General features: G+C 43.4%; 2 protein-coding genes across 2 annotated transcripts; both read right to left on the bottom strand.

The window, feature by feature from the left end:
* Positions 1-15223: 15223 nt before the first annotated feature.
* LOC108963086 (toll-like receptor 5) lies at positions 15224-15929 on the bottom strand. The gene is given in 2 exon segments (XM_050972283.1): positions 15224-15827; positions 15829-15929. Coding segments are annotated over 2 exon segments (705 nt in total).
* Positions 15930-16411: 482 nt separating this feature from the next.
* On the bottom strand, positions 16412-26813 carry LOC103822195 (toll-like receptor 5). The gene is given in 7 exon segments (XM_050973023.1): positions 16412-16606; positions 16608-17160; positions 17162-17232; positions 17234-17406; positions 17409-17928; positions 22250-22302; positions 26633-26813. Coding segments are annotated over 7 exon segments (1746 nt in total).
* Between the last annotated feature and the right edge of the window lie 34135 nt (positions 26814-60948).

Genomic DNA, 60948 nt, shown 5'->3' with positions numbered 1-60948 from the left:
AAGGATTTGGGAGGTTCTTTGTGCCAGCCCATGGCTGTACACCGCTTCTGCTGCCGTCCAGCCTGTCAGGCTGGGAAGACACTGGAATTGACCTTCTCCCAGCAGCAGTGCCAAAGGCCTTCCTGTTCTGCTTGCTGGGAGCCAATTAAAGAGAAAACAAAGACCTTTCAGCCTAAGATTTGCCCCTGTGACTTATGATCAGTGCTGTCTTTACTCAAAGGCTGTCTTAAGCCTCCTCCTTCTATCCCATGGACAGAAAAGAGTGCCTCACGTGTTCCCAGTAACTACAGCAGGCCTTCCACACTGGATGTACCTTCATGTTCCAGATACTTTCATTTCTTTCAGAAGGAAAACATCCCTTGAGGTTCATGGTGTGAACATGTTTTTAGATAAAGAACATGTATCCAACCACTATAATTAACCATCCATTTTAAAACTACCTGTTCCAAATCAGTTCCCTACAGGCTAATTTCTCTGTTTGCAGGAATGCATGAGTGATGCACAGATGCTCTGACAGGACACTTTACCTATTAATTAAGTTTGATTAGATAGCATTTGCACTCTGCCATCTAAAAGTGTGCCACTTCCTAATATAATTAGTGTTCCTCCAATTTGGATAAAGGGCTGTTTCATTACTTTAAAGTGGATCATTAAAGTGTTATTCCTGTCTCCTACCTCTGAAGCTGACATGCACACTTGCATACTCCTTTTTGCAAAGTCAAACCTAATTTCAGGAGGCTAATGGGGAAGGTAATGTACCAGGGCAGATGTTGCTCAGGGCTCCTGCTGAGAGCAGTTCCTTGGTAGTTGATTTTCCTGTGTGCTTGAGACTCTGATTTGAAAAACAGAAGTGCCTGATTGCCAAGACAACTTCGGAAGAAGTTCCTGGAAGCATCAAAACCTGGAAATTATTTAAAATACATATTGATAAGCTTCTGTTGCCAAATGAATTCCTGTTATGACTGTGGAACTGTATTATTTTCATGGGGAAAACAATGACATCATGCCTCATCAAGACCAGTCTTTGTATCATTGTATTCCCATCCCTCATTCTTCCACAAGGATGTCTTCTTTCCATGGTCAAGCAATTTGCTTGGAATATGGGTATAGCAGCCCTTTTTGTTTCTCCAAGAGGCCTTGCAATTCCTTTATCATTAGATACTACTGTGTTAAAAACATAATTTTCTGAGAACTAGAGTGCAGATTTCTGACCCATAGCAGAGAACTGTGGCTCACATTTTGGGAAGGAATAGACCTATCTTTCGTAAGGGAGATTTGAGTCACCATGCTGGTCCCTTTCTGTAATTTTTTTCCTTTGTAGATGTGGAATTCATAGACAGCAGTATATTTTAAAAATGCTTGGGGTCACATCTTCAGAAGAATAATCCTGGCAATTTTGGAGGCTATAATTCAGAACCTGTCCAGCTCTGAGATCCTCTGATTTGCCCCATTAAGATCTAACACTGTTTTAAAAAATTTTTCAAGAAGGGCTAAGATTTTGGAAAACAAAGATTATACTTTTTACTGTAGGATTAATCTACTCAAGATGTAGTAAAAATGCATTTAAAGAAAACCCAAAATATCTGTGGAAGTCCCTGTATCTTTCTATTGATGAAGCCGGGTCAGACCTTAGATTGCTTTAAATGTAAAAGGCCTATTTGCCTATTTGTTTTTCTCTGCACTTTTTGTTTTCCTCTAGTTTTCTCTGATTTTCAAGCCCTTTTGTTATCTTCTGACTCATGGTCACTGGTCCACTTTTTACCACACCATAATTGTGTATGACTTATCCTCCCCAGTTCATCCAGTTTACAACCATCCACATATTTCTTAGGTTCACATCTCAGATGAATCATGAAAGCCAGAACATCCATTAACCAGTTACCACCTTATTGATTGCATTTATTTCTTGTAAGTCTGGAAGAAAAAAACAGTCAAAGATGTTTTTCCCATCTTCCTTGAAGTCAGTGGGTATCAGGCAGGTGGGCTACAACCTTTATCCCCTTGAATGACTTCTCAGTGGGTAGACTGAAACATGCAGAGCAGTCACAAAAAGCCAAGTGGGAGCTGGGCAGGAAGGATTAGATCTTGAGGAACTTTATTTAATTAATCTTTCTTCTAAAGTAATCACATCTCACTTTTCAGACTCTTACCCTTCTAGGTCATGTTTTCTCTATCAAACTGTGAAGTAACACAAAGAATTATATAGCCTTCTTGGTATCTTTGATTTAAAATAAAACATAAATAATTCTAAAGTGACACAAAAGTATAAATAGATGGGGTAAGAAAATATTTACTGCTGTGTAAACAGCTATCAGTCTGTCAGAGACATATGCAGCTCCTGGATCTCGGTGGGAGGCAGCCTGAACCTTGCACCTTGAGCCCCTTGTGACAAAGGTTTGCATTGATCCTACGTGGAAAACTGAGGCTGCGTGGAAAACTGAGGCTCAATACATCTCTAGTCTTTGCAGGAAGTCAGAATGAACCCAGCAGCTCCTGTCTCCAGTCTGTGCTGGTTTTGCTGTGGAGGGTGTAGCAGCTCCAAGTGAAGATTCTGGCTCCAGTCGCACATTCCAGAGCAGAGCTGTATTTTGCAATACCCCATTTGGTGACTGAGGCACCAAACACATCGGGGTAGATCATCAGGCATTATCAATGCATTTATCCTGAAGCTCTTGAGATGAGGTCTGGCCTTAGGTTCATAGGTTCAGGCAGGATGTGCTGCTTTGTCAAGCCAATGAAACACAGTCAACAGGATATAGGGAGATCTCCAACCTCAGTAAGGGCTACCGAAGGGTCACTGGAAGAAAAGCTGCTTCTTCTGTATGTGAAGTACAAGTGTATCCCTTCAGAGTCTCCTGATAAGCTTTTCCTTCAAACGGGTAAAACCAAGGTCAGGGAGCAGTAAGTTATTGAGCTAAAAACTCTGGGTTCTGAGGCCATCTGGGAAGTCTACAGCATGGCAGTAGGAGAGATGAGGATTTGCTGAAGAGACCAGCTGTTTTGCTGCTGTTGATGCAGGTCTGTTCAGTGAATTGCATCACCCATTGCTGTGTCTCATGAATGTGAAGCATAAGCCAGCTTCTGGATAAATGTCCTGCTCCCATGGGAGAACAGACATCTGAGAAATACATTTCTCTGAAAATTAGGAAGGCAGAATAGCCCAGCCATAATGATTACTTGCAGCAACCTGCTTTGTAAAATATTTTTTCTCCATAAATCCCAGATGGTCCCTAATTTATAGTGTTAAGCCTCTTTCCTAAGGGCTTGCAAATACCGAGTACATGCAAACCTGAGGTGAGTCATGGATCTTTCCTAAATTTTTGATCCTGCAAGGAATCCATGGAGAGTAACGTGAGTGGCAGAAATTATTGTTTACTGATAAGAGTGTCCCTGGTGCAGCTCTCTGAGGTCAGTCAGTGGTGTCTGTGCAGGTGTCCCAGGCTGCCTGTTGGATGAGAAGGATAAAGCTTGTAGAGTGCCAGTGCCACCTCCTCTCCACAGTATCAGCAGGATGGACTAAAAAGGTGCATCTCTGGTGCCTCTGGCAGCTCCCAAGTATGTTGGAGCTCTGTAGAAAACTGTAGTTAATGTTTTTATTCCTCAGGCTTATACAACTGGGCAGCTCTTTTATCTCCCAGTGATTTTAGGACTAGTGATTTTAGTAATACATATGTTGGCCAGCAGAACTGTGCAGAGGAGGTGCCAGGCCTTGCAGTTGTGTGCACTACAGTGCTGTAACATGAACAAGATAGTTTAGTTCTGTCCCTTCAGCTAATCCCAAACTATATTATAGCTGATCCTTGGGCAGGACAAACTTCCCTGTGTGCCCTTCCTCCTTGCAGAGCAGGGATGCGTCCCCTGCGTGTGCACCGTGGTTGGCCACCTGCAGCCTGGCCTGCCTCTCTCTTTGGAGTCAGGCTCTTGGCTGACTGGGTCAATCTTCCCTAAATCATTTACTACAGCCACTCAAGCATTTTATGGGCCTTTCTCTTTACTGCTCACCTTGCAGGTAGCTTATTCCTCCCCCATGAGGCGTACACTCTGTATTCTGACAGAACCCATGGCTTGGTGTGGAAACAGTCATGGTACCAAATCCTCTAAATATTGTAAAATTCCAAGACCCAGTCCAGGTCTACTAAAATAGAATGTCTGTGCAAACTTCCTGGGGCTTTTTAAACAGCCTTCTGATGTGTGTGCTGGTTATGAATGGACCTGTGGATTTCTGAAGTGTTAAGGGGGCGAATGTGTGTGCACCCAAATGAGAATATTATGAATGAGTCTCTTCAGAGAAGAACACTGATGAAAAGGACACTGTTAGCAAAAAACAACCACAGAAGTATGAGCAAATACTTGAAAGGAAGAACACCCAGGGGGAGTGGGTTCCCAATTTTCTAGTGAACTACATTATTTTCTTTTCAGAAGACATGCTAAATAGGAAAGATTTTCCAGTTTTAGCAAAAAACCTGAAATAATGTCTGTCCTTAGTGTAAGTTCTTCTGGGTGTGAAGAGAAGCCCCAGTGTACTTCCATGGCCATGGTATAAGCCTATGGATTCATCTCTTAAGAGTTAAGTTTAAAAAGGCTAAGCTCTTATCTGTTTTCTGTGTTTACTTTGCTTCATCAGCATGTTGTTTAATTGTCTCTCAGTTTTAATATCTTTACAATTATAGCACCCTCACAATATAGAGCTTGTGCTGTCTTTTCACAAAAAAGATGAAAAAGTGAGGCATGAAGAGGGTAATTTGCACAAGTTTCTTTAAAAGTTGAATTTGTTTCCATTTTTTCACATTATTGGCCTCTCACACCATTCTTTGTCTTCCATTTGGTCATCTACAATATGAATAGACAGTGAGCTGACAGGGACAGTGCCCTCTGTAGTAGTTGTTATGGGTAAAAAAGAGTTACCCTTTTTTTTTTAAAAGGGTTGCAGAGTTTAATGTTAAGCTGGGAACTGATCGCTGGCCAAGAGAGTTCTTTTGTTGGCTAAATGTTGTAATCACCTGTTGAGTATCGAGTCATTAACCCTCAATTGTGGAGAATCTGTCTTTCAGTACTACCCTTCCCAAGAGGATGACAACCCTTCCCCCGGATGGTGGGAAGGGAGGATATCTCAGGAGGCATGCAAATATGGTCTCAACCCAAACTGCAACGGGACGGAATCCCCACCAAATCCTGGGAAAAAAACCCCAAAAGAAACGAGCCAAAACAGAATAAGGAGATCAAAGTAGTGTTTGGACAGCAGGGGCGAGGTCCGAAGCAGGCAGAGACGCTAAAAACCTCGGTTGCCCCTCGCCCCAGTTGTCACTCAGACGTCAGTCAGACCTAGGACCCCTGGACCTGCAAACCAAAATGAACCCAGGGTATATCCCCATTGTCCTTGTGAGGACAGGACTCCCGGCTCTGCCCCCTAGGGGACAGAGCTGCACTTCACTCCTCCTCCGAGTCACTGCTGGGAGTGGTGGCAGGGAACTGCAGACCTGTCAACCCCCCCATCCTGAGATGATCACTTTTAATAAAGGCATTAAAAAGGAGAAAGATCTCCTGCCCTGTTTATTTCAGTAGTGCAGCTTCTCTCCCTTCACACTGAAAACTTCAACTGGCTTCAAATAGAATTTTCCTGCAGCTGTTGTTGGTAGTTCTGTTTCTCTGGATTCTTCAGCTCTTTCAAATCAGACTAAAGATCTTTCCTCACCTGTGTCTTGAGTGATTTGTTTCCATCTTCTGCAAGGAGATTGCACAAAAATGGGAAACAGGGCAGAAAACTGCATGGGCTTTTCTAAAGCATGTCTCAAGTTTAGGAACAAAAAAGAAGAAATTCCCCCTTTATTCAAACTAACCAAACTGTCATTCCAAGCTTGGGTCTGCTCTCCATCAGGTCTCATTCCAAAATTGCTCCTGATAAAGAATTGTAAAGACAGAACTGAGCGAAATACCTCTGGCTTTGTACTAACCAACAGCCTACATTTTTCCTCTTGCTGGATGTGGCCCTGAAGGGTATGAAGGGATCTGGCAAAGGTGAAGTGTGTTCTGGATTTCTCTTTGTTCCACACCAGCCTGTATTTTCCCTCATGCCATGAGGTTTGTCAAGGGCACCACTGACTGCTCCAGCTGAAGACTGAGCTGGCATTTCATAGAAGGTCCAGCCTCTGGCAGGGAAAGTGCAGCTCAGACTTCAGAGACATGAGGAAGGGCTGTGATTAATCCATGGCTTTTCTCTGAAGCCTGGTAGAGTATGGTGGACATAAGTGGGTAAATGTTTTGCAGGTCTTTCCTAACTTTTATTTAATCACACAGACATTCATGGTACTTGTCAGCTGCTCTCAATCCTCCCTTGCAGCACAGGATGGGCTTTTCTTGGGTGGCTGGAAATCTATTTATAACAAAAGATGGTGCAGGGATGTTTGATGGTGCAGAAAAGGAAGGTTACAAAAAGGAGTTGCAAAGCAGTTAAAGCCTGAAATTAAGGAAGCTGACACTGAAAACCGAAAGATTGCTTCCAACAGGCAGTTGGAATGCAGCTTGAGGGCTGTTCTTCCTAGGAAAAGAGAAATTCAAGGCCTGATTTTTGGGAGCTGAATGTTTGTCACGTGGGCTGCAGATGCTAGAGCTCTTATACAAACTCAATGATTTACCCTGGCATTTCTCACCATCCCAAAGGGAAACCTGGTGTATGGGCCTGGGGTTTTCCTTTCTGATGAGTTAAAGTGGACAAATTCCAAAACACCAGATCTTTGGATAAAAAAGAGGTTATAGTTAGGATAGTTTTGTTCATTTCCAATGCTCTGTGTTATAAATAATTAATTACAAAGCTCAAATAATAATAATAGCGAAAGATTTTATTTTTGTGACCAAAAATATGGTCCTCAATAACCACAGTCAAAGAGACAGTGTTGAGCCCAGGATCGGTGCTGGGTAAACACTGATTCGACCTCTGTTGCATGGAATCCCCTCTGTTCACAAATGCTGTGTTCTTTGGGGCTGGTTTTATACAGTTTTTTCTGCCTGAGGCAGAGGTGCCCCTATTCTTTTGTTACTCCGCATATGCATGAAGTATTTTTTTCTGTGCCGGGCTGGACCCTGCTGTTTCTGGGAGGTGGTGTGTTGTGGTGCGTGTTCGGTTCCCAATTGAGTTATCTCCCCTGTTTTGTATTGTTCTCCCCTTTTGTAATGTTTCCCCCAGTTACAACCCCATACTTATGTTGATGGTTCAGTCCTGGTTCCCCCTTTCCCTCAAATGGTGTCCTCCCTGTCTGGGTACGCTGCCAAGCCCTTGTCTCCACCCCCGTTCCCCTAGCAACTGCCCCTTTCGTTACATTTTCCCCTCCTCTCAAGCCCTGTCCATCTCCCGGGGCCCCCCCCATCCTTCCAGAAACTTCCCCCCTTCCCTAGGGAGTGATTGAGCAGGTGCCCCAAGCCCCTCCCTGGTTCGTGTATCACTTGTTGCCACCCGTGTCAGTTATGTTCAATCCCCCTCCTCAGTTTCCCCCATTGGTTCTTGTACACCCCTTTATATACTGCCTTTGCCCTTTGTCCTGGCCTTTTCCCGCCTGGATTTCCTGGAGACAATGACAGATTAAAACTCTGGACTGCACCAGGCGAGTTAAGACCCTCTTTTCTCTTTGGCTTCTCCGCTTTTGCCGCTCCTCTCGATACTGTTGCCTCTGTCGAAGGCGCTGCCCAGACGTCCCTGACGGATCCGGGTAGTGCCCCTAGCTGCTAGGTGCTGCTGTGCTCCGAGCTAGCCGCGGCCGCCTCCCCACCCCGGCTCTCGGGGGAGTGAAGTGCACTCGACGCAGCAGCGCGGCAGTGGTGAGTGTTGATGTTGAGCAAGGGGAATCTGGTATTCAGATGTATGTTCCTGAGGACTCTGGTTATCTTGATTGAAGATACTTATCAAGTGTTCATTGCTCTTGGGTCTTCCCCTGCATAGTCTTGGGAAAGGCCCATCTCTGCACTCTGCACTGGCCACATCCTTTTGCTTGCTAATTAGGCTTTCTTTTTTTGCTGCTATCTGTAGTTTCACAATTTCATTGTGGCAATCTGTCTCCTGAGCGTCAGTGGTCTTAGGCTTTTGGATTTTTGTTACATACACAATTTTATTTATAACTTTATTTCATATATATTTCATATAAGCACAAATTATCTCACACCACATATTACACTCTGCGCAATTTATTGTTTCACCTTATTTTTTTCTTATTGACATTTAATTCTTAGGTGTCATTGTTTTGAAGCAACATATCCAAATGGTCCATTCCAAAGATTTTTCATGATTACTCATGAATTTTGGTATCTGACAGTTCTCAAAATAGACTTCATGCATTTCAAAATATCTTGCCTTCTCTCTATTCTCCCTACTCCATTGCTCACTTTCCCATAGGTCCATCTTCATGAGGACAATGTCCTTATTGGGGTCATATGTTTTTTGGTTTTTTTCCTATCATTCTTAATTTGCAAGCCCTTATCAGAAATACCAGACCATGTGGGTACCTGAAAATTGTCAGAACCTCCCAGTGAAATGCCCAGTAGTTTCTGGCTCCCATCCTGAACTGGCTTAAATCAAGTTAGTGATACCCTTCAGCTGCCTTCTCCTCCCTGTAAAACCAGTTCTGACCCACATGGGCAGACTGGTAGCCATTAAGCAGAGGCCTTACACTGTTAATTAGTTCTGCTGATAAACAGAAGACTTTAGTTTGAAGGTTATAAAAATGCCCACTGTTAAACTCCTACTAAACCAAGCAAACAGACCTAAGAGCTTTGACAAAGCTGAGCTCTCCTCCCAGTGCTGCCCGTGCGCAAAGGTACATAACTTGATCCTCTCTGCCTCAATTCCTCCGTCTTTACAGAGGTTATAATAACATGCACTCATCTTTATAAAACACTTCTAGTTTACTGCTACAAAGTCCCACATTTGCCAAATATGTTTTGGTACTGCACCTGATCTCAATGCTGAAATTATATTGCCAATCCAATTTTTAGGAACAGTGTCAACAGAACTCATGACTTGAAGTACTTAGCTTTAGGTAGCAGCATGAACAGCCTGATAGGTATAATCCTGATTCAACAATCTCCCCCAAATCTGCAATTCTGATATCTTAAACTGTTGTTTTGCATGAGGATTCTCCATTTGCTCCACTCCTGTCTATCACTGCCCTCCAGGAAGGCTTGAGGCAGCCTGATTTCTCACACTGTGGAATCTTGTATATAGTGATCAACCCAATGACTGCTCATAAATCCAGTTTTGCAAGAGACTGGCAAACTGGTAAAAATACTCTAAACAGCATTTGGGACACACTAAATAAAGAGTGAAGCCTTCTTTGATACTTACTGATGTTTACATACCATATAATTATTATTATCATTGAAAATCCCAACTTCCTCTCTTTGAACATAATGTCTAAACAGGAAAAAGCTAACCTTCCTGTTTGGAGAATTGTTAGTTTCAGAAGAAATATTTTTTTTCTCTCTTGCTTGCAGCTCTCAAAGATCTTATTTTTAATACAAATGAAAAAGACAAACAATAGACTATCTAAAAGGAAGGAAAATCACATGTCTGAAACAAACAGTCTGCTATGAATAGATAATCTCTGCACTATGAAATAACTCATGTTATACCTACATTTTGACTTTTGCATATTGGGAAAGGAAATGCAGACTTATTTTTGGCACTCACTGCACTGTATATACACAATACAGAAAGCAAAGTTAAGGTTAGAGAGGGAAGAGAAGCCTCCTGTCAATCTGTACAGAGAAGAGGAATCATGTAGGCAGTTGGCCTGGCCCAATAGTAATTTCTAGATGTGATGCAAGGCGGAATTTAAAACTTGAGGAATGTGCTTGGCATACAGTGTTCTCTGGTTCAAGTCAGTGCTGACATGGCCTTTTGGGTAAATCTCACCTCCTTAACTCTGCTTCTGCAGCTTTTGTTTATTTAAAGGAAATACTGGTGGAGCAGCACCTGCAGCTCTGTTCCAGGTGTGTGTGGAATTTCTGATGGCTGCCAGGAGCAGCAGAGTGAGACTGAAGACTGAAATGCTCTGCTCATCTTTGGGAGGCAGAAATCAGAAAACAGCTGACTATGAAAAAGTGCTCCTACCAAAGGCCGAACAAACTGTTTGGCATTCCAAAAGTGCTTCATACTTTCCCAGAGCCTGACAGGCAGTCTAACGGAATAACCACCAGGAGAGGCCTTGTGAGGACTGCTGATGTCAATCTGTCAGCATGGGAAGTGTTCATATTGTCACTTCTCCTTCACATTATTTCATCACATGCAAGGCTGTAGTCTTGCTGATCCTATTTAACAGCAACTGCTGAAATATTCTGCAGGAATGGAAGACGATTTATATAAGATTGCTGCCCACAGAGGGCTGGGAAGCTGGAAAGACCTGTCTTTTCTCCATCATCTTCCTAAAGTTCTGTATTCCAGGCCTGACTAATTTAGATGTTCTTAACCACTAAGCAGAAGGCCTGAAATGCTTGGGCAATTTCTTGGCTCCTGTATTTATAAACTGTATGAATATCTACCTACTTTTGATCATGTAGAAAGTGTGAAAATGTGGTCCTACAGGGTCAAATACCAGACATTTATAATTGTTTTCTATTCCTTGGAGTGTTTTTACACCAGTCTCTGATTTTGGAAGCCTTATTGTACAGAACTACCAGTTTACTGTTGGCAGTGCTGTGTAAGTGTAAAGAAACCCTGCCAATATTTTCATGGGCTATTTCCAGGTGGATCTTCTTACTCCATTAGGGCATTGTGCTTGCTTATGTTTGTAGAGTCAGACCCTAAAGACATATCTTGTTTCTTGTCTGTCTTTGCTTGCTTCATGTTTGCACTTCTTATGGAATCCCAGTGCACACCCTTCCCAACTTTGTGCTTTTCCAGAGATTCACAGGTGAAGCTTCAGCTCCATTTGCAATCTCTCACTCCTGCCACTCAGTTGTGTCCTGCTCTTCATCTGTATTTTCCCAGGTATGGGCCTTGCTTTGTGATTTAACTGGACTGCAGCTGCAGCAAGAAGAGAACATGTTAAAGTCATTGTAAAATAATGGGCACCACATGAAATCGAGAAGGTGGGGCCCAATGATCTGAACTGCAGGTGGTCACTGGCAGGGAGAAGGAGAGCTGTCATGCTGAAAAAAAGACCCAGAAGTCAGCAAATGAGCTGAGTTAATGATGTGACACAAGAAAATTAAAGGCAGTGTTTCTGGGCAATGAATGGAGGAGTGTCCCTCTTGAGACTGAGCTCTCTGTAGTGTTGTCCATGCTCATGCAGGTATTGGGGTTGGAGCAGATCTGGATACTAACTGTAGTAGTTAGATCTATCACCTCATTAATTAACAACATGATACTCTACCAGCATGTGGAACAGTTTCTCTGATTGGGATTAAAAAGTATAATTGGACTTCATTGAGAATACTATGCATGTCAGATGGGAGGGGATGTCTGATTTCACAGTGTGGGGAATAGTAATAATAATGTCAAACGTGAAACAATATGTGGCCATACAATTGTTTCCTTCTTTTAGTCTCCATAGGGATGTTTGTAGAATCTAGATTCTGATTCTGACTACCTGGATTTCAAGGAGGAGCCCATGCAATCATTGGACTCTGAGAGGCTGGCTAGATGTCACTGTTGAACAACACTGCCCATTTGACCAGTAAGTGTTTATAACATCTATTGCAATGGTAGGACTGGACTTTGCTATTGAATATCTGAGCTGATACCATGGGGCACTGAGTCACTGTCCTCCCTTGTGCTGCTACTGCAAATAAATTCACCAGCTTCCACCTTAATAGCTTGCTTCAGAGCCAGTGCCATACTTCACATCCTATTCTGGACCCTCTCCAACAAGTTAATGTCTTTTACTGAGAAAGGTGAGTAAAAATTATGAGAGTATCCTTAACTAAGGAGCCATAAAATTCTGATAGAGCAGTAATGCTCCCAGTGAGCCTGATGGAAATCTGATCAATAGTCATGAGGTTGAGGCTCAATTTATGGTCTGAATTCATCAAGCATAGTAATTCTCCATTTTTGTACAGGATGCTTTTGTGGTTCCTGCTGAGCAGAGGAGTATAAAGTCAGCACAAGCTCTTTCTCAACAATTCCCCAAGCTTTGTAGTTTAAGATAGCTGACTCTACAGAGGCGGTGATCAGGGTCCTATGACCGATTCAAAGGCAATTTTTCATCATATAGGATAGGCTGTACCAACTGTATGTGTTCTGAGACTCTCAGGTTTGGAATTGTTTCACAAAGAGTAAAAAAATAAGGTTATTTTTGATCTCTTTAAAATTTGATCCTGCAGTTATTCGTTTGCCTGCAAACCACTTCAGAGTCAGGAATGGTTCAGTAGCATATTTTCCAAAAATTCTGTTTACTGCTTTTTGTAGACCCCTTGCAACAGAATTTTCTAGATGGAGGCTGGACTAATTCTGCATTTCTAAGCTGCCTCTGTGGAAGAAGTTCTCCCCTCTATTTCCAGCACAGGTGTGATCTCTTTAAGTTTTGAAATTGGTTCTTAAGGACAAAGGCAGAAAATGAAATTTCATCCAAGGGTTTTACTAAAACCTCCATGTAAAAAGTCAGGCCTTTCAAAACCCTGAAGTAAATGCAAACCTTATGTAGCCATCTCCCACCAGTGCCATAAGCATTGTGAGAAACAACTGTGCACTTTGAAAATTTAAAGAGGTTTATTAAACCTTGACAAAAATACAACAAAAGGACTATATGAGGAAAAATTCACAGCACTGAGAACTGCACTAGTGGAAACCACATAGCCACTTCATCTTCAAGTGGGATGCTCAGTCTTTTATACCCCATATAGGGGGTTGCATCAGCCAACCTTGGCTCCTCCCAAAGTCAGTCAGTCAGCTCTTCTTTGCCATTTATGGGTGAAGACTGCTTTCTTGTAACTTGATTGGAGGTCAGGTGTTGCCATGCCGTACCCCCCCAACAAGCTTTTCCATTCCCAACTGCCCCATGCAAGGGACACATGTGCATGCCTTCTTTTTCACCTGTCCTAGACCACGCTGGCTGTCTGATGATAAATGAATATGGGGGGGGGGGAAGGGAATTATGGGGAGAACAGAGGACATCTAAACTACAATAACATAACTATACATCAATAAAGCTTGTCTTAATATTCAATAGTTATCCCTTAATTGCAAGAGCCAGTCATCTCATTATTCATCTATAACAGCGTGAAATAGAAGCTTTTCAGATTAAATGGAAAAGCCTTGGTTTAAGCCATCTCCTGTATTTACTTGTCATTCTGCATACACAGGTTAGCAGAAGAAAGTTTTAAATCTTTGAAGTGACAGGAGTGTTTTGTAAATATACAGTAAGGTACTAAGCTGTCCTATACAGATGGCTCTAAATTAACACTTGACCAAAAATATTTTGTGATACTCATTCAAATGTAATTTCTTAAGGGCGCTTTTAAATCCCCAGCTCTTACACCATGCACATAGACTAAGCATCTGGACCTGCAGATGATCTTCACTGTAAAGATTCATTCCTGCTTTGGCTATCTGCCATTGGGTTTTATGTGAAACACTCCCTGGTATAGCCTCTGCATTAAAAGGATGCCTATCAGTATCTGCACTGGCTGATGGGACAAAAGGAGAAAGAATTAGACATTCTTTGAGAAACGTAAGATGTACAGAGAGCTGAAATGCGCATGGTGGCTTTTCTGACGGCTCAGGGGGGCCCTGGGAAGCCAGGGCTGCTGGTGCTTTCCCAGCCCCCTCCTTGCAGCAAGATTTTCCCCACCTGCCAGCAGCTGGAGGGGCAGAAGACAGAAGGGGCTCAGAAGAACTGGGCTGTTACCTGAGCCAACAGCGACACCCAGAGCTCCAGTAGCACGCTCAATCCCTTCTTACATCTGCAGCCCCGTGTCCGTGCCGCCTGGAAAATATCCCAAGGATTAGCCCTTTCTGCCTTCCTTAATGACTACACTTATTGAAAAGGAAGGCATATTTTGCTGTAGTAATTTCATCAATAGCAATCGTATATACTGTGCTGAGAGTAAATAAGATCAGCCACAGGCACATCTATATTCCAACGCCTGCCTTCACACAAAGTGGATTACGCTCTTATATCTCTATCAAAACAGTTAAGATTATGTTATTTTTTGCAGCTAAGGTCGAGGCAGACAACTTATAAAACCTCCTATTATGTCAATATCAAAATAATAGTTGCAAGTTTTGTAACAGTGAACACTAAGTCATACTTTTATTAAAATGACTCTAAACAACCCCTTGAAGACACATATCTGAGCAGACAGTGGTAAAATAATGAGCCAGGCATTAATGCCTCTAGAAAAACATTTCAATAGAAGCAAGAAAACATCTTAGAATTGATCAGCACACAGGGTGTGCTGAGGACAACCCAAATTGCACAGGACAATTACAAAGTACAGGTGTATTTCCCACTCCCAGAATGCAAAAGCCCTGTCACCCGGGTACAGCCTGCACAGCTGCTGAGGTAGTTTCTTGTTTCCTTTCCAAGCTCAGGCTTGCCTCAGATCCAAAGGGAATACCAGTTCCTCTCTGCAGGGCAGGAGGCAGGTCAAGTGAAAAAGCACCAAAGGTGAGCAAGTAGCAAATGTTGTAGGCCAATGACTGTAGTTTGACCACCAAGCAGAGAAGTTGGTGGAGGGGAAGGGCATACATGGAGTCCAAAGTTTTTATGTTCCAGCTGAGCTGAGGCTAATTGGGAAGAAAATAAACAAATTAAATCTGTGTTACACCAATATAAAGCATGAAGGTGCAAAACAATGTGAAACAGAGCAAGAAAAGTTACCAGTGCAGCAAGCACAGAATTAAGTGGTCCAGGAACCACAATTATCTGGCTTGGCAGTGCCTGAGAACACTTTTAGTCACTCCTGGACAATATAATGGATTTTCTTTGAGAAAACAACCATGAGCATCCTTCTCTAGCTGAAACAGACCTTTAAGCAATACTCCAAAAATCAGGGCTAAAGTGCCTGAGGATGCATCCAAAATGTGAAGCATCTGTGATTCATTCAGTTCTTCTGAAAATGCATGATGTAGTCCATTTGCACTTTCATAAATCTGCCAGTTGCTTTGTCTCTGTTCTGAAAGATTTATATTGAAACAGTTACCATTCTGCATGTCTTTTCAAGGAAAGATGAAGCCAACTTCTGTTTATTCCTTCCATGGCACAGTTAGAAATGTGATATTTGCCAGGAACTCACACAGTCAATGTGAGACAGTTGCTACAGGCTGCAGCTCTATACCACCAGTTTTCCTTTGAACTTTTTTTTCTTTCAGAATTTGGCAAGAAAGGTTATCTAAAAACCACTCTACATCTTGATAATCTTCAGGCCACTGCAAATACTGATTCCTTTGTAGGAAGTTTCAAATTGCTTTGTGTTTCTTCAGTTACTGACAGAGTGACTCAATCACTACCAAAGTGAGGACATCCTTCAGATCACAGAAGTACCTGCTCTGGGTGAAATTAGAGGCTTGCACACACCACACATCTTTGGAGAACTGCCTGGTCACAATGCAAATTGTTTTCCTGCTGTTCCAAATGGCATCACAAATATTTTTCATATGTTCTTCACCAGGCATGAAATCTCTTTCCTCAAAACACAAGGTAAATCTGTTGTTATCAAAATACTGTGAGTCCAGGTGCTTTAGCAAAGAATTCTGGACCCATTCAAAATAATTTTTGCTGTAGCACAGATATACATCATATTTGTATTCATTTTTATCTACTGATTGTGGTTGGTTGTCTATCCGTCTTTCTGTGGTGGTTTTATACCAGATGAAACAAATCCCCCGGCAGTGAGTAAAAATTGACTGCCACCAGAAACACGAGAAGAATGACCAAGAAGAAGATGAAGAGTGAGAATCTGAGTGTCTGCTGGAGTTCATCTTCATCACAGCCATCATATGTCATATTTGACCCCTGTGGCAGTGTTCGCAGGGGTCCCAGGATGAGGGAAGAGATGAGAATTGTGAGTGAAACTCCATGTTTCAGAAGGCTTGATTTATTATTTTATGATATATATCATGTTAAAGCTATACTAAAATAATAGAAGAAAGGATTTCATCAGAAGGGTAGCTAAAATAGAACAGGAGTGGGTAACAAAGGCATGTCGCTGACCGAGATGGTCTGGACAGCTGGACTGTGATTGATTTGCCATTAATTAGAAACAACCACATGAGACTAATCACAGATCCACCTGTTGCATTCCACAGCAGCAGATAATCATAGTTTACATTTTGTGCCTGAGGCCTCTCAGCTTCTCAGGAGGGAAAAATCCTAAGGAAAGGATTTTTCATAAAACATGTCAGTGACAGTACCCCTTCAAAGGCAGGGGGCTACACACCATTCCTGTCAGGCTGGGAGCCAGCCAGGGTTACATTTATTTCATTCAGCTACACTAGCAGGCTCTTTAAAGCACAATCATAGACATAATTATTATGTGTTATATCCAAAATACTCAAAGTCATAAAGACTTCAGGCTCAGGGGAAAACAGCTGGTTTCCAGATAAGTTTAGGTTTGTTAGGCTTTGTGGGAAAAGCCTAGGAGAAAGATGAGACAACAGGTTGGAAGCCAGGTAAAGTCTTTTAAAGAGATGGTAGACCTCTAAAAATCTCCTGTGGAGGACCACTGAGTTAGATGCTATTCAGATGTAGAACTTGAAGTTTGGGCAATGCCCCAAACACATCCAAACAGAAATCTCTCTCCCACACCAGCTGTAACATATTTTGACCAAGATCCAGATATACTAACTGATTGTTTTCTATAACATTAGCACTCTTCACACAGTAAGAGAACTGGTTATGTTTTAAGAAGATATACTGCAGATCTAGAATTTGGAAAAGAACATACAGGTCACCTAGTTTTGCCAACCAATTTCTTTTTAATTTGAGATGTGTTGCAGTTATTGCTCTGTTACCTACAGACATTAGCTTACTGTCACCTAAAAAGGAAAAGGTCAGATGTGGAAAGGAAGGGAGTCTTTTAATGGCATTGTCTCGGAGATCGGTTATTTTCAGATTTACTAAATACCTGAATGATTTGTTACCAATCATCCCAATGTGATTTTGCTGTAAATCAATATACATTACACTACATAGACTCGCAAAAGTATAATCGTACAACTCACCCAGAAGGTTACTTGAGATTGAGAATTTTTAGGTTGCTGAAGCCAAAAAATGCTTACCTTTGAATTTGATTTATCTTGTTTTTTGAAAAGGTTCAGTGATTCCAGGTTGCTAAGACTTTGAAAGACTAAAGAATTGAGAGAGAAAATGCAACCCTGTGAAATATCAAAGAACCTTAGATTACTTCTTCCTAGTCCTGCAAAAGTAGAACCATCTGGATTTTTTAAATTATCAAAGGCAAATCCTGAACCCATTATAGGACTGCTAATTTTAAAGAAGTTATTTGAGTCCCTTCAATGGTTGTACAGAGATACTGGACTCTCTCTGTGCTCAAGCCATTGTCCCTAAGGTCTAGTGAGCCAAATGTAATATTTTTGAAAGGACTGGGGCACTTGGCCCAGGCCACATCTTCTGTCTTGTACAAATGATTAGAACTGAGGTTAAAAAATAAAGAGTGTTTTCCTTGGAAGCTGGTAAGATTGGTTTGACAAAAGTTGGATAACTTGTTGAATTTCAGGTTCACACTTTTCAAGGCCGTTAGATTATAAAATGAGGGGTGGGGATGAAGTTTTGTGATTTCATTCATTGAAAGATCCAATTCTTGCAAGGATCTCAAATCTTGAAAGTAACATTCTTCCAGGATGGAATCTCCGAGGGAATTGTGAAACAGATGGAGAACAGTCAGGCTTGTCAAGTCTATAAAAGCATCAAGATGCAATTGAAGAATCTTATTGTCTCCCAAGTCTAAGATATGAAGGTTTGGCAGGTTCCTGAATGCTTTTTCCTATGGTAACAGGATGGACTAACTGGGTTCCGATTTCCAACAGCCACAAGTGCTCCAGCAGTGGGAATGAAATCACTTTTCTGATATAGTTTTAAGTCAGGAAAAGCGTCACTATATCCTTTGGCACAGGTGGAACATCTGTGAGGCCGCAGAAAAAATATATGGAGACTTGAGCTTCTGAGTAGCCCCTTCTAGATGCACACACGCCACTAGCTGGTGACAGCCCCAAGAAAAGAAGGAGCTGATGGCACAACATCATGAACCTATGTGAAAAGAAGTGACAACAGTGAGAATTAGTTCAGGAGTTGGCTGGTTTTGCAGTGAGTTTCAGAGCACATTTTTAACAGCTGTAGAATAGAGGACTAATGTCACCCTAAAAATGACTTGTAATTTGGGATTTATCCTTTCTCTGAAATCTAACAAGCATCACCTGATAGTCTGTTTGGTCAGAACATGCATCCCCAAAAAAATGTGAGGACCTCCTAAAATCTAAAAAGTAACTCTCCTTTATGTTCCTGTCCTAGGCTGACATTATGATACCTGTATGTCAAATCAGGTTTTCTGTTTATGCTGGATATTACATTCTGTGCCTTCAAGACTGGCTCTGACAGTGCAGGGAGGGAGGAGAAAAAGAAGCATGGAGTTTCATTATCAGCTGCACTCTCCCCCACAGTCTGCTTGAACACAGAACTCCACTGTTGTTGTCTGGGCAAGGACAGGGCAGAACACAGTGCTCCTTTTGCTTTTTAGTTAGTTCAGCTAGCTGAGGCAGTCTGAGTTTTCCCTGGACTGTTTTTCTTTTCGTTTTTCTTGGAACCATTGAAATCTGCCCCAGACTAGGACCTGGGGAGCACTGGGAGCTTGCACTTTGTGGCCTATGGGGGCCTACTCTGGGCAGCAGCCTTCCCCAGTGCCGGAGAGATTGATAACAGAGCGAGCACCCACAGGAGAGACTTTCTGATTTGTCGTCTCTTCAGAGCGGTGAATGAGTTTTGTCATCTGGTATTGTTCATTTTTTGTGCTGGGGAGCGCTTGGCCTGTTAAATAAACAGGTTCTTTCCACTTCTCTCCAAGGAAATTCTTCCCTAACTGGTTGGGGGGAGGGGCTATGTGGGTTTGCTTTTTTGGGGGGGGGGCCCTTTTGGAGGATTTCTCCCAAATTTGCCCTAAACCAGGACAGTTCCTTAAAACCCCACCAGATGAGAGTAAAAATCTTGGCCTTGCTATTTAATCTGCACCATGGAACAAGTAATGATGGGGTATTAGCTTAACTCCTTAATTAGTTTTTCCAAAAAGGCTAAAACAGTTTGGATTGGCCAAGTAAAAGTGCAGCCACCTCAACAGAGTGCAGGAAAATGCTGCTCTTTTCCTTGTCACCTGTTTGGAATTCAGACTGTTAACACAGAGAGGTGCCTAAAAGCCATGAGTTCTTAAAGAGAGGAACCTCTTTTGAGGCTCCTTGAGCCTCAGATTAACCTGACAATGTGAAAAAATGTTCTGGAAATGGCTGTAAAATAGTTTAAAAAGTATAACCAGGAACACAACTAACAGTGACGGAACAAAACTAAACAAAAGCAGTAACCAGAAACTGCAAGATTTCATGTTTTATGAAAAACTACATTTCCCAAACTGTAAATTCCTAAATTATACAAAAAGGTGCATAGCACAATTTATGCAGCTTACTGATGAATCTATTTATTCCCACTCTCTATTTTTCTTGCATTACGCCCTCTGTCTGCCTGTCGCCCTTTTAATCTGAGACAAGAACCTCTTCAGAGCAAGGAAGGTCTTTTTTACTGATCATGGTAAAGAACAGAGCAAATTATTAGCCCTAAAGTGGTTGTTTGTGTAGTGTAGTTTTAAAAAAACTCTTAACCTTCTAACTAAGATCGCAACCATCTGCTTCTGCTTTTAGCCAAGCATTTACTGAAATGAAATGATAAGTTAATGATGATTTTTTGTGTCCTCCAGCACAATTTGCTTAAAGATTGGTAAGTGTGAATTCTTGTAGAATAAAACCCCCATCTAATGTCTGCAAAGTAGATCTACTGCAGAGAGGAAAATAGTGGGGCTTTGAGCAATTACTGTTCTGATTTGTGCATGCCTCCCTCTTTAAAGAGCAAGAACAAAACTCCATCTAGAACACTGCACTATTAAATTAAATTTAAAATATGCTTATTGCTGCCATACAACAGAATTCCTGGGAAATCAGAAAGTATGTCAGTAGAAGGCACTACGACATTCCCACTGCAAAAACCAAAGGAAGGATCCAGCCAATTTTTAGAGACTATCTGCTCCATAGAAAGTACAAGGATACTACAACACAATCCAGTCCTATAACTGACATGATGCCACTGTATCAAACATTTTTGGTGATGTTCTCCAAGTCATCTGATTATATTAAAACCTTCCCTTGCAGCAGCTTTGACTACTGGAATGAGGCTGTGAATTTTCACCCTAGAGGTTTAAACACTAAGTGGGAAACCCACATAGCTCACAATTTAAAATAGTGATCTTGTAATTTTTAAGACAATCTCATGTGCTTGAGACAAGCTCTGATCCTTGAAAGTAAAAGAGATTAGGGATGTACGATAGGAGTTGATGTCTGAAGTCCTGAGATTCAAACTTCATTCATGTTTTGTCTCACTAAGGAATTTAGGATGTGCTGCAAAGGAAATCAAATTACAGGCAGTGAGCATCAAAATTCTCTTTTATTGAGCACAATAAAGAACAGAGCAATTTATTAGCCCTAAAGGGGTTGTCTGTGTACTGCACTTAAAAATAATCATGAAGAAATCTTAACTTCTATGGGGAATAATTCCAAGTACTAAAAAATAATTGTACCTACTAACCTCTTTTTTGACCTAGCATGCACTTTTAAAGGGGACTTCATAAGCAGTAAACTATATAATGTTTGTTGTGACTACAAAATATTGTAGGTTATTAAAAAAAGACACAGCTAAACATACAGCAGGTCATTCAAGATCTTGTTTACTTTTTTCCTTTTCTCTTTGCTTGAACTTTGAAAACAAAACACCAAGTTACCTTTTTAATATTTGATAACTATTATATTGCTCCTTCTTGACACCTTGATATCAGGTGTTTAGCACAAATAGTTTTAAATTACATTTATCTTCGGACATTTACATTGCATCCCAAATTAAATGGATGTTTTTAAAGTTTGGGCAAAATCACAGCATCATCAAAAGGAGTGACAAAGAGAAAATACTTTAAAAGTCAATATTTAACAGATATGTGTACAATAGGAAGTTAGAAAAAGCTCAGAATGTTTAGAGTGCAAGAATTAGAAAATCTTGGTTTTAAATTTTAAAATGTAGTTTTATTTTTATTATGAGAATACAAGAAAACGAGGAAATATTTTTAGAGATCTTTTCTTTTATGTTGACCTGCTTTTCCACATTTTTGTGAGCTAAAAAACCATCTAACAATCTTTCAACAGTTGTTACACTCCAACTCTGCTCTGGTTTAGTGTCAAGCAAGATTTTACTAGTAAACTCTTTGCTCCCTTTCTGCCTAAGTTATTACCTTTTTCCCTGAACCCATGAGCAGCAGTGGGACGCTGGTACTAAGAACTGCCTCTTACTGCTGGTCCCAAAGACAGCAAAGGTTTGTAATTATCAGAATCCCATCATGTAGCAGTTTATGCAACCCTTCACCACTGTACATTAGCATGTAAAACCTTTTGGGAAGAATATTCCTCCCACAAAATGAGGATCATCCCATTCAATTACCTGTCTGTGCAGGGACATGGAGATGAAGGGATGTGTTAATGCTCAATTCACAGAATCATATAGTCACAGAATCTTTACGGTTGGAAAAGACCACCAAGATCACTGAGTCCAACCTTTGGCCAAACACCACCATGTCAGCTAAATGATAGCAATAATTGCCAGGTCCAGTTGTTTCTTGAACACTTCCACGGATGGTGACTCCGCCACCTCTCTGGGCTGCCACTTCCAATGTTTAAACACCCTTTCAGTGAAAAAATTCCTCCTGAATGTCCAACCTGAACCCTCCTGGTGGAGCTTGAGTCTATATCCTCTTGCCCTGACAATTATTGAAAATTTTCATTATTGAAAACTGGAGCACTGAAGTTCCGAGAACCAGAACCCAGCATGCGAGATTTTGTTTCCTTCTACTGCACTGATGTTGGAAAGGGTAAGTAGTAAAGGGAAGGGGAAAAGTGGGAAGGCTTTGAGTCATCTGGAGTTGATCTTCCGTATTGTACTCACTGTTTTAAAACCTGATTTTGCTCACCTGGTTTCAAACCACAGCAAGGGAGGATGGGAATTGGCAGTACCTGGGAGTCGATGCTGTAGGAAAGCCTTTCTATCTCAGCATCACTGTGTTGTCCTGAGGACACCCAGAGGGACTGTCAGTAAGCAGGGCCTGGAGTAAATCTGAAAAGGAGGGCTCAGACTGTATCTTTTTGTTATTCATGACAGAGCAGCAACTCTCTTACGGAAATTTAGAAAGCACTTGTTGCTCCTCTTTCCACACCCTCAACAAAAATGTGCTGGAGAAGCTGCTGTGCAATTGCTGTCTAAACCCAAGAAAATTCACCTTAATAGACAACGATGTCTCAATCTCCTTCTTCAGATCTTGGGCACCTTCCAGCCATCCAAAGGAGTGTCTCCCTTGTGGAGCCTTCTCTTTATCTTCCCAGGTCACAATTCTGTAGAGAAATGAGAATCATTTCTACTTCTTGGAGAAAGTACAGAACAAAACATCATTGTCTGATGCCCTAGTATCATTCATATTTTCCTCACTTGTGGCAAAAATTATGATTATCTTTCCCAGAGGCTGGTGATATTCACTGACTGTGAAGGACTGTTTGTATTTGGTGCTTGGTAAAATTTCTCAGGGAAAAAACCCACAAAGACCTTCAAAGAGCATCCTTTTTCTTTTAATCTAACAGAAAGCCTACTGACAAGGAGTTTGTAATATTTATTTTGGTCATAGAAAAGATCTTGAAAGAAATATTGCAAAACAGGAAGCCTTTGTTCTTAGGCTGGTCAGATAAAGTCCAACTACTATTGTGAAAATTTGTATTGCTGATGTTATCTGATTAGATAAAATCTACTAAATGAAACAAAAACAAAGCTCCAAGCTTTTGACTGGGCTTTAGGCCATGACAATATATGCATTTGTGCTCATAAAAAGTTGTGCAGTATAAACACACTTTTTGTCATGGGGCCCCTCTAGCCAATTAAGATCTAAAACAGAAACTATTTCAACTATTTCATTCATCAGATGATTGATGAATGTGCCCCATCTCACCCCCTCAGTTTCTCCCTTAAGTTGCCACGATGCTTAAATCAAATATAGCAAATTTTCTTTTAAAATCAGGAAGCATCTTACAAGGTAATTGTGCACTGTGACAGCTCCTATCATTGATGGAGAAAAGCATAAGGCAGTTAAGGCATTTAATGACCTGACAGAGCAGAAAGACTATAAAAGCCAGTACTGGTTTGGGTGTAATGATCTACTTTCTGTTTGTATTTATTTGTTTGTTTTGATATCCCATCAGATTATATGATGAGATGCAAACACACCAAGACAGATGTGATTCCACTAATTATAGTGTAACAGCTCTTTACAAGAGAGCAGTCCCAAAAAGGACAGAAAAATAAACTTGAAAACAGACTTGGGCTACTCTGTGGAGGACAAGAGTAAGCTGAATAAGCTGAGAGAGAGTCCTAGCCCCAGACCTCAGCTTTTGGCCATAGCTCAGCTGTTTTCAGCCTCTAGCACAGTTTTGAGTGTGTCCCTCATGAGCTGGGCCAGCCTGTTCATGTCCCTCCCCAGCAGCCAGCTGGGTTGTTTGTCCCAGTATGGCCCAAGCACTGGGCACTGGTCCATGAGCCAGCCCTGGGCAGCCCAGCTCTGCCCTGTGTGTCACAGGACAGCACAAAGGCAGAAAGGGCCTCAGCTGGGCCTCAAAGAGGACCCACAACCAGTCTTCCAGCTCCTAGAGAAATACAGCTTTAGTGAGGACAATGAGGATTCATTTGAAGGTTTGGAGGCTTTTCATTTGGTGGGGGTTTGTTTTTCCAAAGTTTCTGCTACTGTTGTTTACCAGCAGTGACACTCATTCTAGGTTGCACAAACCACCTGTGGGCAGTCACACTTACCACTCAGGGATCCTTACCTCACATCTTGAGCCCATGTTTTCCTTATTCTTTGAAACCTGTCATGTAAGAACTGCCTGGTCTACACCAGAAGCCACCCTGGGGGAAAAAAATTCTCCTTCCTTCCTGTTAGTTTCCCCTCCCTCTTTGCTATAACTTTGGACTGTGTTTTTCAGAAACTGGATTTAGCCCAGGGACACAATGTTCTTTTTTTGTGCTTCCAGGATAATTAGAAGCAGCCAGGATTTAAGCTCTCACCTGGAAAAGATCAAAGTGATAATAGGAAAGGAGTCTTAGGAATGACAGTCAAGTTTTTAAGTTACAGGAAGCTAGTTTTCACAGATGAGACAGAAATCCTTCAGGAAGCAGTCAATTCTTGGCAAGCTGGAGAAGCAGCAGTTACAGTCTGATTGTAACTCCTGGGGTCACAAGCAGAGCTCTGTACAGTCTTTTTTAAAGGTCTCACCTTTTTATAAAGCTCATCGGTGCTGTCATGCCTGTGAAACAGTTGTCAGGCATAAAATAGTGGTACTGGTTTGGTAGCCTCAAGTCAGCAAAGATGAGTAATGGTGATCAGCCAGAGGGGGAATGGCATGGTTACCACTCCTGCACTTCTGGGACCAAATCCGGGCACATTAATTATTAGAGAACTACTTTAAAAGTATGGAAACAGATTCCTGAACATGTGGAGCCAAATGGAACAAATTATAAAAGAGATGTTTGCTTTTTCAAGTATTTTTTCTGCACATGCAGTTTAAAAAAGCAATCAAAAGATTGCTGCAAATGTCCAGTGATAACAGGACCATAAATATAATACAAAGAGAGATAAAATCTGCCCAGCTTTTAGGTGAAATTCCTGGAATCAAGATGTTTAAATTTATTTGAAATAGGATTTAGATCTGAAAGAATTTGAGTTTGTTCTTGGTGGCAGGGGAGAAAAATGTGAAAATTTCACTCACTAGTATGGCTGACAAAACTCTGGACTGTCAAAACTGTGATGCAATGAAGACCTACCAAGTAAAGAAAGTAGAAAAGGAGCTGGCCTTCCTGAAACCATTCCTGTGGGAGGCTATTGGTGAGGGAGCTGTTCCATCAATTCCCAGCATGGCAGGAGCATCCTAGGGCTCACCTGCATATACATCCCAGATCAATTGCTTATCCACTGATTGCCCTTACACAAGATAATCCCAACCCAACCAGGAAGAACAGCTGTCACACAGGCTGAGCTGATGAAAGGTGTATACAGTGGAAGGAGGCGACTGAGTGACACACTCCATGCAGTGCATCTAGAAGAACATGCACCTGATTTCTGAATCCATAAAGATCTGCAGTCAGACACCAAGGGACTGCCAAAACAGAAATCCCTATGCAGGTTATAGTTTAAATTATCTCCCTACCCAGCTCTTTCCATAGAGAAAGCCAGCTATGCCTTTATTTAGCACTTTATTCTGTCAAGCAAAACAGCTAGAGTCAGCTCTGTTTTCTTTGCAATTGCAACACCAAACCTTTTTCTCACACTCATACCCACTAACTGTGGAAGCACTGGATATTTTGGACAGGAGGCACTCTCCTCTTCCGTTATAGCTCTTCCAACTGAGTGAATAATGTTCAAGATTCTCTAAATCATGTTTCAGCCTAATGAGGGGTTGGGGGATGCTTTGTATGGGGCTTAGGGAAGATCTGCTCTGGGCTGCTTCCATGTTCTCATTATGCATGTGTTGAACCCAGAAACCATCCTTAGAGAACACTGTGGAGGTCCTTCTAGCCCTGTCCTCTAGTTCCTGTCTTTCAGCACCTTACACAGCTTCCGAAAGTTCTTGCATAATGACACAGCTTCACAAGGAAGCTGGAGATGGCCAAAATTAGCCTGTTGCCAATTAAGAGGAGGACACGTCTCATTCACCCTTGGGCAGAGATTTGATGGACTGAACTCTCCCGTGACCCGTGTGAATGCTCCCTGTCATGGAATTAAAGATATACAGCAACAGCTCACTTCTCCATTTTACAATGCTGCTGTGCTTTATGCTAGGTCAGAGCTAGAAACCTGCCAGACAACACCTATGCCATGTGTTAGCCAGGTTAGATGCTGGCCAGTCAGCCCTGCCAGACTGGGGCGCTGTTGGATGTCTGCAAAAGCAAAACACTTTATGCCCAAGTTCTCAAGTACTGAAGTCCAGGGTGGAACTAGCTGAAATCCCACAAACTGGACTCTTCAAAGGCCAGGTGCAGGTGTAGTCTTGTCTTATCAAGTCCCACCTCCAACACTTTTGTGCCTCTTAGGGACTTCGTACCCCGCAGATCTATTTTTTTCCCCCAAAAAAAAAAAAAAAAAAAAAAAAAAAAAAAAAAAAAAAAAAAGTGTGTAGTAATCCCTGACCGCCTCGGGCAGAGAAAGCGAATGAGTGCCAAGTTATATAGTGCTCTGAAAAATTCGAAGTGAAACCCTGCTGCCAAAACATTCTTCTAGGGCTGGAAAACCTTATTTCTTGGTGGCTTAAAGGGACAGTGGAAAGAGGGGCGGTCGAAGGTGGGAAGAGAGGGTGAAGACTGACCCTTGGAGTGCCGTGGGCTGTGACGGACCCGTGTAGGGCTATGGCTCTCTCCCGCATCCCGGTCCTGCGTCCCGACGCCACCGCCAGCGCTCTGAGGCGGAGCGGCCTCGCACGGAAACGCGGCCGGGAAGAACTTCCCTGTTCCCCGCCTTGGTCCCCGTTCCACCCGTTGCTCCCACATACGCACTGGGCGGCTGGAGCGGGAGGGCGTCCTCTAGCTGCCGGGAATGGCTGGTGCGCGGGTCCGGCGGGAGAAGCACCGCCCCAGGGAGAGCGGGAAGAAGCAGTGTGGCTGATCGGCTCACTCACGCAGTGCCAGGGAGAGGGGGGGCCGGAGGGGTTAGGACTAGAGGGAAGTGGTGGTTATGTGGATATGAAACGGGAAAAAACAAAAAACAACAAACAAACAAGAACAAACAAACAAACAAACAAAGGTAGAATCATCAGGGAAGAAGCACTGGAAGGTAAATTCCCCAGTAGAATGGAAACCTTCCCTGGCTTTCCAAGATCGGCTGCTGGATACAGAACTCTAGGGCCCCAATAAAAGAACGAAGTGAAGTGTTGGACCAGCTCCAGAGGAGGGTCACAAAGATTCTTAGAGGCCTGGAGCATCTCTCCTGTAAAGACAGGCTGAGACAGGTGGAGTTGTCCAGTCTGGAGAAGAGAGGGCTCCAAGGAGACCTCAGAGCGCCTACCAGTACTTAAAGGGTGCCCACAAGAGGGCAGGAGAAGGACTTTTTACAAAGGATGGGACAAGGGTGAATGACTTTAAACTGACAGAATTTAGATTAGGTTTGGATTAGATATTAGGAGAAAGAAATTCTTCACTGTGAAGGTGGTGAGGCACTGGAACAGCTTTCTCAGAGAAGTTGTGGATACCCCTTCAAGGCCAGGATGGATGGGGCTTTGAGCATCCTGGTTTTGTGGAAGGTGTCCATGCCCATGGCAGGGTGGTTGAAACTGGATGATCTTTATGGTCCCTTCTAACCCAAACTATTCCATGATTCCATGGGAGAGGGTCAGGCCCGGGAAAACTAGACTGAGGTGTGCAGCCAGAGCACAGGAGGCAACTTTTATGGGCTTTGCTGCATTTTAATCTTTAGGAGATTGTCAGACTGACTCAACTCGAAGTCTAAGAAACATGAACATTTGTGTTTGCTAGCTGCTTGGTGCTTGAGCTGTTTCTTCTGGGGTTTTTTTGTTGTTTTTTTCTCAGGTGCAAAGAGCCAGCACATCTCTGTCTCTTACCCCCAGTACAGCTGACTCTCTGATCTGCCCTTAATGTGACCCCAGATAACTGTAAGCAGGTGATCCTCCACTCACATTATTTTTCTATTTATAATGACCATTCCATTCCATTTCCTACATTGCCTTATACTAAGTGGAATACTTAGTCTTCCTAAAGAAGTTAGGATTGAATGATATATTGGTAACTGAAGTGATTTATTTGCCAGTTACTGTAATTCTTAGAGAGCAATCCAGGAATGAAAAGGGGAGGTAAAAGAGAGGACAGGGTAACTTTTATTTTTAAAAAATTACAGTAATTTAGGTTATAGTCATTTAGGTGTTACATTTAGATAAAATTTCTGGAAATTGATGCTATTTTAAAAAGTGACCATCTCTGAGCTAACTCTTGAGCTCACTTTTGCATGGCCATATCCACAGGAGAGAGCTGGGGATTCACTAACATTGCGTGGGAGACATGGGAGCCTAAAGCACTGGATCTACAATATACATCTTGTTAACCAAAGCATCAACTAATCTGGACAGCTGGAAATGCAGCACTGAGGGCCATGTTTTAAGATTATTAAATAAAATGAGTCTTGACTCTCTTGGGGTTGCCTAAATGTCAGTCTGTTTTGGAATTAAGTGCCTAAGGCAGCTCTTGCTCAGAAGTGACACCAAGTTGTGGACCCTTCTCCTGTCCAGATCACTCCTTCTGGATCCTCCTCTTTGTGAACTCTGCTTCTGTCCCTGATGTCCCCTGGTCTCCCACCAGACAATGAGAATATCTAGACAGGAAATTCTTACTCTTTCCTTCTTAAGCTGTTCTGCTTTTTATGGAATCAACTGGGCCGGAGATGACACCAAAGAGCCTATTTTCATACTAATCTGTGTTATGTACCTTTAGTTACTTATACCTATGTCACTCCTGTACTAAGTACTTATAAGTGATTGCATAGCATAAAGCCTAAGCCTCCAGGGACATTGCAACTACAAAAGACATGCAAAGAGGAGCACTTCATATAATCTCACTACATGAGATTACAATCACTTAATTCAGAATTTGCTTTTATTTCTTTAAACTGAATTTCACTTCATTATAAGTTCACCCCAGTCAGTTTGTTTCACTTTGTTCTCTGACTTGGAGATTTTATTTCCTTTCATATAAGGAAATTCTTTATTTCACGAAAGGAAATGAAATCTTGCGATTCCAATGAGGATCTATTTGGCAACATTTGGTCCATTTCCCTGCACTTGAAATCTTGAAATCAGAAAAGAAAGTGTAACAAACACTCGGGAAAGGAGGATGAAATAAAATGCAATTGAAAAAGAAAAATTCAGAAATGGAATGACTAAAACCAAATGGATTGCAGTGAAATGAGGTAGTGAAAAGGACCAAAATTTGGCAGAATTATACTTACTGAAATCCCAAAATCAGGAAATTAAATCAAACAAAAAGACAAGAGATTAAATTAATGAAATAAAATGCTTAAAGAAAAGGAAAATTTTGCAGCAAAGTGAAAACAATAAAAGCCAATAGGATTATATGAGCAACAGACAGTGGCCAAAAGTGTGCTACTGCCTTCTAAAATTGTGAAAATGGTAGGACTTCTCTAGATCAAAGCTGCTGTTGTAAATCATCAAATCGGCAGCCAAATTTATAAAAAAAATTTCATAAATTTATTAGATCAACAACCAGACAGAATATTATAAAACCGCCACAGCCAAGACAGCGTCAATCCCAGACTTTGACGCTGGGTGAACCTGGATTGGATGGACGTAGTGTCAGCGTCTCCCCAGTGTTTCACACCAGCTGTTCCTGGTATCCAGCTTATATACAGTTTATTCCGCCTAAAGCAGAAATTATCTAAGATTTCTGTAAGTCCCTTCATGTGTATAATGGGGACTATACAGATTCAGTTCTGTACAAAAGTTAGTCCATAGGTTCAGATGGCTGTCTGGGGTCCTCGAGATAGTCCTCTTTTCAGTTGTAGCCAAGACGGTTCCCAGTCCTCGATGTAATCTCTTCCAGGTGTGTTCTGTGAATGTTCTGGACATTCCTGGGAAATGGCCGATGATTGCCTGAGAAGGACTCAGTCATTCGTTAATAGTCATGATTTTATTTGGGCAAGTCTGGGAAATCTTTGAATAGAAAGAAGGCCCTGACTCTGGCCATGGGGGTCAGAGGCATGGTTGGATCTTATAATTTTTATACAATTACAAAGCATGAATTATCTCTATCATATACTACAGCTGCCAATACCTAAATTTCTGGCTGCCACTGAAGCACCAAATGCCACTGCTGAGCTGAACCTGAGACACTGGGGGAAAAGGTTTTTTCCCCATGGAAAATGGCTGTGGTTCACATCCAGTCGCACTGATGGACAGTGGGGTGCTGCCTCCAAAATTCACAAATCACACGGTATTTCTCCCAGAACAAAGCTCCCACCAACTAGGACTCTGGCTATCCTTAGAGCCCCAAATGCCACCTCTGAGCTGACTCCAAGACACTGGGGGCTGAGTATTGTTTTCCTTTGAAAAGGGACTGGTTCCCGTCCAGGTATTGGAAATCCAAAGAGATGGACCAAGCCTTGCCAAATTAATCCTCATTTAATTCTCAAGTATTCATTTCTTATCATTAAATGAAGAATTTCTTTCAATTAAATTCAATAAAATCTTAACTTCAAAAAAGAAAGTGTGACAAACTCTGTTCAAAGGAGATATATTACAAGATGCAGTTGAAAGAAAGAAAAATAAAATTTTTCAATGGAATAACTACAACCTAATGTATTGGGATGAAATTACCTGTAATGAAAATGACCAAAATGTTTCAAAATCATACTTTATGTAATCCCAAAATCATGAAATGAAGTCAAACAAAGAGACGAGGAAAAAAAAAAAAATGGAATAGGATGACATAAGTATAGGTAAACGGACCAAACTTTGCCAAATTTAGCCTGATTGAACTCAAAAGATTTTGTTTCCTTTTTTTGTTTCCTTTCATGAAAGGAAATGTTTCCTTCTATGAAATTAAGAACTTCATTTCATGAATGGAAGTGAAATTTTGAAATCAGAGAAGAAAGTGTAACACTCTGGAATGACGATACAATAAAATGCAACTGAAATGTAAATAAAATATATATTTCAATATAATTTCAATTTAATTCAATATAATTAAAATAATCCATGATTGTGACTATGTCATAGCTTTCCTGCTGAACCATGGCTTCTAGCTCCTCCTGTTTGTTGCCCATGCTGCATGCATTAGTATACATGCACTTCAACTGGGCTGCTGATTTCACCCCTCACTCTGGCTTACCCTCCCTTGAGCTTGTTTCTGGAGAGCCTTGCATCCCTCTCACCCTTCGAACCTGGTTTAAAGTCCTCTCAATCAGCCCCAACATGGGCTAGAATCTTTTTGCCCTTGTTAGTTAGAAGGAGCCCAGGTGGCTACAGGAGGCGAGGTGTCATAAATGTTGCCCCATGATCAAAGAACCCAAAGTTCTGCCTGTAGCACCAGCCCTTAAGACACTGTTGGTAATGTGTTCCCTCCTGTTCCTTTTATCATTTGTCCCTGCTACTGAAGGGACTGAGCAGAACCTGTGCTTCTGCCCAATCAACCAATCAAACCAGAGCCTTGAAGACCATTTTAATTGCCCTGGTATCCTTCTTCCTAATCTCATCACTGTCAGCTGGGAATATTGGCAGTGGATAATAATCAGAGGGCTGAGTCAGATTAAGGATTCTCCTGATAGCCCACAGCCAGGCCCCAGGGATGCAGCAGGCTTCCCTGTGGGATGGGTTTGGTCAACATACAGGGCTCTGTTCCCCTCAGAAGGGAGTCACCCATGATGACTGCCCTTTTCTTTTTAATACCAGAGATGCTGATCCATCTGACAGACAAAGTGTAATTGGGAGGCTCTTTGGGCAGGTTTGTGGTATTGTTCACAAGGGTCCCAAGATGAGGGAAGAGGAAGTTGACTCGATGTATCGTAAGGCTTGATTTATTATTTTATGATAGATAATGTATTAAAACTATACTAAAAGAATAGAAGAAAGGACTTCATCAGAAGGCTAAGCTAAGAATAGAAAAAGAAATGAATAACAAAGGCTTGTCTCTGACCAAGACAGTCTGCACAGGTGAACTGTGATTGGCTATTAATTAGAAACAACCAGATGAGACCAATCACAGATTCCCCCTGTTGCATTCCACAGCAGCAGATAAGAATTGTTTACAGTTTGTTCCTGAGGCCTCTCAGCTTCTCAGGAGGGAAAAATCCTAAGGAAAGGATTTTTCATAAAACATGTCGGTAACATCTCACCTTTTTATTTTAAATAAATTAAAAAGAAAAGTGTTTGCAATTTCATCTGCTGGGCCATGCAGAGGAAAGAACAAGCACCTGAGAGGCTATGTGTTGCCAATCAAAACATCAATCAAATGCTGGTGTGGAACCATCAGGGAGATTCTTCACCTGCAAAACACCAAATTCCATCACATCACCAAAACAATCTTAAGATATAAGAAAATGCAAAAACAGTACAAAGAAAGTTCATTGCTTCAAGTCCAAACAGCTGAGTTTTAGGAAAAAGTCCAAACTGAACAGGCTTGCAAAATTTTGGCTTTTCAATGCTTTTGAGCTGCTAGCTCTTTCAACTCTTTTTTTTTTTTTTTTTTTTTTTTTTTTTTTTGTCCAAAAGAGCAGCAGCAGAGAGGAGTCACTGAGGCCCTGCGGGGACCCTGGCCCTCGTGGAAGGAACAGGGATCCCAGACCTGGCCTACAGAACGGTGGCCCAGGTCCTGATGGGGAAAGTAAAGCCCAACAGGCGCTGGCCGGGCGGTGGCCCTGGCCCAGGGAACCAAGCCAAACGGCCCAGACCCGGCCTGCGGAGCGGGCTCTGTGTTCTCCCAACCCGGCACCCTGCTGCCAATGCCTGGGCAGCACGAGTGACCGAATACTTCATCCCCTCTGAACCAGTACAGACTAGCAGCTGGGGAAGACAAGATTTCCCGAGAAACTTCATCTCGGGTCGGGGGATGTTTTTTCCCCACAGCCAGCGCGCAATGTGCACTTTCCGCTGTTTCTCCTGCCTCTGCAATGCAAATGCAAAAGGTGTTTTTCCTTTCTGCCCCTCGGTACCACCTCTACCACCTCTATCTCCGGGCTGGGGACCAGAGGCAGAACCCTCAGGAGACACTGAGCGCTGGGGCGCACGGGGAGAGTCAGGCATTCCAACCCCCAGCGGGAACCTCCGAACCAAACCAGAATCGGTCCGCGAAAAACACTGAGTTTGAAAGCAGGCAGACAGGCTGAGCCCACAATCAGCTGTCGAGCCACAACCCCCCCACGGAGGGGCAGGCTGGCATCCCCTTCCCCTGTCCCAGCTCCCCCTGCAGGGGCAGCCTCGGGACAGCCCGAAAAGCTCGGGGGGGAATCCAGGCCGCGAGGGGCGGCGGGGCCACGGGCGGCTCCAATGATGGTTCCGCTTGGCGGTCGCTGATCTCAACCTGAGCCTCCTCCACCAGCGTGGCAGGCAAAAGCAGGGTCGCTGCAGTGGTCGGTGGGGGCTGTAAAGACGGAGGATGCACATCTTCCCCCCCAGGCTGGGGACAGCAGCCGCGTCTTCTCCGGGTACCGGAAGCTGCAGCGCAGGCAGCAAAGTTGGCAGAGCTGATACGGAAGACGGCAGGACAGCCACAGGGGGCGGCAGGGGCGCAGGGCCGGCGCCCACTGGTGCCGGCTGCACTGTTGTCTCACTTTGCTCCAGGAGCGGCAGCGCAGTCACAAGCTCTTGGTGATTGCTGTCGAGTGTGTTGCCTAGCAACTCGGGCGAAGCCGCGGAGGCGGTGCTTCTGCCACGGGAACGCCGACAAACTCGGCTGGAGGCGGTGGGGCCGGTCCGGCCATGAGAGGGGCCGCCCCGGGCTGCGACTGGGCCGCGGGAGGGGCCGCGGGGACTGGCACCTCCCGCAGGGCGGGCTGGGGTGGGGCCTGTGGCTCCGGCTTGGGCGGCGGAGCCAACTCGCCTCCCCCCTGAGAGCAGCGACGGAGGAGGGAAGCAGCTCCGTCGGAGCATGCTCCAAAGGCGCAGAAAAAAACTTTTCTGCTGCGGGCAAAGCTTCACCCCCCTGCCGCGATTCGGGGGGGGGGGCTGGGAAGCTGCAGGCCGTAGTTTTGCACAGGTTCCTCTCTTGCCAGCTCCAGCGAGATGGGAGCCATACCTCGGCAATCCGCAATCCACTAATATGCAGACGTTTTCCGTTTCAAAACTGGGAAGAGAGTTCTGAATGGCGGATAAACCTGAGGAAATCCAAGTCCCTGGTAAAAAAGGTATCGGATAATTAATTCCATGCATTCCCATATGTATGAATCAAGGGCATACAGCACATCAGTGAAAAAGCCATGGTGCTTTGCCCACCTGAAAAACTCATAGAAATGTCTCTTCACCACAGGAACTCTGTCCTCACGACCCCATTTTCGCCAGAGGCCAGTAAGTTTATCCTCTGAGGAAGAGAATGGAACCTCCGCCTCCGTAGGCACCCTTGTCCACATCCAAATCTGCCTTGCACGAAGGGCAGCATCTTTAGGAAGGGAAGTGTAAACAGTACCTTGTGACAGTGTCCTCTGGGCTTCAGCAGGCTGCTCTGTGCCGTGAAGACTTCCGGACATCTTGTCTGCGAGACTTTTCAAAAGGTTCTCTCTGTGGCCAGCCTTGGCTGTGAACTCTGTCCAATTTCAGGATCTTCAGTTCTTCAGCTCCCGGCTAGAAGCCACTTCTGTGGTCACTTGTGTAATTGACCATCAATGCCACACACTCAGGGTTTACCCAAATGTAGCAATACTCCTCTGGGCTTACCAAATGAAGAATTCTTCACTCAGGGTCCAATTGCGGTGATTTCTTCACTCAAGGCACCATCTGTCAGTTCTGTCCTCGGTGTTCACCTTTTGTGGGGGTGCTCCTTTTTTCACTTGGGGATCACCATTTGTGGTATTGTTCACAAGGGTCCCAGGATGAGGGAAGAGACGAGAAAGTTGACTCCATGTATCATAAGGCTTGATTTATTATTTTATGATAGATAATATATTAAAACTATACTAAAAGAATAGAAGAAAGGACTTCATCAGAAGGCTAAGCTAAGAATAGAAAAAGAAATGAATAACAAAGGCTTGTCTCTGACCGAGACAGTCTGGACAGGTGAACTGTGATTGGCCATTAATTAGAAACAACCAGATGAGACCAATCACAGATTCCCCCTGTTGCATTCCACAGCAGCAGATAAGAATTGTTTACAGTTTGTTCCTGAGGCCTCTCAGCTTCTCAGGAGGGAAAAATCCTAAGGAAAGGATTTTTCATAAAACATGTCGGTGACACAGGTTATTTTCATTGATGGCACCTGGCTGACCCTCTGGATCCAGGGCCTCATATCTACTCTGAAGTGGCACTTGGGTAGGTGATGGGGGTTAGAGGAATTTTTATTAACTCCCCAAGCATGGACTAATTGTCCTCCCCTTTCATCTACTAGCTCTTCTCCATCTGCCTGGTGGTGAGAGACAGGGGAGTCCTCTGACTCCTGGGGGTCTTCTTTCAGGGATGGAAGGATGAAACTCCACCAGTCTATTTCCCTTTAACTTTCCCTAATAGTCCTAAGTTTTCCTAATTTCTCCTTAAGCACAGCCACCAGACAGAGGTGATCATTCACCTGCTTGCACCACATGCGGGTGTCTTTTGCCTTGTCCCCTGCTACTACTGACAGCCTCAGACACTACTTACAGATAGGGGTCTGGACAGACATATCCTTCTTGGGGGGGTTCTGTTTAGGTTGGCACACTTTTACTAGCCATAGCTTTTAATAATTTGGAGACCATTGCTGAAAAAACAAACAAACAGAAAACCAAAACCAAAACAAGCAAACAAAATCCCAACACAAAATAAAAACCACAACCAGGAGGATGACTGCAACCCAGTCTGCTTACCTCGCCCTGTGTACACCACCATGCCATGCCCCTGTTTACCCACTCCTGGCTGCCACCCTCCCTAGAGCCTTCTTTAAAGGAGGAAGCCCCTTCCTGAGCCTGAGTGGCCAAGTAGAGGGAAAGGGCAACACCTGATCTGGTCTCTTTTGAAAGCACCTTAGATGGCATGGTTTGGGATGAAATGAGGTGCAGAGAAAAGGATAGAACCTTGCAATAATTGTACTCATTGAAATCTTGAAATCAGGGAATGAAGTGAATGAAGAGACAGGAGTAGTAATTGATGAAATGAAATTGTATTAATGCACCTCTCTGATTGCCTGGGATATATTATACTTACATTAAATCAGGTGACAGATCTGGCACTGAAACAGTCCTAGGCCACAGAAAATGGGACCTCAAAGACAAGTAATTTTGCTAAATTTGGAATAGTGTGTTTAAACAAAACAAATGGAATTGAAGAAAGCCAAATATAGGGAAAGTCCTGTACAATTTTTTGAGGACACGTGGGATATTAGAGAAGTATCTGGAAGGAAATAGTTTTGTGCAAATTTACAGTGTGAGGAAATGGTTGTGATACTTACATCACTGAAGGGATATCGGGGACATCCAAAGGTAATACAGAGACTCCATCATCAGAAGGCATGAAAAGACACTTTATTATTAGAAATCTACAGTTCTTATAGAAACAGTGATGGACCTAAGACCTGATTGGCCTTTAGAAATCTTTTCTCACACTATTGGTGACCTATGAATAGCACATTCTGGAGAACCGTATCTATAAACAATGGTTACAGAAAGAGAGATAATTGTTTGAATTCTTTTCCTCTACATTTTCCACAGCTTCCCAGGATTTTCCTGGGAGAACCATGTCTCTCTCTCTCTTGAGAGGATATGTAATTACTACATCTCACCCTATGTACTGTAAAAAAAAAAAAGAAAAATGAAGAGCTGTGTTTGCCAATCTTCTGCAGGGCCCTTTGCAGAAAGAAGAATAAACACAGCTCAAGGAGGTTTATCATTTATCAATCAAAAAGTCATTCAGAAGCTGATTTAGAATGGCCAAAGGGACTTTCAACATATACTGTTGAATTCTCTGCAATCTCTCATGCAAAAGGTAATTATTAATTCTAAGAAATCACTTACTAATTCTAATATAGTAACAAACCATCATCAGCCTGACAAAGGACTAGCAGTCCAGCTTTTCAAAACCCATTTCCCAGTGTGAGTAGATGCTCACATGGCAGAAATTAAGGTATTAATAAACACGTGCACATACTCAGGTCAGCCAAATTTGGCAAGATGAGTAACATCTGTTTGCCATAGCTGCAAAGCCTTTAGGCCTCTGAGATTTATCCCAGCCAGTAAGGTGCAGCAGTTCAAGCCTTGGTTGGCACTGAAATTGCTTCTTGCAGAGCGTGTGTTCTTTGATAGAAGAATCATGCAAGGCTTCTGGCCTATGCAGTCATGTCCTGAAAGAACAGCTTGACTGATATAAATGAACTCAGGTCTGAATTACATCCCCAAAGTTTTCAAAACAATTGAGTGTGTCTGCTGCATAAGAATTGACCAAATTCAGACACTTAAGAAAAATGCTGGAAAGCCATGCAAACAACCTTTAATACAACCAGACTGAGCTTAACTTGTGACATTCCAGTGCTCCGAGCCATCTATGAAGACGATGCCAGCAGCAGCAGTGGGTCTTAGGACCCAGCGGCGGAAGTGGCCCCGGTGCCGGTGGGCGGGCCAAGGCACCCAAACACAGCCGGCGGAGCGGGGTCTTTTTTCTCACCACCCACCCCAACCATGCTGCTGGTGTCTCGGCCATCTCCTCCAGCATTTCGCCGTACCCTCTTCCCCCGCCTTCCCCGCCTAAATGGGAGGGAGGATTGTGGGAGTGGCCGAACACACCTCCTCCTCCTCCCCCCACTCTCTCCAGGACCCCTGGTCTGTGTTGACAAATGGGAATGTTATAAATGATCAAATCGGCAGCCAAATTTATAAAAAAAAAATTTTATAAATTTATTAGATTGACAGCCAAAAAATAGAATATTATAAAACCGTCACAGCCAAGACAGCGTCAACCCCGGACTTTGACGCTGTGTGAACTTGGGTCGAACCAACGTAGTGTCAGCATCTCCCCAGAATGTCACACCAACTGCTCCAGGTATCTAGCTTCTATACAGTTTATTTCACCTGGAGCAGAAATGACTTAAGATTTCTGTAAGTTCCTACATATGTATAACAGGAACTATACAGATTCAATCCTGTACAAAAGTCAGTCTATAGGTTTGGATGGCTGTCTGGGCTCCTCAAAATGGTCTTCCTTTCAGCTGTAACCAGGACATTGCCTGCTTTTCGATGTAATCTCTCCCAGGTGTTTGTTTGGTGAATGTTCTGGACATTCTTGGGAAATGGTCGTTGATCACCCAGGAAAGACTCATTCACTCGTTAATGGTCATGAGTTTATCTGGGCGAGTCCGGGAAATGTTTTGGAAATGAAAAGCCCTGCTTCTGGCTATGGGGGTCAGAGGCATGGTTGGATCTTTATAATTTTTATACAATTTCCACAGCATGAATTATCTACATCATATATTATAATCTCTCCCCATTTATTTTACTTATTTAATTCATGCTTCTACTTTATTAATTTTCTATTTCTACCCACCACCATTGAGGGTTCTTCACAAGCGGAGTACCCCTTACACTATTCGGTATTCCCCTTGTGGGATGCCTTGATATACTATACTACTTCTTTCTTCTGTGGTTTGTCTTTCAAACTTTGCCAATGCTTCTGCAGCATCACTGGCATACTTTCTCTTCCTGAGCCTCATGATCTTAGATGCATCACCTCTGGAAGCTCCCTTCGAGTCTATGGGGACTGTTGCAATCTGCATTCCTCTGACTACAGAGTGGATCAGTCTGATAAAACATGGAATCAGACAGGGTAGGAATAGGATCCCAGCTACTGAACAGAGAACAAGAAATATTACTTTGTTCTACTATGCTCTATCGAATAACTTGTCCCACCAGGAGGACTGCAAAATCGAATTCCATTTTTGGACGGGGACATGGGCCACCTTTTTAATTTCGGTCGCCAAACCTCTTATGGTTTCCCCATAATCATCAATCGCAATGCAACATTCTGATTCATTAAATTTTCTACACACCCCTCCCTCTTCGGCCAACAAATAGTCTAATGCTATTCGATTCTGGTACACAAAGTCTCTCACCTCTGTGTGCTGCTGACTTAGTAAATCTAGGGCTTCTGAGGTGTGATTTGATACAATTTCCATAACTGCTTGCAATCTGATCAGCCTGTTCAGTAAGTAGATTGGGGTCCTATATCCATAGCTTCCATCCTGAGCCCACGTAGCAGGCCCATAATAATCGATTATTCTTGCCGCTGGCCACTCCTCTTCCCCCCAGGCTTGCTTCCCGCTTATCACCGGTATCATCTTCTTCAGACTCCTCCTCTCCCTTTTCAAGGTCTCATGCAAGGGAGCCTCTAACAGATTGCTTTTCGTCCTCGGGAGAGTGAAGAAAACTGGCCTGATCATAGCTAGAGTGCAAGACCCTTTCCACCCCGGGGGTAATTCACTGTATGCCTTCTTTCCACAGATTTAATAAATCCCATCCAGTGCTTTCCATTTAATGTCTATTTTCCCTGGGTCTCTCCAGAATTCTCTTACACTTTCCAAGGATTGGAAAGGGTTGGCTCTTGGACTTTGGACCCAGCATAATCTTGTTGTCTCGTCCCACTCACAATTTGTATTATTTTTCAGACTCTAATACCCCAAGGGAGGGGCAGGGAGCCATGCCTTGCTTTTTGATTCAGAATTCACCGTCAAAGTAGACACACAGGGGGTGTATCCCACCATTTTGGTGTATTCTCTCCCCTCCCGACTGGCACAAATTGAGCTAATAACTCTTTGGTCCAAAACTCACCCCTCAGGTCTCTGTACCAATTTTGAGACCCTTGGGCTATCCTATTTCAGCAGTTGCTCAGGAGCCAAACCTTTGTCTTTCCAGGGCCATTTCTCAGCAGATTTCAGCCCCCCACAAATACAACAGTTTGACAAACCCAATTCTGTTGCTATTTCTTAATTCAGATCAATGAATAAGTTCTTGTCCGGGGAAGGTAATTCCCCATCAGAATATTGTTTTTCCAAGGCCTCATACTGTTCACTCAGTGTTTTTAACCTTTCTTGTTCAATCTTCTGCTTCCTCAATTCTGACTCCTTTCTTCTCATTTCTTGAATAATTTCTTTCATTTTCCCTTCAGGATCCTCATTATCTTTGTTGTTTGCAAAACAAATCACCCTGTCATATTGCAGGCACACCCAATCATCTTCTGCTCGTGCCAGATCTAATATGAGTGGGTTCTTTTTCCCGGTAACTTTATTATCAAATTTTGTATTCCTTGTTAGCCAATACATTTTCCCATTCATCGTGCATATCCCCAAACTTTGCATTATCATAGCACAAAGGGTTCACCTGGTGATATGCAATAAGGATTGATTCTGTCTTTCCCCTGACCCACATAGTTCGATTACACTGGTCACAAATGGGGATTGACATTTGTTCTGCATCATGTTTTTTCTTCTGGAACTCGTGATTGTTTGACTGCCCGTTCTTTAACCCTGCCTCAGGATTGGTGCACCAAATCCTGATTTCCAATTCACACAATTTCACCCGAGTACTATTTTTCTAACAGTACCTGCTAGTTCCGTTCAGGCATTCCTCTGGGGCTTGGTATGTCAAGAATCTCTCATCCCTGGCAACTGGGACTACTTGAGTGCAATTTCTACACTCGACCACGGAGCTTTCGTTGTTCCTGGGGATCTCAATGATCAGACTCTGCATCCTGCACATGACTAGGCTCAGGCTAATCAGGATTCCCACTAGGCGTACTCCTCTGCCTTTGCCTCTGCCCCCTGGGGTGCCACCAGTGGTCAGGAAGACCATCTTTGCGGCAGCAGGAGTACTCCTCAGGGAAGATGCCCTCGGACCTAGCCGCATACCGCCTCTTAAAGGCGCCCCACTGAGACACCCTGATTGCATCAGAACTGCAAGGGACCCTGATGGATTTTCGGCACTCCACATCCAGAATTTCTGCTTGGGACCTAATCTTCCCACACACCCCGTTTTGAAAAATACAATACTCTTGAGAATCTAATTCAGTGATGCTCAGACTTGTGGCTAAGGTCTGGATACGATCAGTCAACTCGAGTTCTTTTTTTAAACACTGAGTACACAGTCTTTTCGGCCTCTGTCCCCTTCTGCAATGGATCACAAAAACTCCTTGACAATATTCACACTTGAAGTGCACAAACGGATAGCATACACAATCTGACAGTATACAACTTATCTGCTCGTTGTTTGTCATTTATGAGGATGTTGGAGTCGGATTTTTAAATAGCCGGGGGAAGAAGTGACTCTCCAGTCAGGTGCTTCCTCCTGCTGCTCGGCTTTCTTCACTCTAGATGCGTGTGTCCAGCCCTTCTCTGCTGTATGAATGGCCGTGTCTGTTGTCAGGAGCACAAGAAAAGGACTTTCCCAGTGAGGAGAGAGCGATGACTCTTTCCACACTTTTACAAACACTTTGTCTCTAGGTTGAATTTTGTGAATAGTGAACCCCAGAGGAGCATTCTGTGTCACTATTCCCTGTTTTCGAAATTCTTGTAAGTTTCTGTTGATCGCAACGAGGTATGGTTGGATCTGACCATCCTCAAATCTGGGGTGTCCCACTGGTATTCCATGCTTGTATGGCATTCCATGTAGCATTTCAAACTGTGAGAGCCCCGTTTCTGAATGAGGCATGGTTCGGATATTAAGCAAAGCTAAGGGCAGACACTTCAACCAGGACATCTTTGTCTACAAAATCAATTTTGATAACTGTGCCTTCAAAGTTTCATTCATTCTCTCTACTTGTCCTGAACTCTGGGGGTGCCACAGAGTGTGGTACTCCCACTGAATGCCCAAAGCATCAGCCATTTGCTTAATAACTTTTGATGTAAAATGTGTTCCCTGATCTGAATCAATGTAATTCGCTACCCCATATTGGGGTACAATCTCCTCCAGTAATTTTCTGGCCACCGTCTGGGCCGTTGCTTGAGAGCTGGGGAAGGCTTCTACCCAATGAGTCAATTTGTCCACAATTACGAATACAAATTTGAACCTTCCCACCTTTGGCAATTCAGTAAAATCAACTTGAATTCTTTCAAATGGCCGGTACGCAATGGGGCAACTCCCCAGGGCAGCCTTCCTGGCTCTTGATTTGTTTATCTTTTGACAAATCAAACACCCTTGTACTTCCTGTCTCGCCAATTCATAAATTCCCTTGCACTCGAAAAATTTTAGAAATTGTTCTGCCAGGGCCTGTGCTCCCCAGGGCGTTTTCTTGTGCAATCTTCGCAAAATTCTCTTAGTAAATCTTCTGGAAACTAATTCCCTTCCATCAAGTAGCCTCCACTTACTTTCTTTCAATTCACTTCCAATCTTTTCATTACATTCAATTTCCTTTGGGGAGGGCTGAGGGGAATCCTCAGGGTTTTCTTCCCTTTCAAGCTCTGGGGTACTTACCACCATAAGTGCCACAGTTGTGGCCTCTTGATCCGCCAAATTCTTCCCTCTGGTTCGAAACTGAATTCCTGTCTGATGCCCTTTCACATGGACCACTGCAATTTCTTCTGGCCATCTCAGTGCTTCCAGAATTTGTCGGATCAATTCCCCATGCATTAGTTCATTTCCCCTCGTATTGATCAGCCCCCTTTCTTCCCAAATTTTTCCAAATGTATGAACAACCCCGAAGGCATACTTCAAATCAGTGAAAATTGTTCCCTTTCTCCCTTTCAGTCTTTTCAATACTCTCAAAACCGCATACAATTTGCATGCTTGTACAGACCAGCTTGCATTCAGGGGACTTGCCTCTATTACTTTCTCTGTCAACCCATCCACAACCGTATATCCTGATTTTCTTTTCCCTTCAACCACTCTGCTTGACCCGTCCACAAACCACTTTTCCCCTTCATCTAGTTCTTCTTCTTCTAAATCCTTCCTGATCTTGGTTTGCAGCTCGACTGTTTCTATGCAGTCATGAACTAATTTCTCTGCAGCCTCCCCAGACAGAAACTGCGCAGGGTTCTGCGCAGTCGATGTTCTCAATTCCAATCCTGTGAATGAATCAAAAGGGCCCATACTTCAGCAGCCTTGCATCCGTGAGCCACTTGTCCGCTTTCTGTTGTAGTATGCCCGGCACATTGAGCAAATACTACCAGAGGTGCTCCAAAAGTCACTTTTTTCACTTCCTCCACTAGCAAAGCCACAGCTACAATAGCCTGCAAACACGTGGGCCAGCCTCTGCTGACCGGGTCCAAAAACTGGGACAAGTACCCTATAGGCTTCCTGATCCCTGCCCAGTCTTGCGTCAGCACCCCATGTGCTGTGTGGTTGCTAGCGTCTACAAACAATGGAAAAGGTTTCCTGACATCAGGGAGGCTCAGCACCGGTGCTGCCATGAGCGCCTCCTTGACTCGCTTAAACTCTTCTTCATCTTTTTATGTCTATTTGATCTTATCTGTGGTGAGTTTCTCATAGAGAAACTTCACCTTGTCACTATAACTCTCAATCTACTGCCGACAATACCCTAACGACCCCAAAAGCTGCCAGACCTTCCTTTTTGTCTGCGGGGTTGGTAAGGCAATAATCCCTGCCACCCTCTCTGGATCTAAGTTCTTTTTCCCCTTTGTTAACTAATGTCCCAGATATCTGACTTCCGGTTCCGTGAATTGCAATTTTGATTTTGAATATTTCCATCTCTTTTCTCTCAAAAAATTCAAAAGCCCATTTGTGTTTGTCCTTACTTCTTCCTCCCCTTTCCGTGCAACTAGCAAGTCATCTACGTATTGTAGAAGCTTTGTTCTTTCTGTGGGTACAAACTCACTCAAAACTTGCTCTAGTGCCTGCCCAAATAAATTTGGAGAGTCCATGAAGCCCTGAGGCAACGAAGTCCACCTGAGCTGCTGCTTCTTATTCGTCTCCAGATCTTCCCATTGGAATGCGAAATAGTCGCGACTGCCCTCATCCAGAGGACACGTCCAGAAAGCATCCTTTAAATCAATCACGCTGTACCACGCATCTTCAGGGGAGAGATTGTTTAACAAAGTGTAAGGATTCGACACAGTGGGAAACAGTCTTAGTTCTCTGATTCACAGCCCATAAATCTTGCACCAGCCTAAAGCTGCCGTCTGGTTTTCTCACTGCCAAAATCGGGGTATTGTGTCGTGACATGCAAGGTTCTAATGTTCTTTTCTTTACTAATTCGTCAATCACTGGTTTCAAACCCCTCCTCCCTTCCATGGAAAGGGGGTATTGTTTGACCATTATAGGGGCTTTGGGCTTTTCAATTTCCACCCGAAACTGTTCTATGTCCAACCTCCCACCTTCTCCCGGGACATTCTACTCCCTCGGGTCTATTTTCTCCTCATCAGGGGCAGTAAGGCTGTAAAGTCTCACTTTGAGCTGAGCTTTTTCCACCGCTAGCCCAACCCCCAGAGCAACCATCATGTCCTGCCCCAAGTTAAAGTCTGCACCTTTAGCTACTAAAATATTACCAATGTGTCTTCTGTTTCCTGTGCTTATTTCAATGTTTTTTATGATCGGGACCTCAAAAGGGTCTCGTTTTGCTCCTGTCACCATCATGGAATCATCGCTCAAAGAGCATCCCTTTGGTATTTGTAACACCGTTGTCCACTCTGCTCCTGAATCCACCATAAACTGTAGTTCTTCTTTGTAGGGTCCCACTTTTAATTTTATCAAGTGCTCCCTAGATGTTCTGGGACCCAAACTGAAAAGTCCCTGACACCTCTAATCTTCTTGAAACATGGCCTGATCTTTGGCTCTGTTGGGGCAATTTTGTTTAATGTGCCCCTTTTGTTTGCAGTAATAGCATTCAAACTCCTTCTTCTGCTCACCCGAACCTTTGTCCTGAGCCAGAGACGGACCAGTTTTCTTTGTCGACCCCTTTCTTGCCGAATCCTTTCCCCATTCCTGTTTCTGAGCCCCTCTCACCGCTGCCACCAGGACTTTGGCTTGTATTTTCTGTCTTTCCTCATCCCGGTGCAAGTAAACTTTCTGAGCTTCACGCAACAATTCCTGCAACCCCTGTTCCTGCCAACCATCTATTTTCTCCAACTGCTTTGGAATATCTTCCCAAGATTTCCACAAACTGAGTTTTCAACAACACCATCCCCACTGGGGAATCAGGGTCTGTCCCTGAATACATCTTCAAACCCTTTTGGAGTCTCTCCAACTACTCCGTAGGAGTTTCATCCTTCTCTTGGCATTCCCTGAGCACTTTGCTCATGTTCTGTCTCTTCGGTACCACCTCCCTCATACCTTGAATCACCATATTTCCTAGATTTATCATTCTCTGCCTCTCCTCTTCCATCTGGGTTTCCCAAGATGGCTTTTGGTTTGGCCACAGCTCCTCCCCGGACCACCCGTTCGGGTTCCGCTTTTCCCAATCCCCAATCGCAGCTGACTGGATCGTGTCTCTCTCCTCATTATTAAATAAAGACCTGAGGATCACTTGGAGATCCTCATAAGTGTAAATGCTTGTTCCCAAAAATTCATCCAACCTCTCCGCTACTCTGAGCAGGTCATCCATTAGCTTTCCCATCTCCTTTTGAACGCCTTTACATCACTGGTGTCAATCGAGATGTGGACGTATCCAATCAAACCCGGGGCTGTCGGTACCTCCCGTAAGGGATAGATACTGAGTTTTTCCTCCTCATCTCCACTTTCTCTCATGGTCGACCTCTTCATTCTTCTCTTAGTTCGGGGTGCCGGGGGAGATTCGTCCCTGGGGACACCCGCCCCCTTCTCCTCGACCTTTGGGGATACTTCTGGCTGCGGCTACTCTGCAGCCACGTGGCCATGTGGGGGAGTGGATGCCACCGCTTGTTCTGGTGGCGGCGGTGATGCAGTCGCCTGAACTTGCAGCACCCCCACCTTGGGAGGCATCCCTGGCACCGCTTGTGCCAGCGCAGGACCTGGCTGCTGTGGAGCCACAAGGTAAGGTGGTGGAAAATTTTCCAATGGTTCCCACTCCCTCCTTGCTTTCGCCGCACGCTGGCAGGCTCTCACTGGGTACAGACTCGGGCGAGCATGCCTCCACATGTCCACGTATTCAATTTTCTCCGGGTCCCATGGACTGCGACCGTTCACATGGTCAAACAAAGACTCCCAGGTCCAGTTTTCAAACGTGCCAAATATCGGCCAAACCACATACTGTCCGATTTCCCTCCCTCCCTATTTTTCCATACGAAAATGAATCATCTTTTCCTTGGATTTTCCCCACCTCTGTGGATTCTCATCTCAATGTTCCAGCATCCACCCCAGAGGACTGTCTTGGGGTATTTCTGGTAACGCTCTCCCGGGGACCTGAGGGATTTTCTCCTGGGTTTTCTTTTGTCTCTTGTTTTTTCCCAACCCCATTTTCTCAAAGAAGGTTATGAATTTCCTCACATTTTGTTGTTTGCCCGGGACTTTCGTCTCGAGTCCCAATCCTTTTTCCAACGTCGGGTTTCCCAGCTCACGAAAAGTCGCCAGCCTGACCAAGTCGGACAGTTGACCGTCCTGTCAACTTGTAGGTAGTCTTTCTTACCTGTTTCCTCTGGTTTCAGAAGGTGTACGAGTTCCTGGATCTTTCCAGGCTTGCTTCTCCCCTTCCGATACCAAACGTGACCGGTTTTCCCCCTAGACTCTTCCCGAGCCCCAGGTCTTGTGTGTTTCGAACCAGAACCTCTCGCTTCCCCCTTGACTGGCCACTTCCCTCGCGGGATAGTGGAACCGCAATCGTGGGGTCCGCATTCGCTCCATGACAATGTCACATTTCACACACGCGTCCGATCACGCTCCACTCAACCACGCAATACTTACGGTCCTTTTCCTGCATGGAATTCTTCATGCACGTTGATTCTTCATGCATGGATGAAAAAAACCTCGGATCTCGGAGATCTCTCTAAATCTTTCCGAGTTGAGAATGGGCCCTTATCTCCCTTGGCTGTGGCTCTGTTAGCATGCGGCTCCAATCATCATCCGTGGCTCTGGTCTGCAGTTTTTTTGTGGATCTGATTGGTTCCAAAATCCGATTCCCGTCCAGGCTGCTAAAACCAGTGGGGCACCCCCCGGGCAGGAAAAGGGTTTCCCGGACCCCAATATTAGATCACGTCGGGGTCACCAATTTGTTATAAATGATCAATTCGGCAGCCAAATTTATAAAAAATATTTTATAAATTTATTAGATTGACAACCAAAAAATAGAATATTATAAAACAGCCAAGACAGCGTCAACCCCAAACTTTGACGCTGTGTGAACTTGGGTCAAACCAATGTAGTGTCAGTATCTCCCCAGAATGTCACACCAACTGCTCCAGGTATCTAGCTTCTATACAGTTTATTTCACCTGGAGCAGAAATGACTTAAGATTTCTGTAAGTTCCTACATATGTATAACGGGAACTATACAGATTCAATCCTGTACAAAAGTCAGTCTATAGGTTTGGATGGCTGTCTGGGCTCCTCGAAATGGTCTTCCTTTCAGCTGTAACCAGGACGTTGCCTGCTTTTCGATGTAATCTCTCCCAGGTGTTGTTTGGTGAATGTTCTGGACATTCTTGGGAAATGGTCGTTGATCACCCAGGAAAGACTCATTCACTCGTTAATGGTCATGATTTTATCTGGGCGAGTCCGGGAAATGTTTTGGAAATGAAAAGCCCTGCTTCTGGCTATGGGGGTCAGAGGCATGGTTGGATCTTTATAATTTTTATACAATTTCCACAGCATGAATTATCTACATCATATACTACAGGAAGGAGAGGTTTTTCCAGGAATACAAAATTCCATCCTGAATTCGGGGTTCTTGGCACCACCCATGTCTACCCAGGACAAGCGGGTGATCTGCGCTCCCCCCTATGCCTCTCTCCCCCACGATACAAGTGATTGTTGCTCAGCTCTCTGATTTGGGATCCCACCCCTATTCCTCCCGGGAAGGAGACCAGCAGCAGCATTCTCGGAGACCACCCCTCTCACCCCGCAGACGCGAGCGGGAGGGGTGAGGCGCCCTGAGCCTTGGTGGGAACCCCACGGAACAACGGCACACCCTGTCCAACAGAGAGTTGGTCCGAGAAAAATGTTGTTCTCCAGGAAATCACTGAGTTTCAAAGTTCTCAGCCTGGCGGCACCAGCAGTCAATTGTTGAGTGGTGCCTCTGCTGCGGAACAGGCTGGTGTCTCCTTTTGCTGTCTCAGGGGCCACCTCAGGGGAGCACGGCTTGGGACAGTCCAAAGAAGGTGGAGGGGAGACTGTGCTGGTTGCAGGCTCTGAAGCAAGTTTTGAAGCGGAGGACGGAGCCTCTGAAGGCAGTGGGGTGCAGAGCATAGTCCCTGCCAGGGCAGGTTGCAAAGCAGAGGTTGCAGCATCCACCAGCGTGGCGGCAGCAGGCACTGCAGATTGCAGGGGTTCTTCCCCCGCAGTGTGGTGCGCCGCCAGTCTCTGTGAAGTGTGCAGCGGCGCAGAGGGGGGTTGGCCGCTGGCGCTGCCATGGCCAGGGGCCCAGCTGCAGACTGTAGAGATTGGGGGGGGAGGGTCGATCAGCACGACCGCCACAGAGGCGTGAGAAAGCGCCCCTGCATTTTCTCTAGGTCCTGGCGGTGGGGGTGGCGCTGGCAGCGTCTCTGCCGCTGCTGCTACGGAAGTGGGTTGCAGAGCTGGCAGTGGCACTCAGCTTGGGGCTGGTCGAAAAAAAGGAACACTAGCTGCTCCCTCTGGAGCGGGGGTGGGTGCCGCCGGCGGCTGCAGCAGGGCGGCCTGCAGTGAGGGCAAGCCCACCAGTCCCTGCGGGGCAGGGAATGCCGAAAATGCCAGTGAATGCAACTGCACTCCAGCTGCCGCTCTCGGTGCGGGGAAAATTTGAGCCGTCGGAAATGGAGAAGGACGTTCTGCCACAGCCGATCGGGACACGGTTCCCAGAGCCATTCCAGGAGAAAAACCTGTTGGCTTTTTCACTTTCCCATTCCCCGGGGTCTTGCACTGAAGGGCTTTAGAAATGTGTCTCCAGGGAATGACCAGTGCGGATGCAGTGGCATACCCTGCGGTGGTGGCAGTTAGCAAACAATCACCAAGGGATTCCCAAGTCTCCGAACTGAATGCAGCGCCCACATCTGCTGTGAACCTGTTATGAGTAAAAAAGAGTTACCCATTTTTGTGAAAAAAAGTGTTTGCAGAGTTTGAGTTAAGCTGGGAGCTGATCACTGGCCAAGAGAATTCTTTTGTTAGCTGAATGTTGTAATCACCTGTTATGTATCAAGTCATTAGCCCTCTGTTGTGGAGAATTCTTTCAGTACCACCCTTTCCTGCTGCCAAGAGGATGACAACCCCCCCACCAATGGTGAGAAGGAGGAGGAGACCTCAGGAGACATGCAAATTTAGTCTCAAACCCAGAGTGCAACAGGAGGGAACCCCCACCAAATCCCAGAAAATACCCTAAAAGCAACGAGCCAAAACAGAATTAAGAGATCAAAGTAGTGTCTAGACATCAGTGGCGAGGTTCGAAGCCAGCAGAGACGCTGAAAACCTTGGTTCCCCCTCTCCCTGGTTACAAAGTTGTCAGTTAGACCTAGGACCCCTGGACCGGCAAATTAAACTGAACCCGGAGTATAGTCCCATTGCTTTTGTGAGGACAGGACTTCCAGCAGTGTTCCCTAGGGGACAGAGTTGTACTTTCTTCCTCTTCTGAGTCCCTCCTGGGAGCATCAACAGGAAACCATGGACCTATCAACCCCCCATTTTGAGCTGATCACTTTTATTAAAGGCTTCAAAAGGAGAAAGATCTCCTGCCCTGTTTATTGCAAACCCATGATCTCTGGCCTCGACCAGGGGATTGCAGAGGGCTACCTCAGAGACAGTGCCTCTCAGAGGAATTATCAGATTCCTTCACACAGAGACAGTCATTTGTTCGTCTCTGGAAAGTTGGTTCCTCATTTTTAAGGAAAACCCATCCCTCATCAGGCATCCACTTCAAGAGACAGTCTGCTGTGTCAGAAAAAGCCATCCTCCACTCAGTTCTCGGCCTCCTGGGGCCAATGCCCGTGATCCCTATGGGATCAGTTCTCTCAGGAAGACATGGGGCAGATCACAGTTACTTACCTCTCTAGAAGGGCAGAAGGTGTCCAATCTGTTTTGCTGGGAACATTGGAGGTCAGCGTGAGTTCCTCTGATGGAGAGATCCAGAGGGTTTCCAGTTCGTGCCAGACACATGACTGGGGTCAGTAATAGTCACCTCAGTCTGTCTGTACCCTTGGAGGGGTCAGCAATGTCAGGCCAATACTTGGACACACTTCAGAGGAGTCATCAAAAAATCAAGGCAGAGTGTTCACCCACATGAGGGGTCACCAATTATCGTGCAACCCCCCCCCCCCCGAGTGCACCCAACATCAGAGGTCACCAATTGTCATGTGACCCCACAAAGGGGTGATCGAGGAATTATCATATTTGGGGTCACCTATTATCACCGAAGGGGTATCGGGGACAGCCAAAGGTAATACAGAGACTCCATCATCAGAATGCATGAAAAGACACTTTATTATTAGAAATCTACAGTTCTTATAGAAACAGTGATGGACCTAAGACCTGATTGGCCTTTAGAAATCTTCTCTCACACTATTGGTGACCTATGAATAGCACACTCTGGAGAACCATATCTATAAACAATGGTTACAGAAAGAGAGATAATAATTGTTTGAATTCTTTTCCTCTATGTTTTCCACAGCTTCTACACAGCTTCCCAGGATTTTCCTGGGAGAACCATGTCTCTCTCTGTTCAGAGAATATGTAATTATTACAATACTTATGTTCAAAAATATAACTTATTTTCTTTTTGGTCCTGTTTCTCCCTTTTATAACTGAATAGAGGACAGTGGATACTTTAAGTTCTGAATGTTTTCAGGGTTACCCTTAGCTGTAAATAATAGGAAAAGACAGTAAGCCTGTAGTAAATCTCTTTTCTACTGAGTCTACCACCACAGCACCTCTTGTTATGTGGTGACAGTGTTATAAATGATCTGATTGGTAGCCAAATTTATAAAAAAAAAAATATAAAAATTTATTAGATCGACAACAAAATAGAATTGCAAAAAACCACCACAGCTAAGACAGTGTCAACCCCGGGAGTCGGCGCTGGGTGAACCCTGGATTCATCTGACAGTGTCAGCATTTCTGAAGTGGTTCACCCTGATTGCTTCCCGCAGCCAGCATATGTACCATTTATTCTGCCTGAGGCAGAAATTACAGCAGACTACTGTATGTCCCTTCATATGTATAACTGGGACTATACAGATTCGAACATATACAAAAAATTAGTCCAAAAGTCCAAATGGCTTGTTTGAGCTTTCTGGGGTAGCTTTCTTTCACGTGTAACAGGGATGTCACCTGTTTTGATGCAATCTGTCCAGGTGCAGGCTCTCCGAGTGTCTGGCATTCCTGGTAAATTGGTACTTATTGCCCAGGAAGGTCTCATTCATACGTTAACGGACTCGATGTTATCTGAACGTTTTCTGTTTTCCGGGAAATACTTGCATGGGCTCTGCCAGAGCAGTAGAAAACCTGATTTTATCTGGACGATGTCCGGGAACTGTTTGAATAGAAAAGAACTCTGCCTTCAGCTTATGGTAGTCAGAAGCATATGTTGGATCTTTATAATATTTCATACACCTATATAGCATGAATTATCTATATCAAATACTACAACAGTAAGAACCAGCATCATGATTTATTCCTGCTTGCCCCCAGTCCACAGGTCACAAACATCTGTTTGATGTAGACACTTCACTTATAATCCTATTGTTGCAGGTGGGAAGCATCTCAGGTTTTGTAGATCCTGGCAGCTTGGGCCTCCAACTGTTTGCACATATACCTAAAAGGCTGACATATTTTATACTGACATTACTAAAACAAGGTCTGAAAAGCTGTGAGAGTTTAGGTGCCTGCTAAGCCAGTCTCAGTTTGTGAAAACTTCAGAAGTGGCTGAAACAGCAGGTAAGCAGGACTGTTACTCTTTCATGGCTGTAGTTTTTAAGAACCTTTTTCTTTAATACACAATGTACATTTCAGCATGGAAGCAATGTATTTGCTGCTGCTTGTTGTATAGTCACCTGCTGCTAACAAATGGTCATGAATTTACACAACTGTTTCTTTGCAAAAGTTCCTACTAAGTTATGGTTGAAAATCCAACCTGGAACTTTTTTGGGTTGATGCCTTGGCTGATTTGTCACTGAACAATGCTTGTACACCATTATTATGACTAAACACTTGCTTCTGGATTAAATCCTTTTGATCCAGGCTTCATGTGCATAAATCACAGGACACTACAATAAAAATGCCAAAATATCCAGCTACTGTGGTTGTTCTCTCTCTCAGAGAGAAAAGAAACAGGCAAGTTGTTTGTTAATGCAGCTGTATTTTCTGTAGCGGTGTGCTGACACCTTTCAGTGCCTTCTAGCTCACAGGAACTAATTCAATTCCAAATGATGCAGATGAGCATGTCCTGAGTGTTACATTTTGATGACAAAAGGCACACCTACACAGTCCTCTCATGCTGTTCTGTCACTTGAAAGAAATGATGGAAACAAAAGCAAAAGTTGTCTTCCAGCGAAGGTGCCTCTATTAAGCACAGACATGTTTCTTGCTTCTCCCTTGTCTTATGCAAGTCACATACACACAGTGAGCTAGACACCCAGCAGGCACCAGAAGAGATTAGGGTGGACGTGGTAAAGATTTCCTCTCCAATATGCATGGGAAAAAACCAAAAATTAGGAACCATTGCTTATAGGATTTTACTGTCTCCTAGATTTATGTAGCTTCTTGAAATTAAGCACCGAGAGACCTAATTTTAAGGATGTTACTAACTTCAAGAATGTGCCATATATGAAGTTTCATTTATAAAACATCAGTAAATGCTGTAACAGGTTTCATAGTTATTTATCTCACATTTTGTTAAAGACTGCAACAGGTTAATAGGCTGTTTATTGCCAGGGTTTATCACCAGCTATGATGTCTTCTACTGATGTGCTCATTACATATCCAGTGTATCCCACCCCATTTAAAACATGTCTATAAAATACATTAATAGCATGCAATCTTTATCAAGCCCCCTTAAAATGCGGCCAGGATAAAGTCTTTGTTGAAATAAGACCCAAACAGGTGCTCTCTCTTGTATTTAATGGGGTGGATTTAATACAGGAAAAAAAAAAGGGCCTTCAGCCAAAACCAGCCCCTTGTGTCTGCTGGTTGTGCAAATCACATTTGCTAGTTGCAATGTACTCAGCCTATGAAATTCTAATAGCCACAGAAGGTTATCTATGGCAAGTGACTAATACCTTCTAAACTAAGGCCTGTAATTGCACTCCAGTGATTAATGCATTATATTACCCATTTCTTACATGTAGGACACCTACAAATGTGTATCTTATTGTACCTCTGAGCTCACCTGTAATGTACAATAGGCAGGTGAAATACATGAGCATTTCCCCCAGGCTCCTTCTACACCAGGCTTCCACCCACTCAAGATCAACGCTGTAATAATTTCTGGAGATGAATATTCTCAGATCTTGCACAGGTAATGCCATTAAGTTCCTTTACCTTATGAGTTCCAGTTAAAATTATCATAATAAATGCCAAGAATTATTTGATTTTTTCCCATATGGATTTCATAACTAACATTGGAAAAATCTATGATCTCTTTAATAAACCTCTAACTTAAAAATGGAAAAAAACAGTATTTTGAGAATAATTAAAGTGTTCTAGAAAGATTTTTATCAAAGCAGTGAACTCAACGGTTTGTCCACATAATGGAGAGAATAAGAAAAGATTAAATTCTACTTGTACAAACTAAATTATTCTTTCTTTATGTATATAGAAGAATCTAAGATGAACTCCTGCAAATTAATTTTTTTCCTGGGATAGGTAGCATTGATTTTGATCTCAATCTCCTTCTGTGAGCTTTTTTTCTTAGTGAGACTAAAGACTTTGGAGAGGCAGGTGTTTGCATTTATCTGCCTTTAGAGCCTTGGCTACCACTGACTTCAGTTACAAATATTACTGTGTTAATTTCAGCAAAGAAGAGAAAAGCAAGTTCAGAAAAGGCTAACAGCAGAGCTTGATCTTGAATTGATAAAGTTCTCTGTTCATCTCAACATAAGGATAATTCAATTTATTGCATTTTAGCTTGAAAATGATGATATTTTCTTTTTAGCACACACTGAAACCAAAGTTTTTCCATTGAAATTAACATGGTCAGATCTTGGCAGAAAGAAACCCTTAGAGTATCGATGTAGGACGACCTCCAGCTGGAGAATAACATGCTGTGACTCCATGATTCAGAAGCCTGAACAATTGCTTTATCAAGCTATACTATATTGCACTATACTATACTACTACTATACTATACTAAAGAAAAACCCATGACCCTTTCAGACAGTCATGACACAGCTTTTTCCTAATTGGTCAATCAATCCAAACAACCATCACTAGAGTCCAATTAACAAATCCCTTTCAGTTAACTCCATAACACATTCCACATGTGCCAAACAACAGGCACAGGAAATAGAGATAAGAATTGTTTTCTCTTCTCTCTCTGAGCTTTCTCACTGCTTTCCCCAGGAAAAATGCTGGGAGGGAGAATTATTTCTCTGTTCAGAGAGAGATTCACATACCACATCAGAGCTGTGCTTACCCTGTTTTAGATTCTTAAACCCAAGTAGAAATATGCAAAAGGATAGTGATGGAGGAGCTGGTTCAGCTCACCTCTGTTTCTCTCCCAGATCTGAGTAGGCTGTAGTAGAAAAATGTACTCCTACAGTTTATTATGGATAAAATACAGCCCTGGATTGTCTGACCTCCACAGCTGTACAGGGTAAGTCCCTGTTTTGGGCCCTACTGTCAGGCCAGCCAGACAGATCAGCAGCAGCCGTTGCCCCTCAAGGCCACTCAGAGTAGAAGGAGACTTGTTCGGGCAACATCCACAAGCCAGCTGTTCCCTGTATCCTGCAAAAAAAGGCTTACTGGAGCTGAAATCTGGTTTTACTCTAACCTAAATACCTTTCAAATGCTGGGGCTGTAGCAAAATGACCTATGACGGCTTTCATATTATTCAGTTGTCTGGCATTGGGATGTGAGTGTACACGTGAAGTACTTGTGCAAGCTCAGGTTCTGCCATGGAATCACACAGTGCCCGTGGGATTGAGAAAGAAAAAACAGAGCCTTAAGACTTGAGTTTCTGCAGTCTTAACAGAAAGACGAGATGAAGGTAAAACAAAATCCACTGGTAACATCAGAAGAAATGTCCCACGAAACTGAAAACTTATCCTGTACATGCTAACAATATGGCAGGGTTGTGCGTGCCGCTGGGATTTAAAAGTCAGCACCTCCACAACAGCCTTGTATACTTGTGGCTTCCACGGCACTTGAGATATGTGTCAGTCAACAACAGCATACTCAGCCAGGATGGCTGGTTTGGTCCACGCTGGCCACTTCTCCAAGTGTAAAAATGAAACATGAATTGTGATATGTCATGTTGTGCCACTTAAAAACACAACGGATGAGGAGAGTGTAAAATGGGGACATCACTTCTTGCCCTTCCAGAACGTTATTCTTTTAAGGATCTCCAGAGTGGTTTAGTAGTAGAGCATGTGACATCCTAGAGAAAAAAATCCTTAACTTTTTTTTTCCCCACACAGAAAGACTCCTGCAGGCATTAAAAGAAGAACCTGAAGTCTCGATACTAGAATACTCAATACCAAGAAACAGGTAGAAGTAATCTTCTGTTCAAGAGGGAGGACTGCTGGGTGACCACATGAACTCCCAAGCTGGGTGGCCTCTCTGCTGCTGCTGTCTCTTGCTCCTATGTCCAGGGCAGGAGAGGTCCCAGAGGGGTGCAGACAAGCAGGACCCACCCACCAGAGCGCTGTGCTGGAGGCTGTGCTTCCCAGCGGCCACCATAGCCCTCTCTGGAGAGATGCCGTTCCACTCCATCTCCTGCCCCACAGCAGGGAATCACATTGATGGAGTGAATACAAAATAGAAAAATACAGCAGTTGTTCTGCAGTTCCTTCCACCTCATCCAGTGTTCAGTTTAGACTCCACTAAATGGTGCTTTGCACTCCTGATCTTATGCCAGCCAGGAATAACTGGAAAAAGTGCTTGGAGCAGGATGCCAAATCACTTCTGGCTTTATCCACACCTGAAAGTCCAACCTTTCAGGCATGAAATGTGTTTCACTTTTGTATGGCCTCTTCCTGTTTTTCTGCCTGTTTTGACGTGACAGCAGTTTCTGCTCATTTTGTGTCGAGTCCTTCTGTTTGTCTCTGTCCCCACACACGCTTAGGCACCTTTTCTTCAGCCCACCCAGGGACTGCCAGTGTCGGGGTCTCTCTCTCTAGCTGGTCAGACTGACCCCAAAAAAGGTTCAAAAGTTTCTTCTCCCAGCCTGGTGCTTGAAGAAGTAGTCAGGGCTCTTCATTTTTCGGTCTCAAGGTTATTTATTACATCTTATCTATAAAATTCTTCCTCCCTGTCCAGCCGAGATCTGTTCGGCAGGACAGTCAGAGGCACTCCGCCCTCCCCCAGGGCGGTGTTATCTTTATATACTACAAACTACGTGTACAATATTTACAGTTATTTTCCAATACTATCATCTACGCTAGACAGTGAGTTTCTACTCTAGACCAATCTAAAAGTGCCAACATCACCAGACAGGATGGAGGTAGAGAAGAAGAAGAAGAAAGGCTAGACATGCCCAAATCCCTCCATCTTGTCACCAGAAACTCCTATACCAAAAATCCTAAAACCTATATTTACACTCTGTGAATACTTTATCCCTATACCATCTAAACTGCCGTGGCCTCTATCTCCTCATGCAAAGGTGCCAAGCTGTTCCATGGCCCGCACTCGAACCCGATGGTGTTCTGGGCTGTGTGCCAGGGTCTCTGAGCCCCCTGGCAAGGGTCCCAGGAAACTCCAGACTCCCAGAGGGATGTCCTGAGTTCCGACAATTTTGTGCATCAGCACAAGCCCTAAAACACTGCTCTTATCTACACCTGTTCCTGGCATGAAATGTCACTGTCTAAAGAAAAGACAGATGCTGCAGATGCCAAGAAGAAGCACCTGTGACTCACTGCCTGCAAAGCAACCTTCACCTCACAAATCCTATTTTCCTGAAAAGACCATGCTTGCCATTTTCAGTAACCCCATCCATTGCTGATATTGTTTTCCTTGTACATTTGAGAGAATTTGGTGCCTGGTCACCTTTGCTCCTGGCTTTTGTGGCCAGTACACCAGTACTGATGTAATAGCCTTCAGCAGTGAACAGCTGTTGTTTTTAAGAGAGCAGAATCAATTCTCTATGACCATGCCAAGGGATAAAGCAGTTGCTCAAGTGGAACATTTGCCACTTACCACAAATTTGTGCTTTTGAGGGTTTCTTGCATTTCCTACCTTCTTCAAGTTATATTGAAACAGTTGTGTTTGGCATGTGCATATTCAAGTCTATGTACATTTGGAATTTAAAATGTATCACAACCTGCTTGGCAGCAGTTTCCCTGAAAGCTTTCAGCATATACTTATGACTCTCCACAATCATTCTTCATTTCTTTTTCTGTGACTCTGCTAATCAAAGCCTCCGCTCACTTTCATTTTAAGGTCCAAACTCTCTTCACTCTGTAAAAGAGAAAAATACTCATCAAATGTCAAAGGTCTTTGAAATGTTGTATTGGTACAATCCTGATGATTGCATAGGACTTTCTGACCAGCAGCCTGGGATTTGTGATTTCTCTCAGTAAACAAATCTTTTCCACAGAGCCTAAATATGTAATTGCAGGGCAGAGGCTATTGCTTCCTAGGAAAAGCGCTTATGAACACATCTTGCACTAAGTGTCAAGGTTTCAGTGTAATCATGGGCTAATATTTCTCTGGTTTACAGGCTGGATTTCTTTCCAGGGTCCAAATTATGAACATGAGATTTGGCTTCTTTATTGTGAACTTCCTGTTCAAGTGCATGACTAATCTGGAGAGAAAAATTAATGCATGGGGACAACATAACAACAAGGCTACTCTAAGCTTGATTTATTTATTTATTTTAAAAACCATTTGTTTAGTTTTCAGTGATACTCACTTGGAGCTGATGGGAGTTGAAAAATATTCACTGCCTCACAGAGCCAGGCCTGACAGACATCCTGATACCAAGATCTGACAGTGCTGAATATTGCTGAGGCAAAAACCTAAGAGGATTTGCAACCATTTCTAACTGGGCCAGCCTTGACCAGTGCCATGTCCATCTTTGGAGTCACCAGCACTGGGTTTGCTAAACATGGAAGAAGTTCTCACAGAAGTCACCCTGGTAGTCCCACCAGCTACCAAAACCAGGCAATGCTAAACCAATACAATTTCACTCCATTCCATTCCATTCCATTCCATTCCATTCCATTCCATTCCATTCCATTCCATTCCATTCCATTCCATTGTTTTCAATTTCCAATTTCTTTTGGAATTTTATATTTTATAAATTGAATTTAATTTCATTTCATTCTATTTCCTTCCCTTTATATCCATTGAGCATATTTTCTCATTTGATTTCCTTTCATTTGATTTCTTTTGATTTCTCATTTCATTTGATTCTTTCTTTCATTTGATTTCTCGTTTGATTTTCCTTTAGTGAAAATTCTTTTTTATGGACTTGGTTCTGTTAGTTTTGGGGAAAGAGGGTGTTTGTTGTGGATGGGTTTGATGTGGATGGTCCAGGATTTGGTGGGGGCAAACCGGCAAACCAGGGCGAAGGGTGATTGGACAAAGACACCAACCAATCATTCGACGCCCTGAGAAAACAACTGGCCCAGAATGAGCCCTGTTAAGGGCCAATCGGGGCCCCGAAATTCCACCAATCAGGGCAAGGATCCAAATCCCACCAATCCTGGGCCAAAGGTGTTATAAAGGGAGGGGTTCTCAGTTGGGCGAGGTTCTTTTCTGTTCAGCGAGTAGAGAGAGCTGCTCATGAAGGAGAGAACCCAGCGTGTTCTGTACACGTTATCACTCTGAGCTGTTGTGAGGGGGGTCCAAGCCTATTTTGGACCCTCTGTTCTTTCTGGTTTATTTTTCTTAAATAAACGAGAGCCTTTTTCATCCCTTTTTGAAATCTGGCCTGGTTTGTTCATAACATTCTTCATTTCATGCAAGGAAATGAATTCTCAGTATTTCAGTGAGTACCATTTCAGTAAGGTTTGGTTCATTTCACTGACTTCATTCCATTCCATGTCATTATTTTCATACAATTTTACAATTTACTCTTTTTTTTTTTCATTTCATTAAATGTCATTCTTTTCCCTTTCCTGTCTTTTCATTTTACTTCATTCCTTGGTTTCTCATTTAATTTCCTTTCATGAAATTAAATCTCGAGATTTTAATGAGTATCATTTCAGCAAGGTTCATTCCATTCCATTCCATTCCATTCCATTCCATTCCATCATTCCATTCCATTCCATTCCATTCCATTCCATTCCATTCTTTTTACTTCATTTCAAAAATTTTTCCTCTTCTATCTTTTAATTTCACTTCATTCCTTGGTTTCTCATTTCATTTTCTTTCATGAAATAGGAAATCTTAATTTCCTTTCATGAAATTAAATCTCAATATTTGAATGAGTATAATTTTGTTTTAATTAATTTCACTACACTTCAGTTCATTCCATTCCATTATTTCCCCTCCAATTCAGTATTTTCTTTTCTATATATATTTAATTCCACTTAATTCTATTTCCTTTCCCGTCTTTTCATTTCACTTCATGCCTTGAGTTCTCATTTAATTTCATTTCCTTTCATGAAATGAAATTCCAAACTTTCAAGGAGTATAATTTCAGTAAGTCTCAGTTTATTTCACTGCACTGAAGTTCATTCCAGTCCACTTCAACAATTTAACTGCTCCTAAGAATTTTTAAAAATTTTATTTCATTTTATTCTATTTCCTTTCCTGCCTTTTCATTTCATTTGCTCTTTTGTAATATATTTTAGAGGAGGCATATTTGATTTACATCTGCTGTCACCTAGTGACATAATACACGGTTTGGTGACACAGCCTCAATGAAGAGACTGAGGGTCAGGGGACAATTAATCATATTGTTGCCCATAATTTAATATTAAGATATGTAGGCATATTTAGGACACTTAAGATCCAAAGGTGAAGGCAGTGGTATTCTGGATTTCCCAGTATCTAAGAGGGAAACTGTCTTAGTTCACTTGCTTGTCTTTGCCTAGAGCAGCCAAAGGCTGTTGGTGATCTGTTGCACAGCCCTCACATGTTGTGAAGACTCAAATGAATACTCAGTACCATAGTCAGCCTCGAGTCACTGCAAATGGTGTAATGCAGATAAAATCAGAAAGTCTGGGTAGATTTTCCAGAGTCCAGTTTTGCTCTAAAGAAGTGTAATGATAAACCCCACCTTCCCTTGGAAGGCAGCACATGGCCTTTCTTCTGCTTCTGGGAATCAGATGGCAACTCCTGACTGCATGGTCAGAAAGAGCTTATTGCTGAAAGGGGTCTCAGTTCTCATTCATTTCATTGGAAACTGAGATCAGTGTGTATATCCAGAGCCTTCTGTCTATAACAGCTCCTAGATTCAGAAATTCAGGGAACAGGAGCCTCCCAGAACAGAGAAAACTGACTGAAGAGGCATCATTATCTTTAATGATGCTTCTTGGCAATTTTCCCTCCCAATTTTTCCATGAACCTAAGAGAACACTATCATTTAAGCCTTGTTGTAGGTATGCCTATCCCCAGTAAAATGTATTTGTGACAGAATCAGCCCAGGACCCTAATTGAGAAGCTGGACATTTCTCAGCTGTCATGATGTCTATTTTAATGCCAGGCTTCAGCACTTCTGTAGCTCTGTCTACACTGCACACTGCTGCAATGTGAATGGATATGTAGGAAAACCTGCTAAATTATTGTGGCACTTCTCTTCCCAATTGGTTGCCCAAAATCTAATGAAAACCAAGTAGGACAGTTGGACTAACCCTCA

Source organism: Serinus canaria, chromosome 3 (genome assembly GCF_022539315.1).
Source record: "Serinus canaria isolate serCan28SL12 chromosome 3, serCan2020, whole genome shotgun sequence".
Lineage (NCBI taxonomy): Eukaryota > Metazoa > Chordata > Aves > Passeriformes > Fringillidae > Serinus > Serinus canaria.
This window is presented reverse-complemented; position numbering and strand designations above follow the sequence as displayed.